The sequence below is a fragment of the Camelus dromedarius genome, chromosome X, assembly GCF_036321535.1.
Source record: "Camelus dromedarius isolate mCamDro1 chromosome X, mCamDro1.pat, whole genome shotgun sequence".
NCBI lineage: Eukaryota > Metazoa > Chordata > Mammalia > Artiodactyla > Camelidae > Camelus > Camelus dromedarius.
Genome location: NC_087472.1, coordinates 37,655,591 through 37,726,065, shown reverse-complemented (window position 1 = coordinate 37,726,065; position 70,475 = coordinate 37,655,591). Strand labels below are relative to the sequence as shown.

General features: G+C 39.1%; 2 protein-coding genes and 1 long non-coding RNA gene across 10 annotated transcripts; 1 reads left to right on the top strand and 2 right to left on the bottom strand.

Annotated features, from left to right (window-relative positions):
* Positions 1-17,296: 17,296 nt before the first annotated feature.
* LOC105103530 (uncharacterized) lies at positions 17,297-47,720 on the bottom strand. 7 transcript variants are annotated; one of them, XR_010379445.1, is made up of 6 exons: positions 47,451-47,720; positions 46,288-46,427; positions 41,329-41,408; positions 38,887-39,019; positions 38,349-38,494; positions 17,297-21,790 (listed from the first exon to the last, which is right to left on the bottom strand). It is a non-coding gene; the product is annotated as an uncharacterized LOC105103530 (long non-coding RNA). The 7 variants fall into 7 exon arrangements; XR_010379442.1 differs by lacking the exon at positions 41,329-41,408 and having other exon boundaries at positions 38,887-39,065; XR_010379441.1 differs by lacking the exon at positions 41,329-41,408 and having other exon boundaries at positions 38,887-39,050.
* Positions 47,721-54,331: 6,611 nt separating this feature from the next.
* On the top strand, positions 54,332-56,860 carry TCEAL2 (transcription elongation factor A like 2). 2 transcript variants are annotated; one of them, XM_031446699.2, is made up of 3 exons: positions 54,332-54,483; positions 55,027-55,099; positions 55,418-56,860. In XM_031446699.2, the coding sequence occupies exon 3, from the start codon at positions 55,421-55,423 to the stop codon at positions 56,075-56,077; it is 657 nt and encodes a 218-aa protein (XP_031302559.1). In that variant the 5' UTR covers positions 54,332-54,483; positions 55,027-55,099; positions 55,418-55,420; the 3' UTR covers positions 56,078-56,860. The 2 variants fall into 2 exon arrangements, with proteins under 2 accessions (XP_031302559.1, XP_064339018.1); XM_064482948.1 differs by lacking the exons at positions 54,332-54,483; positions 55,027-55,099 and adding an exon at positions 55,145-55,154.
* Positions 56,861-67,925: 11,065 nt separating this feature from the next.
* Positions 67,926-69,931, bottom strand: TCEAL6 (transcription elongation factor A like 6). The gene is made up of 3 exons (XM_010997133.3): positions 69,809-69,931; positions 69,177-69,246; positions 67,926-68,813 (listed from the first exon to the last, which is right to left on the bottom strand). Exon 3 carries the CDS (start codon positions 68,784-68,786, stop codon positions 68,184-68,186), a length of 603 nt encoding a protein of 200 aa, XP_010995435.2. The 5' UTR covers positions 68,787-68,813; positions 69,177-69,246; positions 69,809-69,931; the 3' UTR covers positions 67,926-68,183.
* Between the last annotated feature and the right edge of the window lie 544 nt (positions 69,932-70,475).

Sequence of the window (70,475 nt, the reverse complement as noted above, 5' to 3'; positions counted from 1 at the left end):
CAGGATTACAGTTCTGAGAGGCTCCGACCAGGGTCCTCAGCAAGGGGTAGGAAGAGGAGGAGGTTGGGATCTTGGCTTAGTGGTATATCAGCCAGTATTTTCTGGAATTTTGCACCTACTCTGAGCAGCCTCTCTGTGTCCGTCATTTTCTGAGATGTTTGAACCTGAGATTGGATGTCCAGCCCTGCTCTTAACTGAAGAGAAAGCTGTACTTATGAGTGTGTGAGGATTCCGGGCGGGGGGGGGGGGCGGAGTATACGGCAGACGTGACCGGACACCCAGGTCTCTAGGCAGAAGGGGCAAGATTTCATCTCCTCTGTCATATTCCTCACCCAGAGGGGTTGGTGAGTGAATATGCTGTTGCTCCAATAAGAGCTTTCTCATTTCTGTTCTCACATATGCTCATCTATGCATCTTTCTGTATCCTGAGCTCCACAACTAGAAGAGGTGGTATATTAAAAAGAAACTCCACACTATTTCAAGGGTTATGATTCAGACACAGAGAATAATAGGAAGACTAAGTGGGAAGAGTCACTCTTCTTGAGATTAGACAGAAAACCAGTCCAGAAATCTCCCACTTTGACTCATGACCCAGCAAAGATCTAAAGGACAGTGTATCTAAAACTTCTTGTTACTGCCATTGAGGACCAGCAAGAATTAAAGCATTCCAAAAGTTGCCTTATGCGTCACTCTGCATCCCACTCTGTCTGCGAGTGAGATCCCATCAGAGAAAGTAACATGTCAGCACTTGTTCAAAAAGAATTGGGAACTCTACTGAAAGTACTATTTGAAATTTGGGGTTCAGAAATATCATTCTGTTTCTCTTTCCAAATATGCCTTTTCATTGGAGGAAAGACATGTAGAAGATGGAGGAGAAAACATGTAGAAAATGGAGCCCATACATCAAATGATGCCAGAATCTCAGCTCTGAAAGTCTTAGACCAGGAGTCCAGCAAGGGGTGTGGGAGTGAGAGAAGGGGGTCTGTGCTTGATGACATCAGCAGAGTTTTCTGGAATTTTCCACGCATTGGCAGCAATCCCTGTAAATCCATAACTTTCTAAGATATTTGATGCTTAAACTCCAGACATGAACTACAGCCCTGATGAGGAGGCTGTATATATGGGCATGTTAATATTTGGGGTGAAAGAGTTTGAGACATAGAAACATACACAAATGCACAGACACACAGATTCACCGATCAATCTCCACCATAGAAATAGACAAGGATAAATAATCGCACTTAAATACCTGTTTTCAAATAAATTTGCTAAATTTACTTTTTTTCCCCATAAAATCTACTTTCAATATATTTCTAAAGCAATAACATCATGAGTACATTTCTTTAAAGTATTTTCTTGTTTTGAATTTTTATCTCAATAATTTTCCTAATTACAATATTTTAAACAATATAGAAATGAATATTTATAAAATAAAATTATCCTGTATCCTCCACCTGCCTAATTTCCATCCCTGACCTAAAGTTGTCTATTGTCTGTAGATTTGGTACATGTTCTCCAAGAATGTTTGTGGTTCTCTGTAAATGATGTATTAATTTGTATTTACATATATACAAATATGTATTCACAGCCACATATTCTTTTTCCATATTGGCATCTCATACATATTCTCAGAATTTTAATTTGCATTTCATTAGCTAATTTGTTTTGGAATACTTTCAGATATTTATTGGTCATGAATGTTGATGATTCCTTAAATGAATACTCTGTTCTTATCATCTGCCCATCTCTCCCTGTTTAATAGCAAGCATGCTTCATAAACTATTGATATAAACCCTGCTTTTTCTGCAGATACTTTCTCTTGGATTTTCAGTCAACTGTTACATATTTTGCCAAACAGAAAGTATTTAATTTTTTCATTAGTTTGTTGATTTTAAAACAATACAAATCATTGTAATAGAAACTGAGCCATTATCGATTGCCCAAATTAGAGCATTCAGAGCCCTGGAGACTTCAGAACACAATGGGAAAGCTTTAGATAATTCCAGCTTTACTGCACAGGCATTTACAAGGCTGGTTCCCTGATTTACTTAACCATCTCCTAACTGCTATAATCCGATCCGAATAATGGGAAAAATAATAAGTAGTATGAATAAGCTGTTAAGATTAAGCAAAGATTCCATCTCCACCATAACCTTTGTCACCCAGGTGGTATTTATGATTAATAGTCCTTAAACCAGAAAGCTCATTGTCTAAAACTGTGGGTCCTGCATGCCCTGTGGAGTGGACAGGAGATAGAGACACAATCCAGTTACCCACAGATGTTTGACCCTGGACGATGTGACCCTTTCAGAGCTTGAGCTTCATCATCTGTAAAATGCAAATGTGGTTACATGCTTCATAGATACGTTGTGAGGAGAAAATGTTAAAAAAATTGAGGAATCATGAGTGCTATATAATAGGATTTCAACAAATGCTTGTACTTTCCCCACTCTGCCTCCTCCCTTTCATGAAAGAGATGAATCGGACACAGAACAAAGGGCATTGCTGTCATAGATGGCACCTAGAATGTAGCATCACAAACTCAAACACACAGTTTTGGATAACATATGAGCTTTGGTGCCATTTTTGTCTTCTAGGATATATTCTCTGATTGAAATAATGGAGGAAAAACATCATGCTTTTTTTTTTTAATCCTATGCGCAATCCTTTCCTTGTTTCTTTAAAAGAAAAATCTTCTTTTGGATGTGTTAAGAGGATAGATCTCATGTTGTGTCCTTTCTTGTTTCTGTACCTTGTAGGCTGAATGTGAGAAAAGCAGATTCCCATTGAACTTTGTAGATAGAAGAGACATTCGATGGGTAAAACACCTAATAAAGGGTCTGCTGGGCAGATTGAAGCCAGGATACTTGGGCCCCAAGAGCCCCAAGCAGACCCATCACTGACCACAGGACCTTGGATCAGTCACTTTTCCTGTGCTGGCCTCAGCTATAACACAGTCATAATCACTATAACCTTGTGGCCAGGGTTGTGGGATTTAGAATCTGATAAATTAGAGTTTAAACCTAGGCACAACTAGTTGTTGTGTGGAAGTATGTCACCCGCTACATCAGTAAACAAAGGATGCTGCAGCCATCAAGCCATCAGCCACTGCAGCCTCCCCGAACTGTGCACCCTGAAGGGATTCAAGATGGAGAAAAACAGGATACTGGCCCTAGATAGCTAAGGTACATACCAAAGGAATGATTTAGTTAAGTTCAGACTCTTGCATCTTCCCACAGATACAAAAGTGTTCAATTCATTTACTTGAGATGTCTGGTTTTCTTTAATTAACAGTCATCTTTTGATGTTCCAACTACCTGGTTTTTCTTGTGAAACCCTCTATATATCCTGGCTGCTCCCTTACCTCCTCAGAGCAGTCCCTCAGCGCTATCTGAGAGGCTGCTTCCCAGGCTTGAGTTCTCAGAAAGTCCTCCAAATAAAACATAATTCTCTTTTAGGTTGTGCATTTTTTTTCAGTTGACAGTAGCATGATATTTAATAAGACCTCCTTTTGTTCCAAGCCCCCATATTATCATTTCTAAAGTGATGATGAGAATGATACTTACTCCGTATGCCTATAGTGAAGAGTAAACGAGATAATATTTCAAAACACTAGATAGGATAGCTGATACTTTGTAAGTGATCAGTAAATATTCACTTACTTAACAATCTGTTTTTATTAGACTTTCCAACCATCCCCCAGGAAGCATTATATGGGTGGATTTACTGTACTGCATGTATGTGTGTAGTATCTGTGATGGTGTTTCCCATCAGTTATAGTGTTGAAAATATGGGGCTAGAAAAACTGCAAAATGCTCTCCAAAAAGAATATTCCGGACTCACAAAACAAGTTGAGAAGCATTTTATCTTTTCTGTTATCTTAAATAATTTGTGTATGATTTGTATCATTTCTCTTTGAAATGTTTGGAAGAATTCACCAGTGAACCTGTCTGGTTCTGGAGGTTTCTTTTTGGATAAATTTTTAATTACAGGTTCAATTTCTTTAATAAATATGATTGTTCAGAATTTCTGTTTCATCTTGGATCTATTTAGATAGTTTCGTTTTTCAAGGGATCTTTTCCAGTTTTACACAAATTGCTAAACTTACTGGCAACTTGATTTCCAGGTTTACTCACCATTCCTTTTGCATCACCAATGCAAATATCAAAACAGTGGAAAAGATATCTGAACATGAATCAAAGCTCTGGCACCACACTGTATTAACGTTCATTAATTTTTTTCTTTTTAATATTTTTTGGAGGGGGTAATTAGGTTTGTTTGTTTGTTTGTTTGCTTATTTAATGGAGGTACTGGGGGTTGAACTCAGGACCTTGTGCATGCTAGGTATATGCTCTACCACTGAGCTATACCCTCCCTGCCCCCAGCATTCATTAATAATTCTTCAACTGTACATAGTTATAGTAAAAGAAAAAAATACTTCACTTAAGAACATCCTCTGGGGGGGGGTATAGCTCAAGTGGTAGAGCGTATGTTTAGCATGCACAACAAGGTCCTGGGTTCAATCCCCAGTACCTCCTCTAAAAACAAACAAACAAACAAACAAATCTAATTACCACCCCCAAAGTAAAAAAATAATATCCTCTATGAATCAGTTAAAATTAAATTAATTTTATTAGAGCCCAACTATTAAGGATGTGTATTTTTAATATTCTGTGTGATGGAATAAGTATACACAAAGTGCTTTTGCTGTATTTCACAGTAGAATGAATGTCTTGAGGAAAAGCAGTTGTGCAATTATTTCAGTTGCATGCACTCTAAGAGGCAGTGTGGTAGAGGGACAGTCTAGGCTTGAGTGTCAAACGTGAATTAGAATTCATATTATGCCTCTTATTAATCCTGTTACCTTAAAAATGCCCTTAGCCTCTCTGTACCTATTTATTTATTTGTTTAATATGAGCAATGATTCTTTTTTTTTTCTTAGATTAGTGAATTATTTGGGGTAGCTAAAGAAACAACCAGTTTAGGGTGCCCAATACAGCATTTACCACATAGGGCATTCAACTGACTTCATGTAACCACTCACTTCACATCCTGCTTCGAACCAATGAAATAAAATTTATATTTTAAGGCAGGGCAAGAAAAATTAAAGATAAAATTCTCTCTCTGTGCTTGTTTGGCCCCCCTCTTCCCTCCCTAATGTGGAGTGTGCATCTGTATTACACATTAACCAGAACTCCTCAAAGATGAGAGTACCTTCTCGACTGTAAAGATTATATATTTTTTCCTTATGACTGTAGCATTGTAACTTCTTACAAGATTAGCATTCTTTCCCAGCTCTGTAAGGGGTCATGGTGACTCACTTTGTACGTGCTTACCTAGAATATGCATCCTTGGTGAACCTTATGTAAAGTATCAGCATGTCATTTTGATGTACGATCCTTTTTTTGAAAATGTATACAACTGTGACTTCAACTTCTAAGAGGTGGAACAGGTATCAGAGATTCCTGAGACTCTGCTTCATGGGTTACAATCCTTCATTTGACTTGAATAAAATTATCTTTTCTTCTTCTTAGCTTGATAGTTAATTGAATTTTCATTGGCATAACATTAGGACTAGAAGGATGACTAGTACACAATTACATATATTGTATTTAGATGATTGAATGCCTGTGACTAATGCTGAAGCCATATGTAAGAGAGTTGACAAGGACAACCTAAAATCTCCTCAAACGTGTAGTGAAGAAATTCCCTCTCTATTAGCACCAGGAACTTTTCGCTTATCTTATATATGACAAAAGCTTCTTAGTAATCAACTCTTTCATCTGCTTTATGATTGTAAGAAATATAATTGTCTTAGAGGTTATCTGATCCACCAACCTCAGTTTGAAGCTCAGAGTGGCTAGATTAATTAGTAGCCAAGAGTGCCAGGACCCAAAGCAGAAAACACTTTTGTGGTTTTTTTCCTGATACTCTGCTTAATAACTCTACCATTTAATCATTTTTTTTCTTGTCTGATTTGCGTTATGCTTTTGGTTGACATCAAAAAGTTCATGAACTTCATGTCTATAAATAATTTTGAGCCCCTGGAAGACAAATGTTCTCTTGATGAGAAGTTCCTGTGAAAGAATCAAGCATAATAATTGAGCTTCTGGTTAGAGCATTGCAGTTGAGTCAGCAGAGCTGGGTGCTAGTGCCTGAACCATCACTAGCTCTGGGAATTTGGGTAAGTCTCTCCGTTGCTGTCTTCATCTGTAAAACAGGGCAACACCTATTTTGCTCTCAATCATCAGAATATGTTGTGCCAAACCCATCTCTCACACCTTATATTCTATAGGAATAAAACAGCTTAATGACAAATTTATGTGCATTACCATCAGTGTACTGAAAAAATATGGATAGAAATGCTTATTAATAAAAATTGTACCGAAATTTTATCTGTATAAGAATTTTTAACCTGATTGGCTTGGTTTATCTTTCCACTTAAGCCATCAAAGGATATAATCTAAAACATTTATTCATTCACATATTTCTCTCTCTCTCACTCACACACACATACACACACACAGAGAGACATGCAGGACACAAGCCCACTCTGGTGCACACACATAGTCACATGCAATGGAAATGGATCCTTAGCCACACAGTAGGAAACATGCCCTATCCTCTATAGCAACAAATGAAATGCTGTGGGAAAACCAAGGGAAGTACAATTGATTCCAAATTGTAGGGGCCAAAGCGATCAGAGAAGTCTTTCAAATGAACTAAAACAATCTGGACTCATTCTTGTGAAGCTGATAGGCTATCTGATCTGAGTCAATACTGTTGAGCTTATCTAGCAATGAATCTTGTACCTTTCCCTGCAGTTATTGATTGTCTTGCCACATAGTTTAGAGATAAACATCATCGTGGCTGGCATAATATCTTTGGGTCACATGATCTGATTCTTTCAGTTCCACACTCCAGGTTGGTGAATCATTGTCAAGACTGGTTGCTCAGCCTCTCTAGACCCACTTGGAGCTACCTACGGTTCTTGAGATGGAAGAGTATCCTCCAAGATTTTTCCATGCCATCCAGCGACACTAAATTTATCCAATGAGTTAAAGACAATAGGATGACTCACTGACTGCAAGCATTTCTACTTCTAGCCCTGCCACAACACTCCACTGAAGCTTTCTATTGGAAAAGAGGTAGGAAATGAGAAAAAGGGAAAGGAAGTAAGCAATAACATCTCACAAGAATGTATTGCTACATATGGTTTTCCTTCTTAGATGTTTCTAGAATTCACACCCACCCATTCTTTTAGCTCATATGCTATAAGTATCACAGGAATTTAAATTAAGTATTAGGAACTTAAATTAAGAATGCATTTTACTCAACATTTTACCTATTTGAGCTGAAGTTTCTAAAGTGTTCCAGCACAAAATAATGCCTCCTCAATAATGTATTCTAAACATGATATAGATTTCCATTCATTCAGACGTTCTTTATTTTACAGACTTTTTTTGGAAAAATTTGTTAATGTGTCACATATATATAGAAAAGTACACAAATCATAGAAGTACAGTTAAAGGAAATTTTATAAAGTGAACACATCTGTGTAATCAGCAACCAGATCACAAAACAGAATACTATATTCAAATCCAGAAGCCACTTATGAGCTCTCCCTCCCCAGTCACTACTGGTCCATGTTAAACTGGTGACCACTGTCCTGACATCTAATACCATAGGTTAGTATTGCCTGATTTTGAACTTCATATAATTGGCATCTTATTACAAACTTGTATCTTATTTATTTTACACTTAGTAGTTTGTACCTCTTAATCCCCTTCTCTTATCTTTCCACTCCCCCTACCCTCTCCCCACTGGTAACCACTAATTTGTTCTCAGTATCTGTGAGCCTAGGTTTGCTAGTAAACAAACAATGAAAGAAACAACTGCCAGAGTTTCAAAAGTATATTATCAAAAATTTTCAGTTTTCAACAAAATATTACAAGACATGCAAAGAAATAATAATGTGTGACACATTCTCATGGAAAAAAGTCAAAAGAAACTGTCTTTGAGTGTGCCCATATACTGGAGTTAGCAGATAAAACCTTCAAAGCAATGATTATAAGTACATTCAAAAACTAAAGAAACCACTTAAAAATAATTACACAAAAGTGTGGCAACAATTAATCAACAAATAGGGATGTCCAGTAAAGAGAAAGAAATAAAATAACCAAATTTCCATTTGGTTCTTTGAAGTCATAAGGTATAATAAATGAAATGAAAATTTCACTAGAGGCTCAATAACATATTTAAAATGGCAAAAACAACAACAATACTAATATCAAAAAAGGGTGAATATGAAGATATATCATGAGAAGTAATCCACTCTGAAGAACAGAGAGAAAAAGACTGACAGAAAAAATGAATAGTCTCAGAGAACTATGGAACATCATCAAGTTTACTAAGCAATGGGAGTTTCAGTAGGGGAGGAGTGGGGGCAGAAATATATTTGAAGGAATAATGCCTAAAAACTTCCCAAATTTTGATGAAAAAATTTACAGTAATAAGAAGCTCAACCAACCTCAAGCAGAATAATTACAGAAAGATCTACAACTAGACACATCACAGTTAAACTACTGAAAACCAATGACAAAGAGAAAACTTTGAAAACAGCAAAAGAAAAATGACTCAGCACATACAGAGCATCAACAGGATGATTAGTGGCCAATTTCTCATCGGAAATAATGTGGTCAGAGGCAATGATGCTGGAGAAAAATCCTGTCAACTAAGATTTCTATATCCAGCCAAATTATCCTTTAAAAGCTAAGGTTAAATAAAGACATTCCCCAAAAAAGAAAGACTCAGAATTTGTTGTGCATACCTGTATTACAAGAAATACTAAGGAAGTCCTTCAGGCTGCAAGGAAATGACACAGACAGTAACTGACTCCTCAGGAAGAAATGCATGGCAACAGAAATTGTAAATATATGAGTTCATTTAAGTGAATTTATCACTATATTTTCTCATTTATTTTCTTAAATTCTTTAAAAGGCATAAGATGTTACAAAGTTATAATTGTAACTCTGTATTGTTGGATTTATAACATATATAGTATATGACAATAACAGTGTAACAGGGAAGAAGAACTCTGACTCCATATTGTATCTATCTCTGTTGCTGCTTTAACTTCTGAGTTATAAGCCTCTGCTTAGCCCTGCATGTGGACATGTTATTCACTAAAGGAATTTCGCCTACAGCTTGGGGTATACGTAATAGCCCCCTTTTGAAGAAACTCAACCTCTCCTGCAGTGATAAGGAAACATGAGCAAGAAAAACATTTGGCTTATCGAGTTCTGCAGGAACATCAGACCAGATTAATGTCAATCAGAGTCAACTGACCAAGAACAAAGAACTTGCATAACCTCCCTAAGACTCTAGCCCAGTGCGAGGGGCTTGTGGATATACCTCATCTCCTGACCTTACTTCCCCCTATTTCCTCCTCCCCTAGGATAAAAGAAGCTTGAATTCTACCCCAAATTAGGATGGTTCTTCAGTACATTAGTCTGCTATTTTCTCAGTTTGCTGGCTTTCTGAATAAAGTCGCTTTTTCTTGCCCCAACACTTTGTCTCAATTTATTGGCCTGCCCTGCAGCAAATAGTACAAGCTTGGACTCAGTAACAACAGCACAGAGGAGGGAGAGATGGAATGGAGTTTTATTTGAGCAAATTATCTTTGTCTAAAATTGAATTAGCATTACTCTGAAATAGATTATGATAAATTAAGATGCATGTTGTAATCCCTAGAGCAACCACTAACAAGAAAACTCAAAAAACTCTCATAAAAACATAAAATCAACAAAAGAATTAAAATGGGTACTCAAAATAATTTTAACCTAAAGAAAGGAGCCCAGTAAAAACAGATGAAAAAAAGAAAGGAGACACATAGAAAACATCCAAAATGAGAAATAAAAATCTAAACATATCAATAATTACATTAATCAAAAGGGAGCAGATGACACACAGGATAACAAAGCAAGATTCAACTATATGCTGTCTTAAAGAGATACACCTTAGATTCAAAGACACAAATAATTTGAAAGTAACAGATTCTTAAAAGATATGCCTAGCAAACTGTAACTATAAAGATATTGGACTGAATTAATTAATTTTAGAAAAAATAGACTTTAAGATAAGAAATATCACTAGGATATTAGAGAATATTTCACAATGATAAAAGGGCCAATACCTCAGGAAGATAAAACAATTATAGATGTATATGTACCAAAAGTAGAGCCCCAAAATACATGAAACAAAAACGGACAGAATTGAAAAAAGGAATAGATGTAAACTTCAAAACTCTATTGTCACTGGTAGAGCAACTAAACAGAAAATTAACAAAAATACAGAAGAATCAAACAGCATTATCAACCAATATGACAAGCGTGTGTGTGTGTGTGTGTGTGTGTGTGTGCGCATGCGTCTGTGTGTATAAAATGCTTCACTCCACAAATGCAGAATACACATTCTTTTCAAGTGCAGATGGGACATTCTCTAAGATTGACAATATACTAAGCCACAAGATGTCTCAATAATTTTAAAAGGATGAAAACCATGCCATGTATTATCTCTGACCAAAGAGAATTAATTTAAATATCAAGAGAGAAACAAATTTGTGAAATTTCAAAACATTCAGAAATTAACACACTTCTAAATAACAATAGGTGAAGGCAGAAAAGGAAATTAGAAAATATTTTGAAATGAATACTCAATCGTAGTACATCAAAGTTTTGGAATGCAACCAAGGCAATGCTCAGAGATTAGTTTATACATTTAAACACTTATATCAGAAAAGAAGAGTTTCAAACCAATAACCTAAACTTCCATCTGAAAAAAAAAAACAACTTGATAGAAGAGCAAACTAAACCCAGTGCAACACAAGAAAGAATACAGCAGAAATCAATTAAACGGACATTAGAAAAACAATACAGAAAATCAATGAAATCAAAGTTGGTGTTTTGAAAAATATATGCAAAAATGCTAAACTATTAGCTACACTGACCATGGAAAAAAGATACAAATGACAAAAATGAATCATGAAAGGAAGATATTATTATCAACTCCATAGAGAGTGAAAGGATTTTAAAGGAATACTATGAACTACTTTATGTCGACAGATTTGACAACCTAGATAAAATGGACAAATTCTTAGAAAAGACACAAATTATCAAAATGAGCTCAATAAGAAATAGAGAGTCTGTACAGGCCAACAACAGGTAATGAAAATGAATTAGTAATTACCAATCTTCCAACAAAGGAAAGTCTGGGCCTAGATGGCTTCACCAGAGAATTAAATCAATGTTTAAAGAAAAAATAATAATACCAAATCATTTACAAATTGTTTCAGAAAATGATAGCAGTATTGATATAAAAGCTGAACCAAGGTGGCAAAAGAAAATTAATCTACAGACCCATATCCCACATGAACATAGACATTAAATTCCTTAATAAAATATCAGCAAATTGAGTCTAGGAAAATATCCCAGAAAGGCAAGTTTTGCTTAACATCTAAAAATTAATTAATATAATACATTTTATTTATAAAAGAAAAGAAAAAACAAATGATTATCTCAAAGGTTGCAGAAAAAGCATTTGACAACAACCAACAACCTTACATGGTAAAAAATCTCAACAAACTAGGAATAGAGATGAGCTTCCCAAACATGGTAAAGGGCATTTATTGTAAATGAAACCTGGTGGAGAGTTTCTGAGCATTGCTTCCTTGCCACAGGGCCTACCATGCTCCGGTATGGCTTCATCTTAATTTAACTAATTACATCTGCAATGACCCTATTTCCAAACAAGGTCATATTCTCAGGTATTGGTGGTTAGGATTTCAACATATTTTGGGAGACACAATTCAACCCTTAACAATTCCCTTGGACACTTAGGTACTTTGACCTCAATACTCTTTATTCTTCACTTAAAAGTATCTCTATTGTCATGCAATGCCTTCCAAATGTTCCAAACTGTGCTACCACCACTAGTTACATTTTGTCAGATCCACTCGTTAAGTATTAGAATGCCTCTGGTCCAAGGTCAAAGGACTCAGGGCAGCCCAGGAATCATCCCTGCCTTTTCACTAATCCCTACCTCCAGTAAATTGCCAAAGAGATGAATTAGAGGCAAAAGAAAAGGGCATCATGGGCCCACCTGATAAGCCACTGAGGCACTCCAAAAACAACCCCAAGTGATAGAGCTAACTATGTATGAGGGAACATGTGCAGACAACATGATGGAAATCCAGAAACAATCCATCAAGTCCCTGGGGAAATCCTGTGCAGAGATTCTACTGAACACAGCTAAACAGATGAGGTAGTGTGGACAACAGCAAAAAGCACATTTAAATATGCCAAACCCATGTGTCTGCCACAGCACAGTTGCCCAAGCATAAAGGAGGGGGATTTGGCAACAAATGCAGCTCTGTTTAGGGGGGAGTGATTGGTTAGATTTTAATTCTGAAGAAATGACCAAGTGGGAAGCAAAGCCATGAAGGGGCAGGGGAGCAGAGGGAAATGTAGTTGTCAGAACACTCTCATAGACTCTCTCTCTCTCTCACACACACACACACACACTCAGACACTCATCAAGTTGTCTTATAACAATACTAGAATTTGCTCAAGATAGCTTGCTGAGATTAAAGAAGACAAGTTCAGCTCTTCAGTGCAAATATCCACCTGAAAGTGGCCTGAACTTTGGCCTTTACCAGTGTACAGTCAGTGAAAATACGCCATCTACACAAAGTTGATAACAGGTTATATCGGAAACATTCTGAATTCCAAATAGCATGAAGTTGTGAGAATTGATTATGTCACATAAGGTAGGGATTAAAAGTGAGTTATAAAGGGACACAAATGATGAGAGATGATTAGTTGTCTGTTAGATTAGCAATGATTCAAATTATCTCCAACATAAGTAAAACAGGCACTGAAATACTGCATTGTAAAGGATATAAGTTAGTAACCGAATTTTGAATGTGACGTGTTAATATAAAAGTTTTTAGATGGAATAGTTTTGAAAGGACAATTTCAGGAACTTTCATAGAAATGCATACAAAGATATCTGCATATGTATGAGCAAGAGTGTTAAGTATACTATTGTTCGTAATAGAAACTATGCTAAGGGAACTAAATTTTCATCACTAGGATATTGGTTAAATAAATTTTGAGGCATCCATATGATGAAATGCCTGGTTGATGTAAAAAATAACTGAAATGTTGTCGTAAAATAATTTATTTTATGATATGAAATGTTATGATATAAAAGTATATATGTGGAAAGATGGTCATAATAAGTGCAAAAGTGGCTCACGCAGATCATAAACAGCACGGATCCATTTTTGCTTATGTAGGTCTCTAGCTTTTGTCCATAGGTCTCAAAGGATTAAAATAAAAATCTTTTTGTTATTCTAACACACAACTTTCTCTTCAGCATAGTAAGAGGCTGCATTTTCTGCCTGGAGCTCATCAGTATCCTTGTACATTAGCAATGCTCTCCTTTCCACCCAGACTTCCAGAAAGCGTTCTGGTAAGTTTTGGCCACAGCCACCGTCCAATTCTGGAAAGTTCAAGCTGCAGTTCAGGCTTCTGTCACGAGGTGGCACCAACTTCCCGTTATCATCAAACTTCTCTAGAAAGACGTCTATTTAAGGAGCAAAACATTACAATATTCTCCCATAAAAGTCAGCCTTTGAACCTATGCACAGAATGATTCTAATTTTGTCTGAAAAAACTCATCAGTGTAAAAGAAGACTGTAAAAACATACATTCTAGGGCCTGCATGCAGTGAAACACCAGGTGGCATTTGTGCCTGGGTAGTGGGCGGCTGGTGGATGGAAGGCAGCGCTGGACAGGGATTAGGTGACTGAGAGAGGATGGGATATATGAGCAGTGTCTGGACAGCTGTGTCCAGTATCATGGACGGGGGATAACCAGCAAGGGGTAAGACAAGGTCTGGGAAGCCTGTACAGGAGTCGGGTAATGGAAAGTGAATGTGGTGCTCTCTGGGAGGGACCTTCTACAGTGTAAACACTTCAACCTACACTGATGAGGGATCAATGAACACAATGTAGATTTGTAGTCAAAAGCAGGTGGAACTGTTTTAATATATAAATGAATTTTCCAAAGGAACTGGTATCATAGTAAATTATTTCATATAATAGGACATTTTTGGAAAATACACTCCTTTTCCTTAAAACAGAAATGTAGGATAAACGCCATCTGGTGGTCATACCCAGAATTGCAAGCTATGAGAGGCTCAGACCAGGGGACTGGGCCAGCAAGAGGAAGAGAAAGATTGAGGTTTTGATCTCTACTTAGTGATATCAGCCAGTATTTTCTAGAAATTGGCATTTACTGTGAGTAATCCATCTGTGTCCATCATTTTCTGGTATATATAAACCTGAGATAGGATGTCCAGCCCTGGTCTGAACTGAAGAGAAAACTGCACTTGTAACCATGTGAGTATTGGGGGTTATAGAGCTAGAGGAGACCTAGAAACACACACACACAGAGTCAATTCTATTTTTAAATTTACTTCATTTCCCCAGAAAACTGAATACAATGAATGCTTTTTCCAAAGTAATAAATACACGTTCACATTACCTTTGTCAGTCTGTTCGCGGTATTTTCTTTTCAAATTTGTATGAAAATGCTTTTTCCTGAATACATTCCAAACAATATGTTAAAGTACACTTTATCATCTCTCTTACAGGTCGGACCCCCACCCCCTGACCCAAAAAAGATCTATTGTCATAGATAGGTGTTTCCCTCCCAGACGTGTCTATGTAGGTGAGGGTACACAAACATAAACACCTGCACAAACACGTGTCTTTTCCAAAAGAGGAATCACATGATTCATCTTTTGCATCTTGCCTCTCCACTTACTGTTCTTCTTAAGGTTTATATTTTCATCTTGTTAGTTCTAGTTGTGATGGTTAATTTTATGTGCCAACTCAACTGGCCAGGATGCCCAGATTAAACATGATTCTGGGTGTGTCTGCAAGGGTGTTGCTGGATGAAATTAGTATTTGAATTGGTGTGCTCAATAGATTGTCCCCCCCTCCATGGAGGGGATGCTCATCCAGTTTGTTGAAAGCTTGAATAGAACAAAAGCAAAGGGAGGAGGAATTCTCCCCCTTTTGCTTCCTGACACACTGCCTATTCTTCTGGCCCTCACACTGGGATTTAAACCATCCACTTCCTGGGTTTTCAGGCCTTTGGACTCAGACTGAATTACACCACCAGCTTTCCTGGGTCTCCAGCTTGCAAACAAAAGAACCGTGGTACCTCTCAGCCTCCATAACTGCATGAGCCAATTACTTGTAATGACTCTCCTTTTATATGTAAATACATAGCTCACTGTTTCAGTTTATCTAGAGAACCCTGAATAATACACTAGTGGGTTATGCATATTTTAACATGTTTATTACATATATATGTATATATATTTATATATGTATGTATATATTTATATGAATTCTTTGTTGAAATTAAGTTGCCAATCATTTTGTTACTGAGTATGCTTCACAAATCATGGATATTAACCCAGTATGAAGTATAGTTTACAAATGTTTTCTCCTCTGTTTTAACATGACTCTTTATAATGTAAAATAATACGAAAAAGAGTGTATTATATATCTATATGTGTAACTGAATCACTTTGCTGTACACCAGAAACTAAAACATTGTAAATCAATTATACTTCAAAAAAATAACATAATTCTTTGTTTTTTTTTCCATTTAGGAAAGTATTTTAAATTTCAATAATGTGGCTTAAAAACAATGCAAGTCCTATTAAAAAGCAGGGAAAATGTAAGGAGCATGTATTGCCAGCCTGAAGGAAGATTAGAGCATTCAGAGCATCAAGACAAAATGGAAAAAACTTCAGAGTAATTCTAAAGTGAGCTGCTGATTAAGGAGCAACAAAAAGTGTCCTCTGATTTACATAAACTTCCCTGAAGTCAGTACCCTGGTATGAATGTTGGTTATAATGATGGGTAACTTGAAGAGCTGTTGGAATGAAAGGAGATGAAATAGAAAGTACAATTACTTAAAACACTTCCTTACATATCACTTTCCTTCCCTCAAGATCACCTGAGCTTCTGCCTGAGCCTCACTCCCTTCTTCAGGGATCAGCCAACGGATGTGGCCCAGACACCCAGATCTCTTGAAAGAAGGGGTGGGATTTCATCTCATCTGTCATCTTCATCACCAGAGGGGTTGTGGCCTCATAGGGCCACAATAGTAAGGAATGTGATCTGACCACTTCTCCAGCCCTGGAAGCCCACCTTCTGAAAGGGAGGCTGCTCTGTGTCCTCCAGGGAGGGTGAAGGATGGAACCTCATCCCATCCTGCCACTTATCTAGAGAGGTGACTGAGGCTCTGTCAGCCTGACTTGGGCATCTATGATGTGGGACTCGTGATACCTGTGTCACAGAGCATCCTGAGGAGTGAATGAGAAAGCCTGCCCAGAGTATATGACACCTAGTGGGATTTCAAGGGCCCTTTAAAAGTTGTGACACAGCAGTAGAGGCTGGCTGAGCCTTGGGGCTAAGACAGGCACTGTGAAAAGTCATTTCTCATAGTTTGTCCTAATGAGAGGGCAGGTATCTTTATAAAGGAAACAAATATCTCTCTGATGTGCCTTGAGTTCAAAGTTTTGGAGTCAGGAGGATCTCTAGGTTCTTGGGAGGCTCAGAAGCTCATAAGAGCTGCCCAACAACGTGCCTCTGAGCAGATCCTAATACAGTTCCCCACGGTGGGAAGACAGGCTTGCCTTTGACTCACCTGATGAGCTCAGTGAGAGATGGCACCGGGGCAGCAAAGTGTGGTGTTTGCCTAACTGCTGCTCCTGGACTGTTTGGTATGTTAATATATTTATAGGGAAATTTGGGACCCACTCCGTAGTCACCAGTGCAGGGGTCTTCGAAAAAAATCATGCATCATCCAGCTACATCACACGAGGACATCAGCCATCTGCTGCCTCCGTGAGAGGCAAAAATCTAAGAACTTACTATTTCTTTGACACACAAGTATTGATCCTTCCATTCACTAATAACTGAATATATATTGTTAAACCCCATACTGTTCCATTGGAGGGATCTCATTAACTCTACGTTAGAAACAGGAGGGTAAGAGGGGAAACTCAAAAGGTAAGATCTGAGATGACATGGCTACTTGACATTAACTTTTTAAAAAAACATTAAGACTACTTTTTTTAGAATGGTTGTACAATCACAGCAAAAATAACTGGGAGGTACAGAGATTTCCCATATACCCCCGTCCCCATACATGCGTAGCCTCCCCCATTATCAACATCCTCCAGCAGAGTGATATATTTGTTACAATGGATGAACCTGCATGGACACATCATAACCAGGCAAAGTCCACAGTCTACCTTAGGGCCCATTCACTGCTGTAAAAGTGCTCTATGCTCTGCCTATTCCTCCTCCTCCTCTCTCCTTGAAAATCCTAGCAACCACTGATCTTTTTTTCACTGTTTCCATAGTTTTGCTCTTTTCAGAATGTCATATAGTTGGAATCATACAATATGTAACTTTTTCTTTTTTAATTTATTTTTTTATTGAGGTAACATTGGTTTATAACATTATATAAGTTTCATGCACAACATTATATTTCTACTGCTGTGTACACCACACGGTTCTCACCACCAAAAACTTAGTTTCCAACTGTCACCATACGGTTGATCCCCTTTACATATTTCACCCTCCCCCTCTCTACCTTTGCTGGTTTGTTTTTTTCATTTGTTTGTTTTATTCCAAATATGGGTGAAATCATACAGTATTTGTCTTTTATCATATGACTTATTTCACTTATCCTCAAGGTCTATCCATATTGTCACAAATGGCAAGATTTCACTTTTTTATGGCTATGTAGTATTCGTGTGTGTGTGTGTGTGTGTGTGTGTGTGTGTGTGTGTGTGTGTGTTACATATTCTTTATCCATTCATCCATTGATGGGCGCTTACGTTGTTTCTGTATCTTGGCTATTGTAAACAATGCTGCGATGAACACTATTAGAATGGCTATTATAAAAAAGGTAAGAAATAACAAGTGTTGGCAAAGATGTACAGAAAAAGTAACCCTTATACACTGTTGGTGTATGTTGGAATGTAAACCGGTGCAGCCACTATGGAAAACAGTATGGAGATTCTTCAATAAATTAGAAATAAAACTACCACATGATCCAGCTATCCCACTTCTGCGTATTTATCCAAAGCATATGAAAACACTAATTCAAAAAGGTATTGTAGCCTTTTTCTGGTTGGCTTCTTTCACTTAGTAATATGCATTTAAAGTTTGTCCATGTCTTTCCAAGGTATGATAGATTATTTCTTTTTAACACTGAATAATATTCCAGTGTATGAATGTACCACAGTTTATTTATCCATTCACCTAATGAAGGATATCTTATTGCTTCCAAGTTTAAGCAATTATAAACAAAGCTGCTATAAACATCTGTGTGCATGTTTTTGTGTGGGCATAAATTTTGAACTCTTTTGGGTAAACACCAAGGAGTGTGATTACTGGACTGTGTGGTAAGAGTATGTTTAGTTTTGTAAGAAACCACCAACCTGTCTTCCAAAGTGGCTGTAACCAATCTGCATTCCCATCAGCAATAAATGAGAGCTCCTTTTGCACCAAATCCTCCCTAGCAATTGGTGTTGCCAGTGTTCTGAATTTTAGCCATTCTAATAAATGTGTAGTGGTATTTCACTGTTGTTTTAATTTGTACTTCTCTGATGACATATGATGTGGAGCATCTTTACCTATGCTTATTTGCCATCTGTATATCTTCTTTGATGAGTTGTCTGTTAAGGTCTTTGTCTCATTTTTTAAAATTAGGTTGTTCATTTTCTTATTGTTGAGTTTTAAGAATTCTTTATAAATTTTGGATGACTGTCCTTTATCAGATGTCTTTTGCAATATTTTCACCCAGTCTTTAACTTGTATTCTCTTTCTATTGACACTGTCCTTCACAGAGCAGAATTTTCTAATTTTCATAAATTCTAGCTTATCAATTATTTCTTTCATGGATTGTGTCTTTGCTATTATATCTTAAAATCATTGCCATAACCAAGGGTGTCTAGATTTTCTCTTATATCTTCCAGAAGTTTTATAGTTTTATGTTTCACATTTAGGTCTGTGTTTTGAGTTATTTTTTGTGAAGAGTGTAAAGTGTGTGTCTAGATTCATTTTTTTTTTTTGCATGTGGATGCCCAGTTGTTTCAGCCCCATTTGTGGTATCTTCACTCCATTCTATTGCCTTTGCTCCTTTGTTGAAGATCAGTTTACTATATTTATATGGGTCTATTTATATGCTCTTTATTCTGTTCCACTGATCTATTTGTTCTTCTGCCAAAACCACACTGTCTTGATTACTATAGCTTTATAATAAGTCTTGAAGTTGGGTAGTGTCAGTCTTCCAACTTTGTTCTTCTTCAATATTGTGTTGGCTATTTTGGGTCTTTTGCCTCTCCCTGTAAATTTTAGGATCAATTTTTCAACATCCACAAAATAACTTGCTGGGATTTTAGGAGTACTGCATTGAACCCACAGACCAAGTTGGGAAGAACTGACATCTTGACAATATTGAGTCTTCCTGTCCATGAACTGGAATATCTCTATTTATTTAGTTCTTCTTTGATTTCACTCATCAGAGTTTTATAGTTTTCCTCATATAGATCTTATAGATATTTTGTTAGATTTATAACTAAGTACTTCACTTTGGGGGATGCTAATGTAAATGGCATTGTGTTTTCAACTTCAAACTCTACTTTTTTTTGCTGGTATATAGGAAAGTGGCATATTAACCTTGTATACTGCAACCTTGCTGTAACTGTTTATTTGTTCCAAAGGGGTATTTTTTGTTGTTGTTAATTCTTTTGGATTTTCTACATAGATGATAATGTCATTTGTGAACAAAGACCATTATATTTCTTCCTTCCTAATCTGTATACTTTTATTTCCTCTTCTTTTTATTTAGCTAGAACTTTTAGTATGATGCTGAAAAGGTGTTGTGAGAGAGGACGTCCTTACTTTGTACCTAATTTTAGTGGGGAAACTTTAAGTTTCTGATCATTAATATGATGCCAGCTGTCGGGTTTTGTAGATGTTCAATATCGATGTGAGGAATTTCTCCTCTATTACTAGTTTACTGCGAGGTTTTTTTTTAAATCATGAATGGGTGATACATTTTATTAAATGCTTTTGTCAAATGTATTGATATGATCATGTGATCAATCTTCCCTTCACAATTCTATTGGTTTTTGCCTCACATTTTTTGCCTCACACTTTGTTGTTAAGCACATAAACGTGAAGGATTGTTATGTATTGCAGAATTGACCTCTCTGATCATTGTGTAATGCCTTTACTTATCTCTGATAACTTACCTTGCTTTGAAGTATGCTCTGTCTGAAATGAAAATAGCTACTCCTGCTTTCTTTTGGTTAGTGTTAGCATGTTAGAATATTCTTTATCCATTTACATTTAATCTATATGAATCTTTGTATTTAAAGTGGGTTTCTTGTAGACAACATACAGGTAGGTCTTGTTTTCTGAAAAACATTATATTCAACTATTAAAAGTGTTTATCCATGAGTAATAGACTTTTAAGGGTTTCTAAGTTTTTTTTGTTTACCTTTCCTGCATTTCCCACTTTTATCTACAACAAAAGCACCTGAGTTTTGAAATGAAAAGGATAAAGAGAAAAAATAAATATCCCCAGGTGTTCCATAGGCAAGTGAGTCAGTGTCAGCTGAAGAACATCCCTAAACCAAGGGAATTAGGTAATAAGGTGATTATGAAACTAATTCATGAATCTATCCACATGACAGTCCCCATTTAGCAGCTTCAGGGAAAATATAAATGCCTAGGGGAAGGGCAAGCATGTCTCTCAAATAAACCTTACATTCAACAGATGGTCTCCACTTTCCTGGATTTTAGATAAAAGCAGTTTCACAACATTTTTCTTTCTGTACTCTCCCAAATAAATCTCCTTAAATTAAAAGTAGGCTCATCAGCTTAACCTCCCAGTTAGCCAAGCAGTTAATGCCACAGGGGAGGGAGAGGGTGAGGGCCTGCATGAGATGGCCCAGAGCTCAGCTCCACAGCATCCAGAGGGGATAACCCTTAAGCGGCGGGATTCAGGGTTAAAGTTTAGTCACAGGTCATTCAGAAGCAATCAGGCATATTAAAACACCACTGAATTACCTTCCTTGTGCAATTAAAAACAATAAAAGGAAAGGAAAATATATGCATGACCAGTACTTGCAATATAAAATCAGATCAAGTTCAAAATAGGATGCATCCTTAAGCCAATCAATGAATATGGGTAATAATCTGGACACAGAAGAACTAACTTTCACCAGGATGCTACAGATTAGGTTCTGGATACATAGGCCTACATGAGTAATTGTGAATGAAAGCCAGTAAATGAGGCCTGGACAAATGGGAAGATATTTTATATTAAGGATATACTGAGAAATTATTGAGCTAGATGGCACTTGGGAAACTAAGCCTTTGAAGACATCAGGGAAAAAAAGGTTGAAAATAGTATCTGCAGAATGTGTTAGTGCTCCCTACAGCACATAAACTAAAAAAAAAAAAAAAAAAAAAAAAAAAGGCTGTGTCCATTTTAGTAGCTCTGCAAGAGAATACACATGGCAAGGAAGGCATATATGGCAGGTCACAGTGTTGAGATGTGAATGTGTATTTGTTCTCCTTATGTTTCTTCCTTCCTCCTTTCCATCAGGTAGCCAGCACCTATAGATATAACCATGCAAGAAAACAATACCATATTTCACTTAGGGATATAAACATATGTAATAAAACTATATATATGCATTTGTAATAAACTATAAAGAAAAGTCCTAAGTATGAAAAACCCAAAATCTTGATAGTAATTACCTCTGGGGAAGAAGGAGGCTAATATAATCAGAGAAGACTTCAAAGTGAGTTTCAACTGCATACGTGATATTTTATTTCTTAATTTGATAATATAGAAGTCTGTTATATTATTTTCTATAAATCTACGCATGAAAGATTTATAGCAAGCACTCCTTCTCTGAGCTTTAATTCTACTTTTAATTAAATGATCTATTACTAGCTTAGAAATTGTGGAAAACATTGTCAAGCCCAGAAACAAATATGTAAATAACCAGAAACCTACCACTCAGTGATTTTAAAATGATGTAGGATATTTCTGCATTTACTCTGGTCATATTCTCCATGTAGACACATATAATGCTTATATATTACATATGGGTTTCATATCTCTGGAGGTTCAATGTTCACTATAAAGATCATGAAATCAGTAATTAAATTTGCCCAGCTGACATCTAACTTTTTCTGACATCAAAGCCCATTTTGCTAACCATTGGGATACACAAACGTTTCCTGTGTTACAGATGAGGCCACCATAAGGAAAATGGCTACCACTGGTCTACAGGAAAAGATGGATCTGGTATTTAGGACACAGGTGTCCTAATTTCAGTGTGTTATATGGCAGACCCTTCTTTCTGTTATTTTGTACTTTCTTCTTTCTAGGGCTCAATGGGTGGGTGCTATTCCAGTGTAAAAATGGAAGATAAGAGGAGAAGAGAAGAAAATACGTTTTAAAAAATGAGAGAAGTGATGTCAGCAAAATGGCAGACTAAGAAGCTCCAGGTCCTCATTCACCCACAAAAACATTATAAAAGGTAACTAGAGACTTGATAAAATAACTTTATAAGAGATCTGAGAACAGTCAAAGGTCTACAGCCACTAAGTGAACACCCAATCAGAAAAAGGCCACTTTAAAAATGAAACAAAAGGTTTTGAGGCATTTTTACTTACCCTTTCCTTACCAGTTGCCCAGTGTGGCAGCAGTTTTGATCTGGAGGTGGTAGCAGCCCAGCTCCCAGTCCCTCCTTCAAACCAGAGGAAGTAGAGTAGACCTTACTTCCAATATTCTAACTTGTCTGAGTGCTGCCTGAAGGACTGCTCTGTTTTTCGTAACTTTGAGCACAGGTGGGAAAGGCAACAGTGCTTATTAAAGCTGCAAGGAGACTATAGGTCTACAGAAAGCTGAGACAAGGATTATAGGTGGAGACAAACAATAGACTATTTAAGGTGCCAAGAAGAATCTGGGGTGAGATTCTTTGATAAATTAAGACATTTAAAAGTAGCCATGTATAAAAGCGAATCGAGAAATTCACACACAGGCCCATGCAACATGCATGTGCAGAGAAAGCCTGAGAAGATCTTAAGCTTTCACTTCGGGCTAATTCCTATAAACAGAGCAAGTTCAGCTCATTGGTAAAGGACTATCCTTGTAGAGAACAAGTCTTCAAAGACTGATAGGGGTAGTTGTTATTTCAAATGTTCACTTTGCAACCAAAAATGACAAAGTATACAAAGAAACAGGAAAATAAAGTCTATTCAAAGGCACAGAATAAACTGATAGAAACATCTCCACCCGAAGAAGCTCTGACATAGGACTTTCCAGACAAAGATTTTAAAGCAACTGTCACATATGCTCAAGAACTAAAGGAAAACAGACAAAGAACTAAAGGAAATCAGAAAAAAAGAAGTATGAACAAGATAATATCAACAAAGACAGAGATTATTAAAAGGGACCAAATTCTGGACCTGAAAAATCCTTTAATGAAATTGAAAAGTATATTAGAATGGTTCAATCATAGATTTGATCAAGCAGAAGAAAGAATCAGTGCATTTGAATATAGGACGTTAGTAAGTATGGAGTCTGAGGAGCAGAAAGAAGAAATAATGAAGAAAAGTAAACAGAGCCTGAAGGACTTAAGGGATGCCATCAAGAAGACAAAGAGACACATCATGAGAGTCACAGAAGAAGACAGACAGAAAGTGGCAGAAAGATTGTATGAAAAAATAATGACTTTTGACAAAATATGTGAATGTACAAGTAAAAGAGGCTCAACAAACCCCAAGTACAACAAGCACAAACAGTTCCACACCAAGACCCATTAAAACCAAACTGTCAATAGGAAAAGACAGAATCTTTCAAGTAGCAAGAGAAAATCAATTCATCACATACAAAGGATCCTCAATAAGACTGTCAGCTGAAACTTTAGAGGCCAGAATGTAGTAGGATAATATATTTAAAGTACTGAAAGAAACAATCTATCAAATAAGAATTCTATACCTGTGAAAACAATCCTTCAAAAATTAGGGTGAAATTAAGGCATTCTCAGATAAACAAGCTGAGAAAATTCATTAGCACTAGACCTGCCCTACAAGAAAGGCTAAAGGGATTCCTTTAAGTTGAAAAGAAAGGACACTAAAAAGAAATCTGTAGCTATATAAAACTATAAACATCTCCAGTAAAGGTAAATACATGGGAAAATATAAAAATCAGTATTTTTAAAATTTTGATTTATAAATCCACTTTTAATTTTAAAAGACAAATACATAAAAAATAATAATCTATTTTAATGGGTACACAATGTATAAAGATGTAATTGGTGATATCAGTAACACAAAGTGGGTGGGAGGAGGACACCAGTATAAACCAATTGGACCTAACAAAAATATATAGAAAACCCCAACCAACAATAGCAGCATAACATTGTTCTCAGCTGCACATGGAATATTCTCCAGAATAGACCATATATGTTGGTTACAAAACTAGTCTTAATAAATTTTAAAAGATTGAAATCATACACATTATCTTTTTAAATCACAATATAACAAAACTGGAAATCAATAACAGAAGAAAAACTGGAAGGTTCACAAATGTATAGAAATTAAACAACATACTCTTGAGCAATCAATGGGGCAAAGAAGAAATCACAAGGGAATTTAGAAAATACCATGAGACAAATATAATCAAGAATAACCAATGCAACAACCAAAACTTATGGGGTACATCAAAGTAGTGTTGAGGTGGAAATGTACAATTGTCAATGCTTACAGGAAAGAGATCTCAAATTAACAACCTAACATTACAATGTAAGGAACTAGAGAAAAGAAGAACAAACTAAACCCAAAGCTAGCAAAAGGAAGAAAATAATAATAAAAAAGAAAGGAAATAATATGTGTCATTTAGAGTGGAGATAAATAAAAATAAAAAGAGAAAAACAAAAGAGAAAAATCAATGAAACCAAAATGATTCTTAGAAAATATCAATAAAATTGACAAATCTTTAGCTACAGTAACTGAGAAGAAAGAGAATACACGAATTAATAAATGAAATGGAATGAAACTGGGAATATTACTAGTGATTTTACAGAAATATAAAGGATATAGGAGAATATAATGAATAATTGTACACCTACAAATTGGAGAACTTGGATGAAATGAACAAATTCCTAGAAAATCACAGCCTACCATTGAATCATAAATAAGTAGAAAATCTGAGTACAGTTAAATCTATTAAGGAGATTGAATCAGTAATCAGAAATTGTCCAAGAAATAAAAGTCTTGGATCAGGCAGTTTCAATGGTAAATTCTAACAAAGATTAAAACTAGTACAGAAATTTTTAACTTTAATTTAGTCCAGGTAATCAATTATTATTTTCATGGATCATGTCTGGTGCTGTATTTAAAAAATCACTGCTAAACCCAAAGTCATCTAGATTGTTTCCTAGGTTATCTTTTTGGGGTTTTGTACTTTTGCATTTCTCATTTAGGTATATGTAAACTGTTTTGAGTTATTCTTATGAAGAGTGTAAGGTCTGTGTCCAATTTCTTTTTTTTTTTTCATGTGGATATCCAGTTGTTCCAGCATTATTTGTTGAAAATACATTTTATCCATTGTAGTGCCTTTGTTCCTGGTCAAAGATCAGTTGACTATATTTGTATGGGTCTATTTCTGGGCTCTTTATTCTGTTACATTGATCTATTTCACAGTGTCTTGACTACTGCACATTAATGAAATTAAACAGTTTTGCTCAGCGAAAGATGACACTGCCAAGAAAATGAAAAGATGGGCTACAGAGTACGATCAAATATTTGAAAAACACATATCTGATAAAGGATTGGCATCCAAAATATACAAAGAGCTCTTAAAATTCAACAATAAGAGAATTAACAACTCAAATTTTAAAATGGGCAAAAGATCTGAGCAAACACCTCACCAAACAGTAAATACAGATGGCAAATAACCATAGAAAAGATGATCACATCACATCATTCAGGAATTTTAGATTAAAACAACAATGAGATACTACTACAAACACCTGTTACAATGGCAAAAATCCAAGACACTAACAGTAACAAATATTGGTGAGGATGTGGAGCAGCAGGAACTTTGATTCATTGCTTATGGAAGTGCAAAATGGTACAGCCACTTTGGAAGATAGTTTGGCAGCTTCTTAGAAAGTTAAACATACCCTTACCTCATGATCTAGTAGTTTAACCCCTTAGGATTTATCTAAATATGTGGAACACTTACATCCACATAGAAACCTGCACAAGGATGTTTATAGCAGTTTTATTCATAATTGCCTAAACTTGGAGGCAATCAAGACGTCCTTCAGTAGGTGAATGGATAAACTGTGGTACATTTAAACAATGGACTATTATTCAACGTTGAAGAGAAATGACATATCAAGCCTTGAAAAGATATGGACAAACTTTAAGTGCATATTACTAAATTAAAGAAGTCAATCAGAAAAGGCTACATATTGTATGATTCCAACTATATGACATTTTGGAAAGACCATGGGTATGGAGGCAGGAAAAATATCAGTGGTTGCCAGTGGTTAGGGGAAGGAAGGGATGAATAGGCAGGGCACAGAAGAATTTTAGGGCAGTGAAATTTTTCTGTATGATACTATAATTGTGGACATATGTCAGTATACACTTGTCCAAACCCACAAACTGTACAACACCAAGAGTGACCCCTAATGTAAATTATGGACTTTGGGTGATAATGATGTGTCAATGTAGGTTCATCGATTGTAACAAATGTGTCACTCTGGTGTGTAATTTTGATAGTGGGGGAGGCTGTGTGTGTGTTGGGGGATGGGTCACATGGGAATCATAATTTTCTGCTCTGTTTTGCTGGGAACCTAAAACTGCTATAAAAGAGAAAGTCTATTCAAAAATTCTCAAAGTATTGAAGAGGAGAGAATAGTTTTTAACTCATTTTGTAAGACCAGTATTACTCTGATACCAAAACCAGACAAAGACACTGCAAGAAAAGAATAATATTTCAGGCCAATATCCCTTATATTGATATAAATATCCTAAAAAAAACCACTAGCAAACCAAATTCAGAAGTGTATAGAAGGATTATACACCATGATAAAATGGGATTTATTCATGGAATATGTGTGGTTCAACAATGAAAAACTAAACAATGTATTATACCAATTAACAGAATGAAGGGGGAAAAACACATAATATCCTCAATTCATGTTTAAAAAGCATGTGATAAAATTCAGCACCCTTTCATGATATAAACACAACAAACTAGGAATAAAAGGAACCACCTCAACATAATAAATGCCATATATGAAAACCCACAACAAACTTTTCCACTAAGATCAAGAACAGGAATAAAGATGCCCATTTTCACCACTTCTATGCAACACAGTATTGGAAGCTCTAGTCAGAGCAATTAGGTAGGTAAAAAAAAATGGTATCCAAATTGGAAAGGAATAAGTTGAATTATCTCTGTTTGCAGATGACATGATCTGATATGTAGAAAATCCTGAAGATTACACACACACACAAAAACTATTAGGACTAATAAATTTATTCAGCATAGTTGCAGGATATAATGTCAACCTGAAAAATCAGTTGTTTTCATACATTAAAAATAAATAATCCAAAAAGGAATGTATGAAAACAACTACATTTACATTAAGAAGAATAAAATACTCTAGGAATAACCTTAACTGTGGATGCGAAAGACTTGCACACTGAAAACTACAAAATATTACTGAAGGAAATAAAAGATAACATAAATAAGTGGAAAGATATTCATAGATTAGAAGATTTAGTATTGTTAAATTGTTCACCCAAAGTGATCTACAGATTCAGTGTAAACTCTATCAAAATCTCAATGATGTTTTTGCAGAAACTTTAAAAACGTATCCTAAAATTCACACAGACTCTCAAGGGACCCCGAGTAGCCAAAACAATCTTGAAAAAGAAGAACAAAATTGGAGGGCACACATTTCTCATATCAAATTTATTTCAAAGAGACAATAATCAAAACAGTGTGCTATTAGCATACAGACAGACACATAGGTCAATGTAATATAATAGACAACTCAGAAATATACCCTCAGCTTTATATGGTCAAATGATTTTCAGCAAGGGTGCAAGACCATTCAATGAGCAAAGGACAGTATTTTCAATAAATGGCACTGACAAAACTGATATCCACACATGAAAGAATGAAATTATCTTACACCATATACAAAAATTAACTCAAAATGAATCAAAGACCTAAATGTAAGACCTAAAACTATAAAACTCTCAAAAGAAAACATAGAGGAGAAGCTTCTTGATATTGGATTTGGCAACAATTTCTTAGATAGGATACCAAACACACAGGAAACAAAAGAAAAGATAAATTAATTGGACTTCATCAATATTAACAACGTTTGTGCCTCAAAAAACATCATCAACAGAGTGAAAAGGCAACACACAAAATGGAATAAAATATTTGCAAATCATATATATCTGATAAAGGATTAATATCCAGAACATATAAGGAATTCCTATAACTCAACAACAAAATGAACAACTTGATTTAAAACTGGGCAAAGGACTTGAGTAGACATTTCTCCAAAGAAGGTGTATAAATAGCCAATAAGCACACGAAAAGATGCTCAACATAACTAATCATTAGAGAAATGCAACTCAAAACTACAATGGCTATCATCAAAAAGTTTACAAATAACAAATGCTGGCAAAGATGTGGAGAAAAGGGAATCCTTGTACACTGCTGATGGGAATGTAAATTGGTACAGCCACTATGGAAAACAGTATGGAGGTTCCTAAAAAAAACTAAAAATAGAACTACCATATGATCCAGCAATTCTACTTGTGGATATACCTATGAAGAAAATGAAAACACTGCTCTGAAAAAATACATGCACCCCAATATTCACAACAACATTATTTACAATAGCCAAGATATGTAAGCAGCCTAAGTGTCCATCAACAAATGATTGGATAAAGATGTGATATACAGATATATAGATACATATACATATATGCAATGCAATACTACTCAGCCATAAGAAAGAATGAAATTTTGCCATTTGAGACAACATGGATGGACCTTGAAGGTATTGTTCTAAGTGAAATAAGCCAGACAGGGGAAGACAAATTATCTATGTTATCACTTATATGTGGAATCTAAAAAATAAAACAAATAAATAAATGTATATAACAAAAAAGACTCACAGATACAGAAAACAAACTAGTGATCACCAGTAGGGAGAGGGAAGGGGAGAAAGGCATGATAGGGGTATGGGATTAAATGATACAAACTGCTATGTATAAAATAGATAAGCAACAAGGAGATCACACAGAACAGGGAATATAGCCATTGTTTTGTAATAAATTTAAATGGAGTATTATCTATATAAATATTGAATCACTGTGTTGTACAACTGAAGCTAATATAATATTATAAATCAACTATATTTCAATTAAAAATTAATAAATAAAATACAAACAAACAAAACCCCAAAATTAACAAGTGTTGGTGTGGATGTGGAGAAATTGTTACTATGTGCCTTGCTGGTGGGAATATAAAATGGTGTAGCTGCTGTAGAAAATACAATGATGATTTCCAAAAAAATTAAACAAAGAATCTTCATATGATCCAGCAATCATACTTCTAGATATATACCCAGAAAAATTAAAAGCAGCACTCTAAAATATATTTGTACAACAATGCTCTTAGCAGACTATTCACAATAGTCAATAGGTGGAAACAACTCAAATGTCTATTGACAGATGAATAAATAAACAAATTGGGGTATATGCATACAATGGAATATTATTCAACCTTAAAATGGAATGAAATTCTGATACATGCTACAACACAGATGAACCCTGAAGACATTATGCTAAGTGAAATATGCCATACACTAAATGATAGATATTGTATTATTTCATATATATGAAATATATATAATAGTCAAATTCATAGACAAAAAGTAGAATAGTGGTTACCAGCAGCTGGGGGGAGGGGATAATGGGGAGTTATTGTTCAGTGGGTACAGAGTTATTGTTTGGGATGATAAAAAATTCTGGCAATGGGAAGTGGTGATGGTTGCACAACAATGTGAATGCACTAAATGCCACTGGACTATATATTTAAATATGATTAAAATGATCAATTTGTTATGTATATTTTGCCACAATTTTAAAAAAGGCATGGGAAAAAGAGGCAGGCAAACACTCGTTTTCAACCTCTGGATATTGTTGATTGAGTGTGAAGCCGGGAACTATGGCAGCTATCTTGAGATCCTGAGACCCAGAGAAACCAGCACACATTGAAGATGGAAAGAACCTGAGTCCCTGATGACACTGTTGGAACAGCTAAATTAAACCAATCCTGGAATTGTCTTTCTGCCAGATTTCTTGTTAAATGAAATAATATGTCCCCTTAGTGTTTAAAAATAAGTATTTAAAGGATGATTACTTCCTCTTCCTCACCATTCTCAGGTATCACATCCTACAAAAATGGCACCAAAGCTTATCCATCATATAAATAGGCATGTATTTCATTTGCTTCTGCTTCAAATTCAATTGCTGTCTATGAAATTTTCATTTTATAGTCTCTATGATGGGAAGGAGAACTTTCCTAACTATGACTCAAAATTCAGGCACATTAAGGAAAACAGATTAGTAAATTTGACTACATAAAAATAACAATTTGGCATGGCAAAAAACATGCTAGCCAATGAAAAAGACAAGAAAAATATGTGTAATAATATCTAACAAAGTGTTGATATTTCTTCTACATTGAAACTTATCAATACAGTCATTAAAAAACAACCCTATCAAAGACATGGGAGAAATATAAACATTTAATGGAAAAAATGACAACTATCTTTAAACATATGAAAAAGAGGCTTAAACTTGCTTTTAGTAAGAGAGATGCAATTAAAACTACAGTAAGATACCATTTCTAAACTATTAGACTGGCAAATCCAAAAGTTTATCAATACACTCATCTGATGAATATGTTAAAAAAAATGTCTTTTCATATACTGTTCATGGGGCTGCAAAATTTATGATTACTGTAGTAGGTTTAGTATTTGCTTCCAGAGATATCAGATCCTAATCTCTGGAACCTATAAATCATACTGTATTTGTGGAAAAATCAGTCTTTGCAAATGTAATGAAGTTAAGGATCTTGAAATGCAGAGAGTATCCCAATTATCCAGGTGGGCCCTAAATGCAATCATGAGTGCTGTTATAACAGAGAGGCAGAGGGAGAGTTGATACAGACACAAAAGAAGGCAATATGACCAGGGTGCAGAGGTTGGACTGATGCAGGAACAAGCCAAGGAATGTCAGCAGCCAATAGCGGCTTCAAGAGGCAAGGAACAGATTCTCCTCTAGAGCCTTCAGAAGGAACATCATGGTGCTGACACCTTGAGTTTGGCCCAGTGAAACTAATTTTGGACTTCTAACCTCTAAAACAGTGAAAATTAATTTTTTATAGATACCAGGTTTGTGGTTATTTGTTATAGTAGCTACAAGAAAGTAATGCAACCACTATAAAGGGGAATTTGATTATACCTAGCAAAATTACATGTGTTCTTATGCTTTGACTAGGAAATCCCATTTCCAGAAACATTATATCTGTATACTAAAGACATATAGGTAATGACACAAAAAGATTGTAGATACAAATACAGATATTCACTGAGACACTATTTGTATAAGAAAAAGGGAAGCAACCTAAATATTCACTGATTATGTTCTGGATGAACCAACTAGCGCACAACCATAGTCATACTAAGTAAGCTTAAAGAAGAATTATGAATATCTCCACATAAAGCTATGGTGGGACCTCCAGGGTATATTCTTAAGAGAAAAAGTCAATGTACACAAAGGTGTAGAGCATGGTAGTTTTTAATATAAGAACTGAGGGAATGCAAATAGAGTTTGCCCCTGAACAACACAGAGGTGAGGGGCACTGACCGTCCACACAGTCAAAAACCCACATATAACTTATAGTTGGCCCTCCACATACTCAGTTCCTCCATATCCTTGGTTCCTCCATATCTGTGATTCTGTCTCTGGTTCAACCAACTTCAGATCATGTAGTATTCACTACTGAAAAACATCCATGTATAAGTGGACAAATCTGTAATGTTTAAGAGTCAACTGTATACCCATTTTTACTTACATTAAAAAATAAAAGGAAAGGACTTCTGTTTGGGGGAAAGATTTAATAGACATACTTCTCCCTATTACTTTGGCTAGGTACAGCTAAAAAATTCTGGATATTACAGGTGAAAGAAACATAAGAAGCCTCTGAAAAGTGGAAAGAAAAAAGGCAGACTGGCTTGTGACTTTGGGATCCAAGGAACAAGGCAGTGAATTCCCTTGGCTTTATTTCTGCCTCACCTATCCCAGACTGGGCGCTGGAGAAGTAGGAGACACTAAAATGCCAACAGGAAAAGACACAAAGAGCCCCAAGAAAATCTTAGAAAATCTTTGTCCAGACAAAGAACCAGAAAAGGGGGAAACCTAGCAAGAAAGAAAGCTTTTAGATGACAGTTGCCCTAACATCACAAAATGAAACCCAGCTGCGCCCTCACCACGCCAGCAGACTGAGCAGGAAATGTGGACTCCATGCTCACTTGATTTTAACCAGGTACCCCGACCCATACTTTGGGGTTTATCAGAGAAGACCCCATGGGAAAGAGGGACTTTCACCCCCACCTGGTGGAAATAAGTGCCCCCACCATGGTGTCAGTGGAGACCACACTGGGAGCCTAACTCCCACCCACACCCAGTCATAATGAGGCACCCTTCTCCTCCTCTGGTGGAAGGGAAGGCACCATTCCCCTTTCTGGGCTGGTGTCACCAGAAGCTGAATGGGACAGTGGAACTTTCATGATGATCCAATGATAAAGAGGCCTCCTGCCCTCCATAGCATTAACAGGGGTCACAAAAAGGGCAGTAAGAAGATGCCTTCCCACTCCTACCTGGGTGGTTGGTGGAGGCCTGGTGTGGGGTGAAATCCTTCTTCTACCAGGCAGTAACAAGGTGCCACTTCCCTTCCACCCCTACACCTGTCCCATCTCCCATGTTAGTAGAGGGGGAGTGGGGAACCTGAATTTTTATCCTCACCTGGCAGTAATGAGCACATTCCACCCCACCCCCACCACGGTGTTAGTGGAAGCCACATGGGCATGGGGAACAGCTAGGAGGTGTGCTGCCTCTCTCAGTCAGGGTAGTGTAGGTGGAGGCCTGGGGGCGGGGAGCCTGAAATCCCACCTCTACCAAGTAGTGACGAGTCACCCATTCCCCTCCCACCTTACCCTCCAACTCCTGAGTCAGAGAAGGCTGAGTGGGGAACCTGGACTTTCATTCCCCCATGGCTATTATACGATATTATGAGTTTCATCCCTTACTGGCATGCTGTCACAAGAGACTAAAACAGATTATTTAAATGAGACACAGACTTTTATAACATAATACCCAAAATATCCTGTGGGTATAATCAAAACTCCCTCTTCTACCCAAAAAATCAAAAAATCTTAACTGAGTGAAAAAAGATAATCAACAGACACCAACATCAAGATAGTACAAGTATTGGAATTTTCTAACAGGAATTTTAAAGTAGTCATCATAAAAATGTTTCAATGAGTTAATACAAATATGCTTGAAACAAATGAAAAAAAGTCTCAGCAAAGAAATGGAAGATACAAAGAAGAACGAACTGGAAATTTTAGAACTGAAACATGCAATAACTGAAGTAGAAGCTCAATGGATGGATGTAACAGCAGAATGGAGAGGAAAGAATCGGTAAACATGAAGGCAGAACAACAGCAATAACCCAATTTAAACAACAGAGAAAAATAGACTGAAAAAATTTTAGAACAATGACTCAGGGACCTGTGAGACTATAACAGAAGATGTAATATTCATGTCATGGAAGGAGAGGAGAAAAAGTGTGTAGAAAAAAATTTTTGAAGGAATAATAGCTAACAAACTTCAAATTTAGTAAAAGACATAAATCTAGAGGTTCAAGAAGCTGCGTGAAACCCAAACAGAATTATCCCAAAGAAATCCATGAAAACATGCATCATGATAGAACTTTGGAAGATCAAATACAAACAAACAAACAAACAAAGCCCTTGAAAGCAGGGAGAGAGAAATGATGCATTACCTATAGGAGAAAAGCAATTCAAATAACAGCAAATTTCTCATCAGAAACTATGAAGTATAGAAGGAAGTGGTGCAACATTTTTCTTTTTTTTTATGGTGATGTATGTTTTATTTATTTATTTTTTAAACATTTTTTATTGATCTATAATCATTTTATAATGTTGTGTCAAATTCCAGTGTAGAGCACAATTTTTCAGTTATACATGAACATACATATATTCATTGTCACATTTTTTTCTCTGTGAGCTACCATAAGATCTTGTATATATTTCCCTGTGCCATACAGTGATTATACTGCAACATTTTTCAAGTGTTAAAAGAAAAGAACTGTTAACCTAAAATCCTGTGTCTGGCGGCTATGTTATCCTTTAGGAAAGAAGGGGTATACAAAGACATTGTCAGATGAAAGAAAATGAAGATAATTTATCACCAGTAGATGTAAACTAGAAGAATGGCTAAAGGAAATTCTTAAGACAGACAGGAACTAATAATAGAAATGCTCCTGGAATGTCAGTAAGGAAGAAAGAAAAATGGAAAGGGCAAAAATATGGATAAGTATAGTAGCCTTTCCTTCTCATATTGAGATTTCTAAAATTCTGTTGGATGGTTGAAACAAAAAGTATTACACTACATGATGTGGTTCTAAATGAATGTAGGGGAAGTATTTTCATCCTATTACAAAAAGTGGATGACAAAGGAACTTTATTGACCACACAATGGAAAGAGTTGGGCATGCAGGCACTCACCACTGCTGGAGCTACCTATTACTCATGTAGGTATGAAGCAATGAATGAATGACAGATATTCTAGGATAAGGGCACACATATGCCTTAGATTCTAAACAGATAGTTAAGATCAGAATATCTTCCCATTGAACACTCACTTACTTTGGTATCATACTTCCCTCTTCTCTTACAAAATATCTCTATTGGAATGCAGTGCTTTTCAGATGTTTCAAATCTGTTTTAACCAACTGCATTCTGTCATATTCACTCCCTGGTTATTAAATGCTTCTATTCCAAGGTCAAGGGACTCAGGAAAGGCCAAGAATTGGACCCTGCATCTTCATTAATCTCTACCTTCAGTAAGTTGGCAGACAGACGAATTTTGAGACAAGGCAAGGGACACTGTGGCCCACATGGTAAACCACTGAAGCTCTCCAAAAAGGGTCCAAAGTGACAGGGCCAACTGTGTATAAGAGAATGTGTGCAGATGACATAGTTGAAATCCAGAAACAAACCACTACATCCCAGGAGAAATCCTGTGCAGAGATGCTACTGGACAGGTCAAGAAGTGTGGATGATAGCACATTTGAGTTAAGTACACTGAGCCCATGTGTGTACAACAGCACAGAGTTACCCTAGCATAAGGGGGAGGCATTTTGTCAAAAAACACAGATTTGTTTGGCGCAGGGGTCAGATCTCAACTCTGAAGAAATAAGTGCACAAGAACAATATTTTTTTTTAAAGCCTAAACTGGTCAGAGCAGTGCGGTGTGATACACCTCACTAAGCTGATGAAAGGAGTTGAGGTAACACAAGAGAAAAACCTGAGTGATCTCTGGGATGATGCCGAGATGAAACAAACGAGAGCATGGACAGAGTGAACACGCGGACAGAGTGTTCTGGTTAAGAATGTGACTCCAGAAGGGAGAACCTCACTGACTGATGGGAGCCCCTGGGGCCTGGAGTCAGAGAGAAACTAAAGAGGGCTTGGGGGATCCGTTAGTCATAAGTCCTTCCCCTTGAGGGAGATTGAGGGAACCGAGCATCAACTCAGCTTCACGACTGTCAGTGCTCCTGGTTCTGAACCTGCCCCCGTGGACCAGAGACATACGAGCAGGGCACTTTCCTTCTTCCCATCATTTGTGCCATTTCAGTGTATCCAGGGGATACTATGCAGCATCCCATGGAAGCGAATGTGTTCCTTCCCCAATCAGTCCTACACCTGGACGGCCTCATGCCCCTGGAGTGTCCCACCTCTGAGCCCTGAATGCTCCCCTGGGAGTCCCCACTTTTCACTCCAGTCAGGATGGACTCCCCGTGCCCTCCCTCCCATCCAGCCCCATGAATCCTGCCCGCTGTCCTGCCCAGCTCCTCTTTGGGGAGTCTCTGATCATGTCCTCCTCTTCGTAAATTAAGGGGGATCTACAGAGGTGACCACAACTTCCACAAGGACCTGGACTGTGTGAAACCATAACTGTGAACTCTGTAGACCCTGGGTCACTGGAGGTGCAAAGAGTGATGGATGCTGAGTAAAGACCCGTGTGACAGTGCAAGTCATAGCAGAAGGAATTCACCCTGGGATGGCTTAGGCTCTGGGACCCAGAAAGAGCTCCTAATTCTTGCTACAGTGTCCCTTCCTGTCAACCCCTGACCAGTCACCTCTTCCTAGAACTTTAAGTGGGTTCCAGACTCTCAGCTCATGTGTATGCCTAATGTGAACACAGAGGGCAGCAACAAAGGAGAGGAAAAGCACGATTATTCACTAGAAAGGATGAGGATTTTTCCCCAGCCCAACTCTGTTACACTGTATATCCCAGAGACAGCACTGAAATTCCTTCATAATACAGTTAAGTGTGTTGTTCCCTTCCTGTTCTCACATTCCTAAATAGTCACTCAAACATAGTAATGAGGTTAATAAACATCCCTGTTAAAGATCAGAAGTTAGGATAGGAAGGAAGCAAACACCGGTGTTGTGGATGACATGTCATATACCGTCCTGGGATCTTGATGGATTTTGCCCCTTGAACTCCTTACAGCACTCCCTTGAGTGTAAGGACCAGGAGATAGACACACAAACACATGTATAAACATACATATATACACACACACGTACATATGTGTGTACATGTGTGTGTGCACGTATGTTATATGTTAAATTAGCAAGCTGGATGGTAAGAACAGTTAATGTATTTGTGCATAGTGACAACACGCAGAAAAATATTTTGTTTAGGGAAGTTCTCATATGGGGTAAAAGGATATAGCAATGCATGGGAATAATCATCATCCCTTTCTGGGTAGTAATCATCCCTAGGGCAGAAAGAAGGAGATACAACCAGGGAGGAGTAAAGTTTTTTCTTAATCTCAATTGATTTTATAGTTCTATGCTTTTCATCTGAAATCCTTCATAAGTAGTAGCACTTTTAGGGGATACAGTTTTTTTATCATAAACATAATGTATAGTTCACTTAGCACATGTTTAATATTTTAATCAAGTACACAGTTGAAAAATATCAATACCCAGCAATCCCATCACCACTGAAATTTACACTAAGCTATTGCCTTCCATTATTTTCCTCTGCATGCACATATGCAAGTGTAATATACATATATTATATACACATTTCTTATAACTATTATTTTACTCCATATACAGTTCAGTATCCTTTTTTTGTTGTTATTTTGGTTTTGCTTTTATCTTAACTATTGTCTTGAGTACCAGCACATGGAGAAAGTGTTCTGATTAAATGGCAAGGTGTAAGACAAGATGTAAATGTTTAATGAAGCCTTGACCAGTTGACACAGCCTCAACTCTTGAACAATGTATCTGATTGGAAATGCCATACTTGTAGCATATTAAATAATCTCACATATTGGAGTCTGCTCATGAGTTTTCTATAGACTTCCTTTAATGTGTGTGTCAATCACTTTATTCAACCATTATAAAAAAATCACAGTTCTGTGGAACATTGTAATGCCAGGCAGTATCATCTTCACTCCTATCACTTCTTTGGATGGGTGGTAGGAAAAACAATAATAATTTAAAAGTAATAATAAGAAACAATAATAAAAGACAACAGTGATCATAGAACACATAATAGATAAACTGCTTGCTTAAGACCATGCAACCAGCAAGTAATGGGTCTCAGTGTCAAATCTCAGTCCTTCTGATTCCAAAGCCCTTGCCCCTAAACACTGTTTCTATACTGAGTGCCCTTCTATATTAGAGTTGAGGCCAGCATGGGGGAAGGGACTCACCCAAGGTCCTGCACTCAGTTGATGGGTCTGGCTACTGGGACACGTTTGATGACTCCCATCTTCTGTCTAGCTGACCCGTTTTTCTTTCTCTTCTGTACTATTTCTTCTTCCTGGAGCTCAATAAAAATTGCTTCACTCACATCAAACTAGAATGAAAATAAGGAGACAGGAAAGCATGTGGAAAAAAAGAAACGATGAGATGGGACCAAAATTCACTTCTTGCTGCTACAATTCCAGATGCTGTTTCAAATCTTCTGTTTTATGGGACAGAGGTGGTAGGATGGGCTGGGAGTATTATATCTCAGAGTCCCACTACATGCCAGACATTCTTTGAGGTTTTTCCCTTTTCGTCTTACAAGAAGCCTGGAAGTAGGCACCTTAGTAGGCACCTTTCACAGATGGCCAAGCTCAGATTAACAGAGTAAGTAAATTTTCCAGTGTCAAATGTCTACCCTTTGCCTTCTACACATATCAACCAGCAGCCTCCTGTTTAGATGATGGATTTCCAGGGTTTAAAGACTGATGGTGGAAAACTTGCCTGATGTGGAGTCTGGGCTGTGTCATGCTTCCCACCGGACATGAAGATGATGGTGGGGATGAAATCCTGTCCCATGGGCCAAGAGGCCTGGGTGTGGGGGCCACACAGATGGACTGACTCCTGAGGTACTGAACTAGAACCAGGAAGCAGCACAAAAGCTTTACCTTTGGAAAGAGAACCTGAATGATAGGGTATTAATATGTACACAACTACTATATGAAAGATGTTTTACATTTTATCTCATTTAATGCAAACAATTATGTTTAAGACTACTAATTATCTCTATTACTCAGATAAAGGAACAGAAGTTAAAAGTTAAGCAACCTGACCTAGGGAAACAACCTTATAAATGATTGCTCCAGGACTGAAAACCTGAAATGACACAAAAGTCTAAGCCTTTTCCCCCTCTGTCCTGTGAACTAACACTCAGCCTACTTCAAGGCATTATTATTCAGTTATTCTTTTTAAAACAATTGAGTGAAGCACTCTTTAAATAATGAAAATCACTATAAAATGTAAAATACCATGTGAATACCAAAAATTCAAAATCAAAATGTTTGTGAAAAGTTGGGAAAATCATTTACCACTTATATTCAGACATAAGGTTTATATCCTTGATGTGCAAAATACTTTTAAACAATAATGATATGTCAATGATACCAAGAGATAATGTGCATAAAAAGCAGTATACATTTCTAATAAAAACTAGGAAACATTCCATGTCAAATAAACAAATTAAATGAATATGAATTATATTAAGTGAAATAAAGAAATCATAAAATAAAAGACTATGATCCCATTTCTGCAAAAGAATGCACATCAACATGGGTGTGTACGCACATGTGTGTCATTAAGTATAAGTCAGTGCATTATATACAAAGGAAAATCTGGAGAGTAGACACCAATAAATTAAGAGATGATACCTGTATTATGATGAGAAGAAGATGGAGGCAGAAGGGAGAGAGAAAATAATTTCAGTTTCTTAGCATACATTTCCATATTGTTTAATGATTGCTAAAAAAATAAACATATTGACTGGCAATCTGAAAAAGTTTTATAAGATAAAGAGATAAAGTTTTGTAAAATAGGAAAACCTACAAACAAAGCCACAAAATGATAGTGTAGAGATACATTTATTAATTTAGAAACATGTTCATATACTGTTGTGTGAAAATAACATTAAAGAGATTTCTTTGATAATAATTCAATGTGTATGAGTAGATGGGAGAGAGAGGATACTTTAATTGTATAAATCTGCATTTCTATAGTGTTTTAAATGTGGAACATTTATTGTACAAAATGTTAAAAACATAAAATAATTATGATCTGGTTATAAATATGATGTTTATACATTCATTGCTTTGGAAACATGTTCACAGTGTACTGTTTTATGAGTAAAAGAAACACATCAGGACAATTTATTTGACACTGCTTCTCTGTATGTTTGTCTGCCTCAAACCTCTTTATATGAATTATTCATATACCAACTCATGCAGCTTTCCATTTAGTTCACATAGGACTGGGCCTTAGGGCTTGAAAATCCCAGGATAGGCACAAATATTTAAGGATCACCGCCAGTGTGTGGAAAATTACAGAAAGCTTTGGCCTATACCACGGAATTCATGCACTTCCCTCGTCCCCCTTCCATTACCTCACCCTTTGCCAGCCTCAGAGGTCCTTCACACCTGCAATTCTACCATAAACCACCAGGTGGCATCGTTCTCCATTTTCTATGGATTTTTTTTTCCCCAAAGAAAAGGCATTATTTTTTTAAAAATAGAAACAAACAATTTCTTTAAAGTAGATAACTAAATAATAAGTATAGTGTAATCCCAACTCTCTTTGAAAAATTCATATGTATATAAGACTGAGAGGATGTATACTTAATTTTGTTTCCTGCCTCTAATCTGCATCCACATCTCTTTTATTTAATACTGTGTACTGTCTACTGTGTTCCAGGCACTGCGAATCCAATTCCACATCTGCATCCCACACCTTTCCTCTCTTGAGCTCTATACCCGAATAACTGGAAATGTGCACAGGGAGCAAGATGTATGTTAGTGCCCACCCGAAACAGAACCTATTCCAAGCAAGTATAGTCCAAGCTTCACGCCAAGTCCTGGAAACCCAGTGTATAAACAGGAAATGATGCAGTTGAGTAGGGAAGGTTTGTCACCTTGGGAAACTGAGACACCTTATAATCCAAATGTCTGTCCTTTTGCATACTGCTAACCAGCCACTACCTTCTGACAGGATCTCACTCTCAGATAGAGAGTGAAGGATGCACTAACCCTTGTGTGATTTCAGTCTGGGTTCTTCTCATAAGCATGAACTAAGGTTTTACTGTCTCTTTACTTCTTGGCTAGGTCTCGTGGAAGATTTCAGAACTGGCTCTGTGTCTAGACAGACACAGAGGTGGATCCTTAGGAGGGTGATCCCTACCATTTAGTCATCTGAGTGGTTCATCTGAGGTGACGTGGAGTTTCTGCTTCATGTAGGATCTTCTCCACAAGTAAGCAGGCCTGAACCCAGTTCCACAGGAGACAGAAAAGAGTAGAGATCATGTTCTCAAATACAAGCACAGGACCAGGACCCTGATCTGAACATCTAATTCTCCTGATTTAGTGGAATAGTTTTTGTAGATTCCTCACATGAATGGACAGATCTCCTCAGCACTCCCCTTATGCCCAACATCCCAGTATGATCCATAATTCTCTCCTCTATCTCCTGCCTATTAAAGTACACCCCTAGGTAAATTTCTCTATAACCTGGTAGTGGTGAAAATGTGTTTAGCTACGACAAAATCCAGAAGTAATAGGGAAAATAATAATACATATGAATTTTTTCATAAAAAATTGAATGGCTAAAAAAATCCATCTGCAAAGTAAAATGAAAAACTAAAAACTGGGGAAAATATTTATAATTTAGATCACAAAGAGTTATATCCCTCATGTGTAGAAACCTTATGAAAAAGTGAATGTAAAAACCAATAACATGAGAGGAAAAAGGAGGACAATAGATACAAGCAGGTATTTCACCAAAAAGATGTAAATGCCAGAGTAAAAAAACAGTCTTTAAACACAAGAAAAATGCTCAATCTAACTCATGATAAGCAATGCAAAGAAAAAGAACTATAATGAGATACCTCTTCTCACCAATTAGATAGTCTGTGAGGACACAGACATTTTTATATATTGCTGGTGGTAATATAAGGTGGTACTAGCCTTATAGGGGGGATTTGATACTATCTAGTACAATTATATAAGTATTTACTATTAGAACCAGTAATTTCTCTTTTAAGAATTTATCCCCCAGAAAACAATGCAAAAATACAAAAAGGCATAATAAGCATAAGGCCATTCCTCGCAGAACAATATGTAACAACAGAAGATTAGCGACAAGTCAAATGTCTACCAGTAGGGGGCTGGTTGAGTAATCTGAAGTACAGCGACATCAGAGAGTACTATGCAGCCATAAAAAGCAATGAGGACTCCCGCTCTAGATTGTTGTGGAGTTATCACCAGGATGTATTATTAAGTGAAAAAAGCAAGGTGCAGAAAAAAACATGCAGAGCTGCTCCTGTCTAATATGGTAGCCACTAGCTGCAAGCAACTATATAAATTTAATTTTTAAAAATTAAATGAAATTAAGAATTCAGTTATTCACTTATACTGGCCACATTTTGGGTGCTCAACAGCTACTTGTTGATACAGAGCATTTTCACCTCTGCAGACATTTCTATTGGACAGTGTTGGTGAAGGCTGTGCCACCTTTTACATATGAATGGGGAAGGAAACTAATATATGTATTACATTTGTTTTTATATTTAAAATATGGGAAGTTAAAACAAAAATGGACAAAAACAATTACCTATAAGCAGATGGAGGAGCAGCCCATGATGCAATGCAATGACGTGCATTGTCTCAAAAATATAATACATATTTACAGACTCCATGTGCTAAAAAGGTTAAGAAGCAATGACCAGTCCCGTAGCAATGCTCAACTCTAGTCCTCAGACTGAATCCTCTGAAAACACTTCCCACTACATGGAATCAGGCTTCATTTTAAGTCTGAGTAGGAATTGTACCAGGTGAGTCGACCAAACTCTCATATCAGAAAGCACATCAAAAAGACTCCAGCCAACCTGAAGGGGTTCCCTTTGGACAAAGAGAACAATCTGAATATCAAAAAGATTAATGACTATGGTAGGTTAAACCACATCAAACATATAAGCATCTTTGAGATCATTATGGCACTTTAAACAAACTCACTGCTCACCTTTGGCGAATCCCAGGGAAAGAATGCATTATTCTGAAAAGTGGAAATAATGCTAAAGAATTATACATATATTCCTTCTACTCTTCCTGTGTGTACCATACCTCAGTGTAACCTCATAGTTCATGAGGGAATGTTTCTTCATAGAAGAATTCCGGCTACTAAATTCAGAAGAAAGTATAGAATTAAAATATCTCCCTTCTGCAACCTTTAATGAAATGCAGATCTAGGCAATGATTTTCAGAGGCTGCAAAAAAGATGAGGTAAAAAGCAGATGGAAATATTGAAAACAGATAGATCAGGCTGACAATACCTGAGACCCAGTGATCAATCTCAACAACACAGAAGGAGAGACAATCAGATAAGATGAGCCTCCAGGTGAAACACTACAGGAAGTACACCACCACATGTGAGGTGCTCTTGCCAAAGAACCTGAATCTGATCAAGTCTCTAAATCTATTTACAATTTAAAGGAAATAGGAGGGGGCCAGGTGGAACATAATACGGATACAATCAGCAAAATCCAGAAAGCAAACTCCACAGGACCAAAGTTATAGTTTCTTAAGCAAATAAATGGGAAGGTTAAAAAAAAAGAGGGTACACATTCTTTAGATTAAAAAAGACACTTCAGGGAAATTAAAATTAAAATCACATGTGATAACTGCCACACATGCAGTAGGAGAATAAAAATGAAAAAGGAGGGAAATACCAAGTGTTGGCAAGGATGTGGAGCTAATGGGACTCATACACTGCTGTGGGGGAATAGACTGGAACAACTTTGAAAAAACTCACTGGAAGTACCTACTAAACTGAACATACCCATACCCTATAACTCAGAAATGCCACTCTTAGGTATATGCCCAAGAAATGAAAAAAAAAGTCCACTCAAGACAGTTCATAACTCTATTATTCAACAATGAGTCAAAAAAAAACTGGAAAATACCCCAATCTCCATAACAGATAAAGATACTGTGAAATATCCACATAATGCATTGTTTTTATAATTAATCTCTTTCTGCTTTTCTTAAAACTCTAGTACATGACAGAATGACCCCTGAAGCATAATTTCTACATGAAGGGATATGACCTCAGCCTAACCTCAACTACCATGGGCTGAGAAAGTTAAAAAAAAAATGTCTTTCTCTTCTTCTAAGTATACTGGTTCAAAGTGAGGGCTCTGGAGACAGAGTCCTGCCATGTACAAACTGTGCGAATTTGAGTACTATTACTTCACCTTACAGTCACTCAATTTCTCATCTGCAAAACCACGATTATATAGTACTAATCCTAAAAGAAAAAAGTTTTTAAAAAAGATTGCCTTGTGCTTTAGTTTTTACAATGATAAATGATCAAGAATCACATTATTTTAAAAATTCAGCTGCAGAGATGTTGGAACACTGCACTCTCTGTGATCTTGAAAGAGTGAAAATCTCTCAGTGCCTCAGTTTCCTTTTCTGTAAAATGGCAAAAACAATCGTACATACCTTATGGGTTGTTGTTTTGAGAATTGATTAATACATGAAAACTCTTAGAACACTGCTAGACATACAGTAACAACTCAATAAATGTTAGATGTTTTTAAGAAATATCAGTTGAGATATTTTTATAATTTTGATAGTTTCAGTTTGCGTATCTCTTTAATAAAGCTTATGCTCTAAAAACTGAATACTACTCATCAACTGATACATATTTTAAATCATTAACTTTCACTGTAACCACTGTTGAATGACCTAACAGTCTTGAGAACCTCTCAAAAGCACTTGGAACAACTGACTTCAAGAAACACACCACCATTTCTACACGTGACCAAACATAAAGCCAAGGGGTCATCCTAGATCCTGTCTGATCCTCACACACCCACCCCCTACAGCCACTGCAGGTCCCACCTGTCCTACCTCCTACACCCGCTGTCCAGGCCACCCCGCCCTCTGCACACTGCTGCAGCTCAGGGCCAATCCACTCTCGTCCCTCCCCTGGACTCTGCAAGCTTCTCCTAAGGGTTATCCCCACAGCTATCCCATCCCTGTCCAGTCCACTCCCCACACAGCGGCCAGAGTCACCTTGTGAGCACGTGAATCAGAGCCTGTCATCCCCACATACTAATCCTCCGCCGTCAGAATGAACTCCAAACTCCTGACACGGCCCGGACCATGTGGCTTCTGTCTGCCCCGCCCGCCCTCATCTCCTGCCACCTGCACCTCATCTGCCAGGCCCCACCCAGGCAAGCTCATCATCCACTCCTGCAACCACCAGAGCCACGCACATCACAGGGTGAATGACCCAAAGGCCTGCCCAGTCCAGGTGTCCTCTTGTCGTTCAGGATTCAGCTCTAATGTTGCTTCCTGAGAAAGAGCTTCACTGACAGCCTCTTCTATAATAATCCCTGTCCCCATCATTTTCTTTTCTTTTTATGTATTTATTTTCATCAAAGTGCAAATCCCCATATGAAATTGCCCCATTTATTGATTTATCTCCTTACTGCCAGTCTTCCCAAGCTAGAATGAAAGTTCCAGGGACCCTGCCTTTCTTGTTCTCTGTGCTGTGTCCCCAGTGTCTCATTCAATGCCTCCTCACATATATGTCACTGAATATATATTACTTAAATCAAGGAATTGTTAACCTATTTGACACGCAGGAGCAGACACATATTTAAAGCTGTCAGAAACAAATGACAACAAAATTAGACATCAAAGGATTCCAGATTTTAAGAATATATTGTTGCAAATCTATAGCAGTATTTTTCAAACTTGGATGAGTACTATAATGAACTGAAGAAATTATTCAAAAGTAGACACCTTCCATCCCACCTCCCTGGTTTTGATTCAGCAAAACCTAGGGTCAGCCTAGGTATCTGTAGTCTTAACAAGCATCACCTGATGATTTTGATAAGGCAGTCCATGGACCATAGTCAGAAAATTCCTGACCTAAACAGCTGACATTTGCTTAGCATTAGTTTCATGCCTGCCATGCAGACTTCTATGATATCTGGGATGTGTTTGTTAATGTAATTGCTTCAAAGTGCACTGGTCCTTCCCTCCCACCTAAGAGCACCAACTGCTTTCCAACATGACACTGTACTTAAACTCCACAATACTCCTGGGTGGTGAGGAAAGGGTAGTGACTTACCTGAAGTGTCCCAATGATGGGGCCCGAGCTCTTCACGTCTGCTCCAGGAACCTGTCTAGCAGACTCAACATCACACTTGGTTCTTCTCTATCAGCTCCTGTTTCTGGGGCTCAGAGTCTATACCCTTCTCAGATGTTCCACTAAAAGGGAGAGACAGGGGAATCAGACAGCATGTGGGATAAAGAGAAAAGTGAGAGGATGGGAAAGCACATGAGACAGAGGGGAAGGGGTGAGGATGTTCTGCCCGTCCCCACTCAGTTCACTGGAAGCTGTGCAGTGATGCTTTGCCCCTTTCCCACCTCCATCACACCGCCCCCTCCACACACTGCAGTGACACCGAAGCTGTCACATCATGGACATGTGGGCTTATCCCTGCTTGCATCACGTGTCCAAGTGTTCTCCCTGGAAGTCATGTTATTATGTTAATATCAGAGGCATCACACTGACAGAATTAAGGAGGTAAAGCTGGAATGGAGAAATACAATTTGATGAGGATCTACTAGTTGCCATATATTGTAGGCATTGTAGGTTATAATTTTTGGACTTTTTCTTTTCAAGTCCTCAAAGCAGTTCTCTGAGGTGGGTATATTTACTTCCTTTCTACAGATGGGGAGATTGTCAGGCTCTGAGAGCAAAGTACATGATAAAAAAAAAAATTCTAGGGAGGTGTCAATGGACATAGAAGCCAAATTGAAGGGGCTAACATTGGCCAATTCTGTGACAATTTGAGCATCAAAATACATAATGATAGTAACAGATGTAGCAAAGGTAACCCTTTGAGCAAAGTAGGAATCTGTGAGTCATACTGATATAAATATACATGAATAAATACATAAATAAGAAAGAGGGGAAAGCTCTACCCTGAAGTCAAATCCAACTAATAAATCTGGAAGGAATGAGGGAATTAGAAAAGCAACATTTGATATCTACCATAGTAACAAATGACTCAGCCAGGAGTCAAAAATGGATGATCTGCACGAAATCCCACAGCAGTCACTGAGCCACCGTGGTAACCAAGCTGGCCAAGAAAAGCTGCGAAAAAGAAACAATTTGGCTCCTAACCAGTGCTAGGAACTGAATAGAACAGACATGCACACACACATACACACATGATCTCTCCCTCTCTGTCACTACCCAAGACTTTGCCTTATTCTCCCTCGCACCTGTTTTTAAAAGGAAAGTAGCTCCAGGACACCCTGGAGCAAGACACCACACTCACTGGGGCCGGGAGGGTCCCCTAGGGCCCATCTCTCTGCCTCACCAGACAGCCGGGGCACCGATTTCCAAAGCAGGAAAGACACGACTTGGATCCCTTTGTCTCCCCACACCTCAGGGCTGTTCAGCCCCCACGGCGGGAACCTACACCCTCAGTTGAGTCCCAAACACCTGAAGGCGGGACCTCCTCTTCTCGTCAGACCACGTCTGTCTCGGTAGAAAAGTCTTCACGGTCGCCATAGTGACGTAAGGTTTCTATGGCAACCGCGATGCGCAGACTAGTCCCCCCCTCCACCCACCGGAAATACTACTGCACACCCCTCCACCCTCTGGCTTTTCGCTTGAAAGCAAAACATCTTCGGTCTTCAGGCTACTACGTGAGAAAGCATCCTAATTAGAAGATCTAGACTGGGACCTGGCAACTGGCGGAACTCTGCCTAGTTTGGTGAAACAAAGTGTGTCTCTGCTATCAGGAATTTTGTTTGCTTTAAAGAGACTGTAGGGAAGTAGTATCAGTACCCAGAGACTCAGGGAGGTATCCTAGGATTCTTGCAGATAAGCTAGCCCTCAGAGCGTGAACATATCAAATCACAGGCCATGCTAAGCAATTAGTTATCAGTGGCAGAAAATTAAGACGTGGTCTATAATTATGTAACTGAATGATGTAGGAGCACCAAAAGATGGCTTGATGATCTTCCCTTACCACAAATACTGCATAAAAGTCATCCTACAAAATAGAAATGGTCCCCAAACTTCATTCTACACATTTTGCTTCCTGATGCTACATTTTGGTGGTCTTTATGGCAGTTATGCTATATGGTTTAGGTCAAAGCCGTTATTTCTCTGGGAGACAGGAGAAAGATGTGCCTTGATTAACATTTGTTGAAGTCCTACTACATGCTATACACCCTGTACAGGATTTCTCATTTGCACCTCACAACAGTTCTGTAAGAAATGCATCATGGGTCGCCTTTACAGATGACCAAGGGCAGCCTAACAGAAGCTAAGCAAGTATTCCAGCATCACACGTGAAGTTAGGGGCAAAAATGAGGGTTCAGATTTTGCCCTTATCACAATATGCCAATATACCATGGATTCTTAACAGAAGCAACATCACTGCCAAGGAACTGAAAATTGATTCTTAGGGATGAAGAGATCTTAGATAGTACTACGTTTTGTTGCCCTCAGAAAGATGAAGGTACATAAACTGATATACACTACATCTCTGTATTAAACATTTCACATTCTGTGGATGGGGCAATGATTGGGGGAAAAAGTGTCTAAGAAGTGGATGATAATGAGAGGCTTGAGAAACATTGTATATACTCAGTGACCTAATATATGTAGATTATGGGCCACCAGGACTTATGAACTGGTCATTTTACACCCCCTCATGGATGCTCAATTCTCAAAAACCAGTCCTAGTGGTGGTGGTGGTGGTGATGATGATGATGATGATGGTGATGATGATGATGATGATGATGATGATGATAGAGAAAATGAAATCCTGCCCCTGGGATCAAGAAACCTGGGTATGGAGACCATTGAATTGACTGAATTTTAAGATGGCAGGCAGGGGCTCAATCAGAAGAATAGGTGTTTCCTCTGGAAAAGATGATCTGAAGGGTAAGATATTAATGTTTTTAAAACTAATGTAAATGGAACTCCAAATTGTGTCTTTTTTAGTTTCATCATTTATTCAAGTTACATGTTATTAAATCCATAATTCAGATCAGACCACCATAAGTTAGAATATGGTTAAGTAAATCAGGGAAACTTATGTGCAAATGCTTACTCAGTAGCTAAATCTGGAATTACTGTAAAGCTTTTTGCATTGTGTCCTGTAGCTGCTAGTGTTCTGAATGCTCCAATCTTCTTGAGAAATTGATACTATCCAATATATTGCTTATATTTTTATAGTGAATTGTTTTATTTTTAAATTAAAATAGTATTGTAATTTAAAATGTTGTATATGGTAAAAAAAATTAGCAAAGCTTGTCTGAATAGGCTAGAGTAAATATTTTCATATATGGGGCTAATTCCTGTGATATATAACACATGGGCAAATGATTTGGTAGGCAGCCTTCAAGAAGACACTCAATGATCCACAACTCTGTATTCATGCCCTTTTGTAATCACTTATCCTTCAGTGTGGACTGGGGATAGTTGCTTCTAATGAATAGAATACTTGTGACGTAATGGGATGTCACTTCTGAGGTTAGTTACAAAGAGGCTGTGGCTTCATTTGAGGTACCCTCTTATGCTCACCCTAAGGAAAGCTAGCCACCATGTTGTGTGTTGCCCACATGTCAAGAATCTGATGTCTCTGGCCAGCAACCAGTGAGGTCTGCCAACAGACCGAAGTGTGAGCTTAGAAGTTTGTTCTCACCCAACTGACCCTTAAGAAGACTGTAGCCCCAGCCTATACTCTATTTTTTCAGTTATACATAAATACATATTATGTTTCATATTATTTTTGATCATAGGTTATTGCAAGCTATTGAATATAGTTCCCTGTGCTATATAGTAGGACCTTGTTTATCTATTTTGTATAAAGAAGTTTGTATATGCTAATCCCAAACTCCTAATTTATCCCTCCCTTCTCCTTTCTGTATGTCTCTGAGTCTGTTTCTATTTTGTAAGTTCTCCTGTGTCATTTTTTAGATGCTATATAGGTCATATCATATGATATTTGTCTTTCTCTGTCTGACTTACTTCACTTAGTATGACTATCTCTAGGTCCATCCATGTTGCTGCAAATGGAATTGTTTCATTCTTTCTTGTGGCTGAGTAGTATTCCATTGTGTGTGTGTGTGTGTGTAAGACATCTTCTTCATCCAATTATCTGTGGATGGACATTTAGGTTGCTTCCATGTTCATGTCTTGGCTATTGTAAATAGTACTGCTATGTACGTTGGGGTCCAGCATATATTTTATTTACATCCCTGTGAAAGTCTGGGCCAGAGACACCCAGCTAAGCTACATCCAGATTTCTGACTCCCCACAATGGTGATTTAATACATGTTTGTTATTTTAAGCTACAATAGAACATTGGGGACCAGGTATACCATAGGGTCTTGGTAATTAGTTTTTCCTGTGCTGGTCTTTTTTTGGATAACACCTCTCAGATAGATGTAGAGTTTAAGGAATACCATCTGGGAAAGCACATATAATAAAATGTCATGTAACTAAATACACACACTCATACAGAAATGAGTGCATATAAAATGCATATAAAGTGCATATAAAATCTGAATAAGGTTAGTGGATTATATCTGTCAACAAAAAAATTAATCAGTAAGCAATCTAAGAAAGAAACGGAAAATTTTATTTGACTAAACCTGAGTTACAACCCGGGAGACAATCTTTTAGAAAGAAGTAAATGGGGAGACTAGTATATGTGTGATTTTAGAGAAGGGATACATACAGTCAAACACACATCTTGGTAGAAGGTTACTGCTATTTGCAAGGAGCAGATATCTTAGTTAATGATTTTAGTGCTTTTCTAAGTATGAGAAGATGCAAGAAGCTCAGTTTATAAAATTTTTCTCCTGAATGTATCTAACTATCTGAAGGGTCTGTCAAAAAAAAAATCTTCATTTTTAAACAACGTATTAGTGTTACTGATATTTGCAATAAATTGTCACCAAGTCCAAGCTCATAGCTCATACCACTTGCCACACAACAGGTGAATAAGTCAGGAGACGAGGTGTTGGGGCAAGGAAAAGTGACTTTATTCAGAAAGCCAGCAAAGTGAGAAGACAGAGGACTAATGTTCTTTAAAAATTCATCTTAATTTGGGGTAGAATTAAAGCTTGTTTTGTGCTAGGAAAGGGACAAGCAGGAGGAGGTGAGGTCAGGTGATGAGGAATAGCCACAAGTAGCTGGGCACTGGCCATGGTCCAAAGGAGGCTAGGAAAGTTCTTTGTTCTTGGTCAGTTGACTCCCATTGACGTTAATCAGATCTGGTCACAATGTTCCTGCAGAACTAGATAAGACAAATGTTAATTTTTCTTGTTCTTGTTCCTTATCACCTCTGTGAAGGTAGAGTTTCTTCGAAAGGAGGATATCACTTACACCCCAAGCTGCAAGCAAAATTCCTTCAATGATTAACACGCTTATGTGCTGAGCTAGCATGACTAAGCAGAGGCAACTAACAACACAAAGGTAAGAACTAAAATAGGTTCAATATGGAGTCAGAGTTGTTCTTGCCTGTTACAAAATTAAGCCAGAATGATTTTAGTAGACTTTGTTTTCTTGTATTAGCTTCCTAATACTGCAGTAACAAATAACCACAAATATGAAGACTTAAAACAATACACATGTATTCTCTTACAGCTGTGGAAGTCAAAAGCCCAAAATCAGTTTTACTGGGCTGAGAAAAAGTTTATTGACAGGGCTGTGCTCCCTCTGGAAGTTCTACAGGAGAATCCATTTTCCTGCATTTTCCAGCTTCTAGAGCTGCATTCCTTGGTTCATGGCTTCTGCCTCCATCTTTGAAACCAGAAGCTTAGCACCTTGCTTCAGTTGTCATGTTGCCTTCTTCTGTAGTAGAATTTCCCTGCCTCCCTCTCATAAACACACCTGTGATCATATTTAAGGCCCACCCGGATAATCCAGGATATTCTTCTCATCTCAAAATTCTTAACTTAATCACATTTGTAAAATCTCTTTCCTAATTCAACATAATTAACACATCCCTTTCAAGGACAACATGCAAGGTACCCATTGTTAACATGAAGTAAACTCATGCAGGAGCAGCTAAAGAGCCAGTTTGTTTTTGTCTTCAGTGGTGGTGAAAAAAACATTTGGTGCTGCTACCTCTGCTAGTTATATGTGATTAGCTAGTTGGGCCATGACCATGCCAAGGACAGCCAAAATGCATGCAAGTGTATGTGAAATATGTGAGGGAAGTAAAAGCTGAACTGTCCTGCTGTGGAGCATGCCCACCCTTGGTACAGTGGTTTTGTCATGTATTATACAGTGTAAACATATATCTATATTTTACTGTTGGAAACGATTCTTCAATCTTTCAACAAGAAACAAAAGTGCATATTGTATTAAAAATTAGGTAACAAACTGTGTTTGCTTAAGAAAGTATCTGATACACATTTAACTCACACAAAACATTTGCTGATGTTTACTATGCACCAAGGGGACTGTGGTGATATTATTGACCTCATGAAAACCCAAATCTACAAACCTGCTGAAGAAACATTTGCATCTACTTCAGAAGGTAGTAGTTATTTTAAGAAAAATATGTCAGTTAAATGCAGACAGATGCAGAATTTGTGTTGACTTCTCATTCTACGAATAGAACTTCTAATTTAGAACAAATTACTTTTCTTCTAATTCAATTATTCAAAGTTTGAATTCCAAGTTTTTGTGTGCATGTTCAAAAATAGGGGTGATAGCTCTTAATATGTTGGTTCCGTTAGGAAAAGAACTTCGCAATTATTGATGATAGTTTAAAATCAGCACTATCAGATGATTAAAACAGAAAATCAGTTAATGCCAACAGGGATTTGATAGTACTTTCATCAAATTCATGGAATAATAATAATAATAATACATTTTTGGGTGTTCATAATGATGAAACGGGCACATCCAGCCTTGTTATATATGGCATTGTGAATTCAGTTGACAAACTCAACATTGAGGATAAAATTACTTGTTATGTAGTGTTAATGTGCTCATGAGAATACATATTTTGGTGGAACAAAATACCATAGAAAGATGAATTTTTTACTAAATTAAGAAACATATGCATCAGAAATAGAATTGGTTGTGTCACACATAATTAATAATTGTGTAAACAAGATGTAGTATTTTACAAATCAAAATAGTGTCCTGTATTAACACATATGAACACTCATACACACATATACCCTGTGGGTGAATGTGTGTGTGACTACACTGTAGAAGCTACAATATTAATAGTTTTCTAATCTTGGGTCAGCTAATGGTTTCACAAATGTGAGAGAGAAGAGAAAAGACAGAGAAGGGAAGGGGAGAGAAGGAAGAGGGAGAAACATGGGTTACGGGATGAATCTGTGCATCTGTGGTTCCTTTTTAAATATATTCTAATGCTTCCTTTTTCTTCCGTTTTTATTTTTTAGCTGTCAGACATTCTCCCTAGATGAGAACAGGTCAAATGTTGGCATGCAAGTTTCCGGTGTGGAGAGAAGTGAACAAAGAAAGCGAAAAGGAAGTTGGTGAAATCAGTTGGGGTATATGGATTTTGAAGTCCCTCGAGGATCAGGAAGTGGTGTCCAATAGACACTTGGCAAAAAGGGCCTGAGGCTCAGGGGAGGGAATAACCTGGATACGTAGATTTGGGAATCATCTGTGTTTAGAGGGAAATGAACAGAGATCACGCAAGGAGAGAGAACATGTGGACTAAAACAGGAGGCCCAGAACACCACTACTCAAGGTGGTAGCTCAATTCCCGGAGGGTATCACCACCTGGGCTCTGCAGTCAGGCAGAGCTGGTCTTGAAAGCGGGTTGTGGGGCTCGGTTGCTGAGCGCTCTTGGCGAAGTCGGGTACCCCGCTGTGATCAGCTGTCACAACCGGTGATAATGGACATCTCAGGGGGATGCTGCGTAAGGACCTGAGATGTGCCAGGTAAAGCACCTGCATCAGGAAGCCTCCTCCCTCCTGCTCTGTCAGTAACTCCCTCCTCTCCAACCCCTGACCCCCAAGGTCTGTCTGCAGCTGTTCGATCCCTTGGGGACGCGGGTGAGGGGGCGGAGCGGGGGGAGCAGAGCTCGGGTGACGTGGCGCTCACGTGACCAGCCGGGCGCAGACGTGGGCAGCAGCCCCCGCGCGCGCCCGCCCGCCAGCCCTGCGGTCCGGTCCCGGCCGCGTCCGCTCGCATCGCCCGCGTGGAACCAGCTCCCCGAGCTCCCGGGGTGGCGGGCGAGGGGCGAGCGGGCTTAGGCGAGCCCGAGGAGGCGCAGGCCTGGCCCGGGCCTCGCAGGTCAGTGTGAAAGTGGGCGCTGCTGGAGGCCCGGGCGGCGCGGGAGGAGGATGAGAGGAGGATCCAGAAGCAGCGGGGCGGGGCCCGGGGAGAAGGGAAGGGTCCAGAGATGGGTGAGGAGGGGCACGGGGCGTGGCATGGGCAGGTGGGGAGGGAGGACCCAGCAACCGGTCCCGCCCCCTAGGACGCCCCTCCCCTGCACCCTACAGCCATTTTCTAGCCTGAACTGGGGTGGGGTGCGCCCCCGTAGTTCAACAGTGAAACAGACGAATTCTGAAAATAGCCCACCTGTCACACTCAGTGCCTATGAGAAAATAATGACTTCTGTGTAAAGGGGTGGGACTGGGGCGGGTTGCCTGCAGGGGAGGGGGCTACAGAGACCCAAAACAGTTTAGAAAGCATCCTGGTCAGATGCCTGATGCCTGAGAAAAGATATGGCGACTGAGGTGCGGGGTCAAGGGAGGTGGGGGAGGGGACGTCTGATGAGGCGGGCCCAGATTGCAACCACTGAGCTCCCCAGCCTCTTCCCTTGTCTGTCTGCAGGTCTGCGAGGCTGTTGTTCCAGGTACTCTGCTGGGTTACGAAAAAAGGAGGAACCTGTCCAGAATCCCCGCAGGTCAGTGAAAGAGGAGGGCACTGGACAGGGACTCAGAGGGGTAAGGAGTATGAAGGTCAGGCCTGGGCAGAAGTGTACTCACACTCTGAACAAAAGTAAGGAAAAATAGCAGGGCCGGCCAGAGAGATGGTTGGCTCACGTGCAGGAGGACTGGTGGGGTAAAAGGTGGCAGAAGTCACACTAGGAGGGCCGGGCCAGGTCAGGGGAGCCCTGACAAGCAGCGAGAAGCAACTGCTATTCCGACCTGCATTCCACCCCCCAAGCCTTCAGTCTTCCTTGTCTCCTTTTTGTCTTCTCTTCCCCTCATCCCCCCCCCAGGACATGAAAAGGAGGGGACATCTCAACATGGAAAAACTCTGCAGTGAAAATGAGAACCCAGGAAAGATGGAAAACAGAGAACAACCACTGGATGCGGGAAAGCCAGGAGTAGCTTGTACTGTGGAAGACAAGGAAAAGTTAGAAAACAAAGGAAGGATTGATCACAAGGGAAAGATAGAAGATAAGGACGTACTAAAGGATAAGGAAAAGCCAGAGAGTGAGGCAAAGCCAAGAGAAGGAAAGCCAGTGAGCCAGGGAAAGCCAGAGAATGAGGGAAAACCAAAAGAAGGAAAGCTAGAGAGCGAGGGAAAGGCAAAAGAAGGAAAGCCAGCCAGCGAACCAAGGGCTGCAGGAAAGCGCCCAGCAGGGGACGATGTACCCAGGAAGGCCAAAAGGAAAACCAACAAGGGGCTGGCTCAGTGTCTCAAGGAATACAAGGAGGCCATACACGATATGCATTTGAGCAATGAGGAGATGATAAGAGAATTTGATGAGATGGCGAGGGTGGAGGATGAGGTGAAGAAAACCAGACAAAAATTGGGGGGGTTTATGTGGATGCAAAAAAGTTTACAGGACCCTTTCTACCCCCGGGGCCCAAGGGAACTCAGGGGTGGCTGCAGGGCCCCACAAAGGGGCTTTGAAGACATTCCTTTTGTGTAGTGCCCTTGGCAGGCATTTGCCAGGCCCTGTGCTTTCACGTTTTTCAGATACTTTGATTTAGGTGTCACTCTTGTTAACAACAACAACCTTTGACCCAACTAGAGTGCTCTATCAGTAGGGGATTTTCAGCCTTATGCTTTGCAAAGACGTTATGAATCTTGGAAAAATAAAGCAGCTTATAATATTACCTGCAGAACTGGCCCACTTTTGTAAAAAAAACAACAACAAATTTATATAGTACATCCGTGCACAGGAAAAATAGAAAATGTTGTTCACTAAATGGTTAACAGTGGTTTTCTGAGTTGTGAGATTGTGGGCGATTTACTTTCTTTGTTTTCTTTCTACTCATCTGTTTATTTTTTTCCCTAAAGAGCACAGATTACGTTTCTTATAAAGAAATACTAAAATATAAAAAAGGAAAACAATATATAAAAAGCAATACAAAGAATTGTTTACTGAGTTTATGGAGGCAATGGCAACACTTATGATTCTTGTTGTCAGAACTTAAAATGTTATGTAAAATTCACATTACTTCTGGAACTCGTATCTGGAGGAATCATCCTGGCAGTTATAACAGATCCATTGCCGTAAAGGACAGTCTTGTCATCTGTGAAATGGGGATAATAATTGTTTCATAGGGTTGCCGAGTGGATTAGATGAGTTACTGAGTATGTCAGCTGTGTTTGGCTGGCTTCTACCTTTTTCCTTGTACTAGCAGGACCAGGACTCTATCAGACACTTGGAAGAGGGTTGAGGTACATCTCACCTGTGCCCAGGAATAAGTCCAGGAAGCCAAAAGGTGGGTACCACCCTCCCCTAGGTATTTCCCTGTCTGCTGGGCACTGTGCCCCTACTTATGAGTCCTGCACCCTATCCAGGCCCTCACTGCTGCTGGTGGACTGATTTCCTCAAAGTGACAAAGCCCAGTTGATTTACCTGAAGTCCTCAGTGCCCCAAACCTGCCCCACCCCATGACACCTATAGAAGTGAGGATAAAGCCCTTTTCCTCACTTTAGAGTTATACTTACCCAACTCAGTAACACCTCATTGATACTTCAGCCCCTAATGGATTTCAGATTTTTTTCGCAAAACAATCCGTTTTGTGTTTGTTGCTTTCCAAATGTTTTTGCATACAGCCATCTTTCCACCAGATTCAGATATGAAAATCTGGGATAAAATTTGAGTGGCACAAACTGCTTTTCTCATCTGTCAGTGCCTTGTCTGCTTGATTCCTCTTTCCTTAGAGGAAATTATGTCCTAGGAGACTCCTGCCAGGTCCTGCATTAAAAGGTTAGCACATCTACCTACACTTATGTTTTTTTAAGCTACCTTTTTAAAAATTTTTTATTGACATATAGTTGATTTACAATGTTGTGTTAATTTCTGGTGTACAGTGTAGTGATTTATTTATACATATATACATATTCCTTTTTATGTTTTTTCATTATAGGTTATTACTGTATACCTACAATATAGGTATCAAATATAGTTCCCTGTACTATACAGTGGGACCTTGCAGTTTATCTATTTTATATATAGTAGTTAGTATCTGCTAATCCCAAACTCCCAATTTATCCCTCCACCCCCTTAAGATCATTGCTACTCAAACAGTGGTCCATGGGCCAGCGACATCAGCATCATCTGAGAGATAGAAGTGCAGAATCTCAGGTCCCCATCCAGACCTACTGAATTAGAATCTTCATTTAAACAAGATCTTCAGGTGATTCCTGGGCACTTTAAAGTTTGCAAAGCACTGGCTTATAAGGAGACTCCCCTTAGCCTCCCACCCCCACCATCACATGAAATACGTGCCTAGAAGGATAAGTATATATGCTGCATAAGATACACCCCATAGATTATTAAATAGTCCTGTGTTTGTCAAACTGCAATTCCACATCCTTGACATTAGCAGAACCTGAAACAAATTCAGTGAGTCAATGCCTACAACTTTTTAATGATGTAGGGTAGAATAGCATTGGTTAGAGCCAAACAGTAAATATCAGACTGTATTGCAGGTGGGTAGAGTGAGTATTGTTTTCTGAAGTTTGTATTTCTGCTATGTATCTATGTATGTCTGTACACCCCGAGTTGTGATGAAAAATAAATTTCTGATTGTGAGCTAAATTTTTTAAAAATTGAGAAACACTGCTTTGGACTCTGCTTCTCAAAGCACAATCTGTCCTTTTTATCCTGGTACCACTAACACCTAGCACAATGCCTGTAAAGTAATAGGTTCTTAATAAATTGGTAATAATAATAACTGAGTTAGGCGTTCTTGCCCCAGATCATTCCTGGTCTACATAAATAACTGTAGACTCTACTTCTCTAGCATGGTTTACTTGTAGTTCCAAATGAAACACCATGTAGAGTGGTTTGTACCACAGGTTCAACCTTATCTCATTTTATTAATGCATGCATATTTTTAAAGTGTACAAATCTGACACATGTTAAAATCACCAGAGGATTTTGTTGAAAATGTGAACTCCTGACCCCCACCACGGATCCTCTGAGTGGAGCGCTAGAACTCTGTTTTTAACTAGCTTCCTGGGTGATTCTGATTCGCAGTAAAGGCTAATGTCCACTGACTTATGAATTCATTCTGATTACAGTTGTATTAAATGTAAACCACCATAAGATAAGCAGAAGAAAAGAGTTGCAATGTCTATTTGGTGGGGGCAGGGGGAGTTGAAGGCCTTTGTAAGGTATAAAGTTTGGGAGTAAGAATCCATAAAGGCAAGGATTAATATATCTACTGAGGAGAACCTGAAAGTGCTTATAGAGCAGAACATGACTATAAACAAAGGCAAATGGAAGGCATCTCATAGTATGGTGTATTTCCTTCTCCAGATGCTGTGATAACTATGACAGCTAAACAGTTCCTTTGCTAAATAAGACTCATGGAACCCCAAATGTCAATGCTTGCAAATTCATAGTTTGGTGCAGGGGGTAAAAGGAATGCAATATAGCAACAACATTGAGAATATGCCTCACAGCTAAGAGCTGTCTCATAGCTCAGGGTCTGGAGTGGCCAAGCGCAAGCTTCAGTTGTCCTCCTTCTCTATAAGAGCTCCGGAAACATATGCTGCTTCTTTTGGAGCAGGAACCACTGATGTGTGCACAGAATACCTTAGGACCGGAAAGCCCAGGATTCTCGTACAGTGATGGTTACATAGGCATATTCTTACTATGTTGCTGGCTATAACAGCACAGCTCTTGGTGGGGAGGTTCACCAAGACCAGGTTCAAATGATCAACCTTTCTGTTACTAATAAACGAAGCTGACAAGCTGGTACAAAGCACCCCAAACTCCTCAGACCCATAATCCTAAAACAACACTCATATATTTCATGCCTTTACCATGGTTCAGTGACTCACAGGTGCATTTCTTATTTTAGTAGAATAGCTTAGGCAAATCCTGGTCCTGCTAGAATTAACCCTCTAGGAACAATAGGCCTTTTATGCTCCTCCTTACAATATGAAAAAAGTTGAATAGGGGTACCCTTGCCCGCTTCAGGCACAATTCCCAGTGATTACTATTAACATGGCCCTCATCCATTTGCTAGATATCTCTCCATCTCCCCATCTGGATTCACTTTCTATCCTCTTCCACCCTGCTCTGTATTCCAGGGAATCTAACCTGTATCAACTACATCAAAGGGCTCCCTTGTCCTTTGAGAGTCAATAAAGGACAATGTGGTCAGGAAATTTCCTTCCCAGCTTGTTCCCTGTAGTGTCACCAGATTCTGAGTGAGTCATTTCTCCAGAGTTTCCTAGAAGGTTGCCCTTTCCATTTAGGCTCTGTATCTCCAGCTTACAGTAACCCCTCTTTCCCTTTGTCCCTCAGGCCTAGATAATCCTACCTACACTAACCATGGAGTATTGCACTATCCTTTGTGATTCTCCAGTGCTTTCCCCACATCTTTGTGTACTGTCCTTTAAAAAAAACTCCTCTCAAATTTTCTAATGCAAATAAGCTCCCTATTTCCTGTCATGTACTTCTCAGATACAGTAATAGATACCAGAAGTTATCCCAAGAACTGTGTTGCTAATTTGAGGAGGGAAAATAATTACCTCTTTACCGTGGAGGTCAGGAGAGTGGGGAGAAGGTGTTGGGAGAGGTTCCCTGGTACATAGCATGCATGTAGTAGTATCACACTAACTCAAATTACCACCACTGGTGGCATGGAATGAAGTACAGGTGGAAACCAAAGTTTGGGGAATCAAGCTGTTGTGTCATTTAATAGCACTGTGTCCAAAATAATTGTCCAGAGGGTTGTGGAGTTTCCCATGTTCATCTGAGGTTCCTAAAAAGTATGCATAGGAAAAACGAAATTGAAAGCTATGAAAAAACAACAGAAAATGCATGTAGAGCACCAGAAATCCTGCATGGTGTATTTAAAGGAGTCCCTCATCTTAGAACAGATAAAGCTGATGACCAAGCTTGTTTCCTCATAGTGTCACTGAGTTCCACTGCCAATTAAATGCTCTACCTGCTATGGGTTTTACAATAAGGTAAGGACACTAATAGGGAAGGAGTGGAACCCTGATATATGGGATATGGGCATTTGTGCAGACATGTTCAAAGGCATTGGGGAGAAGGTCACCAGCACCCTTGAAGATTTCTGTGGGCCTGTGCTCTGTAGGCTGAAGATGATGGTGGAGAATTCTGCAGTGGAATTGGGCTTCTTGATCTTAATGTGAATGAAGGGATTCCAGAGTGGTGGAGGTCGGGTGACAGTGCTTAATCATATGAGATAAGGTGCATGCAACTACCACAGAGCCACAGGGATGAAATGGTAATTAGAGCATGTTTGACCCACAGGACCTGTGGTGATAGCTAATCAGAGCATTCCTGAAAATGAACGAATTGTGCAGCCTGTAGGATGCTGTCTGACATATTCAGGCAGAAAAAAAAAGTCTAGATCTGCTTTTTCCTAATTCAGGTTGCTGTAGTGGAGGTTTTCAGCTTCTTACCCAGCTGAGGGGAAGGCAGGGTACCTCTAAGGTAGGACCCTGCAGTCACTGGTGTATACTATGAATCTTCCTTGAAATCTTTTCCAGTGCAGACACTTTTCAGAGTGACTGTGCACAAGAGAAAGAGAAATAGAAATAGCAAGACCTTCTGGGAGTTATTACCTAAAGGCTCTGAACTGGTGCTAATCTCTAGACTGAGGCAGAGAGAGGCAAAAGGATAGACTATACAGAAAAGATTGTGAGAAACTAATGGGATATGGTGGGAAAAAATCTAATGTATGTACAGTTGATCCATGAACATGTAACACGGTTTGAACAGCATGGGTCCACTTATATACAGATTTTTTTTCAATAAATATACAAAAATATAGGTGTAGAACATCGTGTGCAAGACTTGTATTAAAGTGGGTAACTTATTCTTACATAGGCATAAAGTGAGTGATATTTAATATAAATTAATAATGTGTTAGTTTTCTTACTGTTTTGTAACTTTGCTTTCAAAGAATTACATTACCATACAGTATGCCTCTCTCTCTCTCTCTCTCTCTCTCATAATTGGAGAAACTGCACATCAGGCCATCATCATCACAGGTAAGTAGTTTGTGTGTGTGTGTGTCTGTGTGTGTGTGTGTGTGTGTGTAACAATGTTTCCAGTGCTGTATTATGAGTATAACTGTAATACTGTATGCTATAACAATTTCATAACGATTCATTCATTAGTGACGCAATGGTATTGACTATACTAGGCTGCCGTAAAGCAGTCATATTGCTACCTCGTTATCAGTTCATGAATCGCTATACCTGTAAATAAGTATGAATTTCTTTTTCACACAATCTTTTCGTTTTTGATGTCTAGTGTTAATAATATGTATAACAGTGACAGTGTTTTGTACATATAAGGCAATATTGATGTAGGCATTGACAGACTATGTAATCTTACTGTATCAATAAATACAATACAGTACTGTAAATGTGTTTTCTTTTACTTATGATTTTCTTAATAACGTTTTCTTTTCTCTAGCTTACTTTATTGCAAGAGTACAGTATATAACACATATAACACAAAAAATATGTTTTAATTGACTGTTTATGTTATCATTAAGGCTCCCATTAATAGTAGTTATTAGTAGTTAAGTTTTGGGGAGTCAGAAGGTATCCATGGATTTTTCCAACTGTGCAGGGGGTTGGTGCCGCTAACCACTGCATTGTTCAAGGGTCAACTGTATAATCAAAGTCCCGAAAGAAGAGGAGAGAGAAAGTGGGAATGAAACACTATGAAGAAAAAATGGAATATTGACTTCTGGCATGGCAGCATGAAGAGCCCCACTGACCTGGTCCCCAATGAAAGTGGTAAAAATTATATTTTAAAAATCAAAATCAGCCATTAAAGATCTTTGGAAATGGTCCTAAGAACAAACAGCATGAAGAAACATCCTTTCAAGAAAATCTACAAATAGTAAGAAAGCTGAAATCTGTAATATTTGAACCAAGATTACTTCCTCCCCACTTTCCAAGCTCAGTGAGATGGATTCCAGGCTTCTGTGGCCAAAATACAGGGCTCCCTTTCTCCCCCATCCCAGCTGTCAGACACTGTCAGGTAATAAATGAGTGTTGTTTTCAGCCACTAAATTTGAAGTAATTTGTTATCTAGTAATAGAAAACTAACACAGATTTTGGCATTGAAAGAACCAAATACCTAAAAATGTGCAAGTGGCTTGGGAACTGGGCAGTAGGTGGAGGCTGGGGAAATTTTGAGGAACATTATTGCTTTGAACCAACTGTAAGTAAGCATATACACCTCAAAGACCCTGCTAGCACAGGTCCAGAACGATGTGAGGAACATGTTATTGGAAACTGCAGGAGGAATATCCTCATATGTAGTAGCAGAATGATGAGTGAAGTTATCTCATACAGTTCAGTGGAAAGCAGAACTTGTAAGTGATAAACTCAGATACTTGGCTGAGGAGATTTCTAAGAAAAGTGCTGAGGTATGGCCTGGTTTTTTCTTACTATTTATATCAAAATGTGGCAGGAGAGAGACAAATTGAGGGAATATCTGTTAAAAAGGAAATAGGGCTTGATGATTTCCACCCTACTCAAATGGCAAAATACACTAAAATTAAGAAATGCCTCCTGAAAGTATGACATAAAGAAATAGCTGAGGATGTGGCTAGTATGATGTTTTGCTGAAACTTCCAAAACATAAAGTCAGAGTACTCAGTCCCATAAAGCTCATTTTTGAGAGACAAAAAATTATGACTTGTGCATTCAACAAAACCCAACAGTTTCTAGGATACTTAAGGGCTTAGAGGTCAGAGACAACGAAGTCAGAGATATGAAGTATGAGAAGGATTTACTGTGCCACTACTGGCTTGGTGATGGAGGACACCATGCGGCAAGGAATATGCACATCCTTTACGGGCCAAGTGCATCCACACTCAGCCCTCTCAGCAGGAGCCAAAGATAGATAAAAATGATCTCATAAATAACTGTGTGTGTAGATTTTGTCCAATGGAGTAAAACCCAGTGCAATTTATTCAAGACTAACAAGGTTCTTAAGAAAATTATATCAACAGAAACATTGTCAGCTTGGAATGAAAGTGACAGAACAGTACAAAATGAAAGGAGAACATTAGACCCCCAAAACTCTCCTGGTGGGGAGCAGCCTGATAAAACTACTTAACTGGGAACATAAGCTACCTTTAATGAAAAAGGAAGGCTGAATCAGAGGACAGAATCAAGAGCTCAGAATACAGAGCTAAGAGTCCAGAAGACAAAGCCATGAGCACAGAGGGTGAAACTGAGAGCTACAAAGAATTATTCTCAGGTCTTGAAACCTAATAATGGAAGTTGAGCTGTTTTGGACTAGTGACTCCTTTTTAGCTTCCATTTACCCCCTGTTTGTCTGTAACTGTTATCCTGTGTCTATTCCATCATCATATGTTGGGAGTTTTGTGGGCAGAAAATTTGTGTCTTTAGTTTCATAGGTCCACACAGGACAGGAATATCCTCAGGAACTGCACTTAATGGTTATGTCCAAGATCCTCATCCATATCTGGTTTAAAAGATTTCAGTGATGAGATGACTTTTCAGCTAACAATGTAATGGGATGCAATCCTTGGGAACCTTGGGAGAAGGTGAATATGTTTTGCGTTTGGGAAGGACATGAATCTTTGGGGACCAGAAGGCAGACTGTGGTAGGCAGAATCTAAAGATGGCCTACCAAATTACCAGCTGATGGTGTATACATACCTTCTTCCAGTTATTCAGTCAGGCACCAATCCACGTATTTCTGTGAAGTCATCTTGCAAATGTAATTAGGTTCTCTAATCAATTGACCTTAACATGGGAAGATTATCCAGGTGGGCCTTACCTAATAACACCACCCCTTTAAATGAGGGGTCTCAAGTCAGAGACAGAGAATTCAGAGAGTAGAAGTATGAGAAAGAGTCAATGTGCTATCGATGACTTGCAGATGGAGTGAGCCTCATGGTAAAGAATGCAAGTAGCCTCTCCAAACTGAAAATAGCCTAGTTGGCAGCCAGGAAAAAGTGTACGACCACAATCCTAAGGCTGCAAGGAACTGAATTCTGAAAACAACCTAAATGATCTTGGAAGTAGATTTTCCCCCAGAGTTTCCAGATGAGAACTCAGTCTGACATCTTGATGTTAACCTCGTGAGACCCTGAGCAGAGAACACAACCATGCTGTGCCAGACTTCTGACCTACAGAAATGTGAGCTAATAAATGTTTTGTTAAGCTGTTAAGTGTGTAGTAATTGGTTGTACAATAGTAAATGATTTTATCTTGAGACATAAATATCTGTACCATCTGTGCCCTTTATGAGTGGCTATCTATAAACCTATTCCTCAGACTTCCACATCATTAATTTTCCAATTTAATTCTCTCCAATTCCCTGACCAATCTTTTAATCATTGCACATGAGCCAGAGTAGATCCATATCTACAGCCATGATGTGTTCATACAAAAAGGACCAAACAAAATTGTACCCACTGGTGTCATTTATCTTCCGCTGCTTTCTGAGTCATTCCTGAGCAGGGCTACAGTGCAGCAGACATCCACTTGCATCTAAAGTCAACATACCAAGAAAATACATCCATAAACTGGACCACTGCTTTATCCCTCTTTTTCTAACTGTGCACTATAGCCTGGACCTACTGTAGATCTTTTCCTTGTTCTAGGTTCCACTTAAAACTGGAAACCATCGGGAATCCAAGCACAAAACTAATATACCATATGTTGTCTCTAAAACCCAAGGCCTTGATTCTCACAAGCTAAATGGAGAAAGAGCATCTGTAAGTAGCTCAGCTGCTGTCCCTCCAGGGTAGCCCCTCCCCCTTGGCCTCCAATCCTTGCAGTCATGCTTCTGTTCTGTGAGGCTGTGCTCCTGTGGCATACACAGAACCCTCCACTGCACCCCTTTACAGCACTGCATAGTTGTTTAGTTTCACTTTGCAGAGCCTGTCTTCCTGAGGTTAAGAAATTCTACTCCTGCCAGCCCAGGAGCTCTCCTTGGTACTGTTGAGTGTATACTTTTTACTAATGACAGGTGGGGCTGTGAACTGCAGTAGGTTCTATTCATCCTGTGAAGTCCATGGCTCCTGGATCCTTCTGGATGTGTAAGTAAACGCTGTTAGACAATTAAAAGTTATTTGTCCAAGCTTATTTATGTAGACAGGGGTTAAACTTGGGGGAAAATCTGAGTTTCTGAATTAGTCATTATTATTTACATTTTAGTAATTGCCTACTATTTATCAGGTACTGTGCTGGGCACTAGGGATACGAGTATATTAAATGGACTGGATATGCTTTGCAATGCAAAGAGTCCAGTGCAGAGTTTCTCATTTTTTTAAAAAACACAGCCCAGAGTCAGAAATATATCTTTCATCACAACTCATGTTGCATACACATACAGACATAACTGAAACACAAATTTCACAAAACAATGTTTACCTTAACTACCTGAAATTTGATATTTTCTATTTAACTCTATTCATCTCTGTTTTATCTTATTTCATTAAAAATTGCAAGTCTTGACCCAGTGAATTAATTTTAAGTTACTATTATTTCAATTAATTACTAATGCATGGGAGAAGGGGTAACTGCAGTTTGACAAACACGGATCTGTTTAATAATCTATGATGTGTACCTTATATGGTGCATATATTTACCCTTTCTGGTACATATTTCACGTGAAGGTGGGAGTGGGGAGCCTGGAAAGAGTCTCCCTCTAATCCAGTGCTTCTCAAACATCAATGTGTATAGGAATTATCTGGGGATCTTGTTAAAATGAAGATTCTAACTCAGTAGGTCTGAGTAGAGCCTGAGATTCTGCATTTCTAATTAGCTCTCAGGTATTGCTGATGCAGCTGGTCTATTACCACATGTTCACTAATAAGGATCTAAAACTAAAAAATGTTGGTGGGTCTGCTAAACTGCTAAAGCAGGGCCTGACAAGTTTCCTGGGAGAGAATTCAACCTAGGAAAGAGAGTCTGCAGATGAGATACTAACCTGTGAGAACAGTACAGCCTCTATCATGCAGATGTTTTCCTCCTGGTCTAACCTGCCGTATCTGAATTTGGTAATAAGGATAATTATGTATGCAAAACACACGAAAACACAAACCAACAAAATACACATAAATGATCATTTTGCTTAAAAAAAAAAGTCTGAAAGGTATTAGAGTCCCAAGTAGCACCAGGGAAATACAGGTAACTAGGTAACCATAACTCTAAGGTGAAAAGAGGGCTTTATCTACACTTCTATAGAGATCAAGGGTAGGTGGGCATTGGCTTCAGATAAATTGATAGGGCTTTGGAAACTTAAGGCCTCCAGCTCATTATATAGTATCAGTAATGGATATAGGACCCAGGAGAAGGGGCACAGTGCCCAGCAGACAGGGCACTATCCAGGAGAGAGTGGCACCTATCTCTCAGCTGCTTGGACTTGTTCCTGGGGCACAAGTGAGACCTCCCTCAGTTCTCCTCTAAGTGTCTGCTTCCATCCACATACTTGCTAATGCATGGGAGTAGTATGGGAGCCACTTCTCTCCCAAGTATCTTGGGGGGGGCTGGGTCTAAACCAACTCATATACTCAGTACCTCATTTAATCCAGTTGGTAGTCCCATGAGGCAAGTATTCTCACCATTTTACAGTTAACAACACTGACCCTTGCAGCAGTGTGTCTGTTATAACTGTGAAGTTGATTCCTCTAGCTATGAGTATAGCTATGAGTACCAGAGTCAACATGAGTTTTACCTATTATTGTAGGTTCTGACAAAAGGAATTTTAAGTGTCTTAATTGCTATCATAAACTCACTGAACAGTCCAATCACTTATCACACATTGTTTTCTGGTTTTAGGTTTTCTGTTTATTTATTTGGTTTTAAATGGAGGTACTGGGGATTGAACCCAGGACCTCGTGCATGTTAAGCATGCACTCTACCACTGAACTATACCCTCCCCCCTGGTTTTAGTTATTTTTTAATGACAAACATAATCCATATCATTTAGGAAAAAGTGGAGATGAGTGAGCAATGGAAATAAAAAGAATCACACGTGGTAGGAGCCATAGGACAGTAGAGGACCCAGGAGATGCAGCAGCAGTGCCCACTGACAAGGTTACAATGAGGGGAAGAGATGGGGATGAGCGCACCTGCAGAGGAATGGCATGTAAGTACCTAACCATCAAGCGATTGGCCTCATTTCTGAGAGCAGGCGAGACCTATTTTCTGGCTACCTTGCAGGAAAAACCATTGCCCAATATTTAGTGCACACATTTCCAGAGTTTTCTCTGTGCCAAATGCATGATACAGACATTTATATTTTCACAAAAATGGGCTCATACTGTATATGTGGTTCTGAAAACTGTTTTTCCTTTATTGTTATTTTACAGTGTACCATGAACATCTGTTCCATGCACGTGGCTGAAAATCCCCTACTGAAACACAGAGAGCACTGTAGTTGGGTCAAAAGGCTGCTGGTAACAAGAGTGACACCTAAAGCAAAGTATCAGCTTAAGGTTAAAGCACATAGCCTGGCAAATGCCTGCCAGGGAAAGCAGGGTCAGCAACATTCTCACCGGAGGAGTCAGAATGGAAGGCCAAAGGCATTAAAGATATGGGATATCATGTAAGCCCCTTTGGCCCCTACCTCCGCCTCTCATTCCCCTGACACCCCGTTGCCCCCTTGGGGTGAAGGGATCCTGTACATCTCTTTGCATCCAATGAAAACCACCCATTTTCTGTTTTTTCCTTAGCTCCTCCTGAGCCCGTGACATATCTCCACATTCTCTCATCATCTCCTCACTGCCCAAATGCCTTTCCTGTAAGTCCTCCTGACGGTCCTTGGGGGAATCATCCGTCCCCCTGTCTGTTTTTCTTTTTGCTTTCCGGGGCACATAATCTTCAGCCGGGCGCTTTTCAGCAGCCCGTGCCTCGCTCTCCAGCTTTGCCTGGGATTCAGGCTTGCCCTCACCATATGGTTTTCCCTCGGCTTCAGACTTGCCCTGCTTTTCTTGCTTCCCCTCACCATATGGTGAGCCCTCATCTTCTGGCCATCCCTCATTCTGGAGCTTTCGCACGTGTTCTGACTTCTTCTCCACTTCCAGCTTTTCTTCCTCATCTGACTTCCCTTCATTTTCAGGCTCTACTTCATCTTCTGGCTTTCCCTCGCTTTCCAGCTTTCCTTCATTTTCATTGCAGAGTTTTTCCATGTTGAGATGTCGCCTCTTTTTCCTGCCCTGCGAGGATGGGGTGGGGTGGGGAGAGGAGACAAAGAGGAGACAAGAGAGACTGAGGGCCTGGGGGTGGAATGCAGCTCCGGATAGCACTTGCATCTCGCCCTTGTCAGGGATTCCCTGACCTGGACCGGCCTTCTTAGTGTGCCTTGTGACACACTTTACCACACCGTTCCTCCTGTACGTGAGAGCCAACCACTTCCAGGGCAGGCCCTGCCACCTTCTGTACCAACCTTCAGCGTGGCAGGAAGTGTGTATATTACATGTAGTGGGGGGTGGGCAGTGGGGCCCTCAAATTCTGCCTAAGCTGTGCCCTCCAAACCTGTCCCCTCAACCTGTCCAGTGCCCCATCCCACTTTCACTGACCTGCAGGGACTCTGGATAGGTGCCTCCTTCTTTTCTAGCCTTGCAGAGTGCTGGGAACAGACACGCAGACCTGCAGACAGACAGGAGACAGAGGCAGAGGCTGAGCGCTCAGTGAACTGAGGTCCCTTTCCTGAATCTGGGCCTTCCTCATCCAACGTTCCCTCCCCCACCTCCCTTGACCCCGCACCTCAGTCGCCATATCTTTTCTCAGGCATCAGGCATCTGACCAGGATGCTTTCTAAACTGTTTTGGGTCTCTGTAGCCCCCTCACCTGCAGGCAACCCGCCCCAGTTCCACCCCTTTACACGGAGGTCACTATTTCCTCATAGGCAATGAATGTGAGAGGCGGATTATTTTCAGAATTTTTCTACGTTTCACTGTCGCACTGCGCCCCCAGCCCCCATTTCAGGTTCGAAAATTGAAGGAAAGCCCAGAAGAGTTTCGTCGAGAAGGCGGCGGGATGGGTTGCTGGGTCCTCCCTCCCCACCTGCCCACGCCGCGCCCCGTGCCCCTCCTCACCCATCTCTGGACCCTTCCCTTCTCCCCGGGCCCCGCCCCGCTGCTTCTGGATCCTCCTCTCATCCTCCTCCCGCGCCGCCCGGGCCTCCAGCAGCGCCCACTTTCACACTGACCTGCGAGGCCCGGGCCAGGCCTGCGCCTCCTCGGGCTCGCCTAAGCCCGCTCGCCCCTCGCCCGCCACCCCGGGAGCTCGGGGAGCTGGTTCCACGCGGGCGATGCGAGCGGACGCGGCCGGGACCGGACCGCAGGGCTGGCGGGCGGGCGCGCGCGGGGGCTGCTGCCCACGTCTGCGCCCGGCTGGTCACGTGAGCGCCACGTCACCCGAGCTCTGCTCCCCCCGCTCCGCCCCCTCACCCGCGTCCCCAAGGGATCGAACAGCTGCAGACAGACCTTGGGGGTCAGGGGTTGGAGAGGAGGGAGTTACTGACAGAGCAGGAGGGAGGAGGCTTCCTGATGCAGGTGCTTTACCTGGCACATTTCAGGTCCTTACGCAGCATCCCCCTGAGATGTCCATTATCACCGGTTGTGACAGCTGATCACAGCGGGGTACCCGACTTCGCCAAGAGCGCTCAGCAACCGAGCCCCACAACCCGCTTTCAAGACCAGCTCTGCCTGACTGCAGAGCCCAGGTGGTGATACCCTCCGGGAATTGAGCTACCACCTTGAGTAGTGGTGTTCTGGGCCTCCTGTTTCAGTCCACATGTTCTCTCTCCTTGCGTGATCTCTGTTCATTTCCCTCTAAACACAGATGATTCCCAAATCTACGTATCCAGGTTATTC

Coding starts and splice junctions, on each gene's coding strand:
- TCEAL6 (XM_010997133.3), bottom strand. CDS start 68,786: ATGGAAAAACTCTGCAATGAAAATGAAGGAAAGCTGGAAAGCGAGGGA.